General features: G+C 59.2%; 2 protein-coding genes across 8 annotated transcripts; one reads left to right on the top strand and one right to left on the bottom strand.

The window, feature by feature from the left end:
* The first annotated feature begins 12529 nt into the window (after positions 1 to 12529).
* Positions 12530 to 32761, top strand: GLCCI1 (glucocorticoid induced 1). Of its 2 annotated transcripts, none has more exons than XM_056800597.1 (8): positions 12530 to 13143; positions 17568 to 17719; positions 21751 to 21837; positions 25252 to 25374; positions 25563 to 25712; positions 26290 to 26506; positions 30927 to 31047; positions 31251 to 32761. In XM_056800597.1, exons 1-8 carry the CDS (start codon positions 12888 to 12890, stop codon positions 31606 to 31608), a joined length of 1464 nt encoding a protein of 487 aa, XP_056656575.1. In that variant the 5' UTR covers positions 12530 to 12887; the 3' UTR covers positions 31609 to 32761. The 2 variants fall into 2 exon arrangements, with proteins under 2 accessions (XP_056656575.1, XP_056656576.1); XM_056800598.1 differs by having other exon boundaries at positions 12536 to 13143; positions 25255 to 25374.
* A 725-nt stretch (positions 32762 to 33486) lies between these two features.
* On the bottom strand, positions 33487 to 59670 carry ICA1 (islet cell autoantigen 1). 6 transcript variants are annotated; one of them, XM_056800596.1, is made up of 15 exons: positions 59407 to 59670; positions 56138 to 56192; positions 55686 to 55857; positions 55464 to 55536; positions 50646 to 50769; positions 49602 to 49800; positions 39992 to 40117; positions 39607 to 39705; positions 38444 to 38538; positions 37660 to 37706; positions 37165 to 37227; positions 37036 to 37077; positions 34058 to 34312; positions 33811 to 33906; positions 33487 to 33669 (listed from the first exon to the last, which is right to left on the bottom strand). In XM_056800596.1, exons 2-15 carry the CDS (start codon positions 56152 to 56154, stop codon positions 33548 to 33550), a joined length of 1530 nt encoding a protein of 509 aa, XP_056656574.1. In that variant the 5' UTR covers positions 56155 to 56192; positions 59407 to 59670; the 3' UTR covers positions 33487 to 33547. The 6 variants fall into 6 exon arrangements, 5 of the variants coding, with proteins under 5 accessions (XP_056656574.1, XP_056656571.1, XP_056656570.1 ...); XM_056800593.1 differs by lacking the exon at positions 59407 to 59670 and adding an exon at positions 58356 to 58652; XM_056800592.1 differs by lacking the exon at positions 59407 to 59670 and adding an exon at positions 58009 to 58343.
* Positions 59671 to 66438: the final 6768 nt, after the last annotated feature.

The raw sequence follows: 66438 nt of genomic DNA, 5'->3' as shown, positions 1-66438 counted from the left end.
CTTTGTCCCCTCTGACCCAGAAGTTTTCCTCCTGGACAGCCACAAGAAGGAAGCCAAGGACAGAAACAAAGGGCCAGTAGAGACCAAACTTGTCCTATCAGCACTTTCTCAGCAGCAGAAAACTGGAAGCAAAGCAGGAGCCTGTGGATGGGGTCTGGCTGGACAAACTAGGGTTGGTCCAGGAATGCGAGGAAGCCCTTTTGTACAGTGAGAGATCATGAGAGATTCCAAGAAGCAGAGGAAGGTTGGTCTGAAGTCTGCCGAACCCAAAGACCAAACAATGGAAAGGAAAGGTCATTATGAAGAAGCCAAGCATCAGTGAGTGAAGGGCCATCCCTTAGTTCTTCCTCAGGCCATCATCTCTGCATTGCCTACACTCTCCCCTCTTCCTGGTCTGGACCCCTTGTTGAACCCATTGAAGTCTACCCCATCCAATGCCTTTGCTTCTCACGTCCCCTTGGCCTGTTGCCGGTCATGCCTCAGCAAGTCCCAACCCTCAAGGATTCTCACCATTTGTCTCTTTCATTCTTATTCACACTGATGAAGAACAGAGCTGGAGAAAGGCATAAGTCTCTGTTAATGGGACCCACTCCAGATTTATGTTCATTGATCAACAGAGCCCTCAGTAATGCAAGGCAAGCATTCTTTACCGTCATCATTGGCTCCCCACTCTCCATAGTGGCTGTTCCAGAACTCTTCAGCTCTTTTTTAGCCTCCCCCATCCCATGAACCAAAAATCTTACTTCATACTTCACCACCAAAAAATGGAGCCATTTGACAAGAATTTCCTCTTTCCCCCTCATCTCATGTCACTCAACTAACTCTTTCTCCATTGCCGCCTCTTTCAATCCATTTCAATCAGAGAGGGGGTTCCTCCCTAAGGCAAACCTCTCTACTTGGTATCTTCCATAAATTATCTCTACTACAATATCCGCTCTCTTTCATATATTCTCTCTCCCCCATCTAATTGTGACCTCTTCTACTGCCCACAAACATGCCCAAATCTTCCCTGCCATTATAAAAACAACTCTCACTTGACCATGGATAAGCTCCTTGAGGAAACCAGGCTAGGTGCCTTCACTTCCTCTAGGTCCTGGCCTCATCATCCAACGGACGCTTTCCTCTCCAAATGGTCTGTTTGCTCAATTCAGTAGCCTCTTCTCAGTTCTGATCCTCCTTGACCTTCCTACCCCCTTAACTACCGCTTTCTGGACACTCTCCCCTCGGTTTTTGGGACACTGATCTCTCCTGCTTCTCTCATCTGTCCAACTATTCCTCCTCAGTTCCTTTGCCAATTCATCATGATAGATTTGGAATTAGGGTCAAAGAATGGAATGATCCCCCCACCAGGAGATGGTCCAGAGGCTCTACCTCTTTTCCCTCCATCCCATCTCACCTGTACTCTCATCAGCTCCCATAGGTGCCATTATCATCTCTCTGTAGATGATTCCCAGAGCTATAATCCAGGCTGAATCTGCTGCAGTCATTTATCTCTTTGACATATCAAATTGGATGTCCCAGGAGCATCTCAAACTCAACCTATCCCCAAAGTCATCTTTCCGCTTGAGCCCTTCCCCTTCCAAATGTTGTTATTGTCATCAAGGATGCTGGAACCATCTCCCAGTTACTCATCCTCCAGGACTAACCTGCAGTGAACCTTCCATGACCTCATGGGCATGGAGTTCCTCTTCCCCGGTGTCTGTGACATACCAGTCCTGCTGAGTCCGCCAAAACATACTTGCTGGGGACAGCTATGGAGTAGCAAGAAAGCAAGACTGGAACATTATCAAAGCAAGGATAATGGATGTTTATTGTGAGCAGCCCACCAGATTTCAAGCTCTTCTCGAGAGGCACAATCTGCCCTCCCCAGAATGTGAACAGGGGAGTGACCCACTCCCAGGAGATCTTGGAACTGTTTATGCAGCCTTGAACTGAGAGCTCTATGTTCTGGCGTACTCAGCAGGACTGGTAGGTCACAAACACCGGGGAAGAGGAACTCTTTCCCATGAGGTCATGGAAGGTTCACTGCACTAACCCAGGAGGGCAGGGGCTGCTTCTGCCCTTCATCACATACCCCCCCCCCCCCCCCCCCAGCACTGGTGCCCAGGACCCCGGAGATGCTCACTGACTGACTGGGAGCTGCTGAGGCCAATGTAAGAATCCCATCCTGGCCAAAGTCTAGCCACTGGGTCCACCAAGACACCAGTCCAGTCGTGCCTCTGTATTTAAGGAGATGCTAAGAGGTCACAGAAGCAGTTTTCTTCCCCTAAAATGTTCAGTGCCATGGCTGGTTCTTGTCCTGGTAGGGAGGCAGTTTGTCCCTCTGCCTTTCCTCCTTGTCCCTGACTTTCCACAAGTGCTCAGCCCCAACTCTGTGTGACCTTGACCAAGTCACCCAAATCTCCAGAACTGAGCTTCAGAGGTCTGAGGTGAACTGGCTGTGTCCAGGGCTGGCCTCCAGACCAATCCACTGCGGGAACTGCAGCTCTGAGGGCTGACCTTCGCGATGAAGGCTATTTGTCTGCTCATTGTAGATTCTCTTTCCTTCCTTCCTTCCTTCCTTCCTTCCTTCCTTCCTTCCTTCCTTCCTTCCTTCCTTCCTTCCTTCCTTCCTTCCTTCCTTCCTTCCTTCCTTCCTTCCTTCCTTCCTTCCTCCCTCCCTCCCTCCCTCCCTCCCTCCCTCCCTCCTTCCCTTCCTCCCTCCCTTCCTCCCTCCCTCCCTCCCTTCCTTCCTTCCTTCCTTCCTTCCTTCCTTCCTTCCTTCCTTCCTTCCTTCCTTCCTTCCTTCCTTCCTTCCTTCCTTCCTTCCTTCCTTCCTTCCTTCCTTCCTTCCTTCCTTCCTTCCTTCCTTCCTTCCTTCCTTCCTTCCTTCCTTCCTTCCTTCCTCCCTCCCTCCCTCCCTCCCTCCCTCCCTCCCTCCCTCCCTCCCTCCCTCCCTCCTTTCCTTCCTTCCTTCCTTCCTTCCTTCCTTCCTATAGCCAGCGACAATTTTGTCTGATTCTGGAAAGGAACTCTCTAATGGGTTAGCTGGGATGGCACTAATGTGTTCATGAGTTTGGTGGCATCATTATTTGCAGTCTTGGCCCAGGCCAGCCAACAACAATGAAAAGTTCTTCAGTGATGCAGTTCTTTCAGATTTGTCATCGGGTTTCCAGAAACATCAGATGTGTCCTGATCAGTGGAAACAGCTATTTTTTTATTTCTGTGGCTGTTCTGCCTGCAATTTCTGCTGTTCCTGTTTCAGTTTGTCAGCTCAATGCAGAAAGACTGATGCTTTTATGAACCGATCTTGTTCTGGCACTTCCAGAAGCTATTTTTGGCATTGACTAGCCTGATTCATTTCATCATACATTTGGAGGCATTTCCAAGGAGACTCTCAGGCTTTCTGCAGAAGAAGAATTCTTCCTCCCATTTGCTGATGTTATAGAATGCTCTTTCCTTTCCTTTTAGATCAATAGTATTTCTAGATCGATGGCCAAAGGAGTGCAGAGGGGATCCCTTTGTTTTACTCCTGTACTTACCAGGAAAACTTCCAACGTTATTCCATTCTGAGCGCCAGAAGGGCTTGTTTTGTTGAAGTCCACATGACAGCCCATCTCCCAGCGCTGGTCCTTTTCATAGGCTGTCCACGTACCTGGCCTTGAATGATTTCTTTCCTTGTTTCTGCCTCTTAGCACCCTCCTATCCTTCAGAGCTCAGGCCAAGAGTCACCCCACCCCGGCAGGAAGCCTTGCCTGTATCTGATCCATGCCATCCCTTTTCTCCGATGTGATGCCTCCTCTCCCCTTCAGCAGTTCTCCTCAGAATTTGCTTTGTACTAATTTTGTATGTAGCCCATAAGCTCTTGGGGCCCTTATCCCAATTTCTATATGTCTTGAGCCTGATCCCCCAGAGGTTAGGCTATCCTTCCTCCTTGGGGTTCTAGGGGTAACCCCCTGTTCCCAATGCCACCATCCCGGTGGGTCCTCCCCATCAGTTAACCCTGATTAGTGTTCTAATAGGTATTCAAACAGGTCAGTTTGCCTTAACAGATGTACTGCAAGAAAGAGGGATCCAGGGGGTTGCAGTGAGAAGCCAGGCTGAAGGAGATCAGCTGAAGAGCAGCAGAGGAGGGCAGAGAGAGAAGCCCAGAGTTCTAGGGGGGTTGGAACTCTGAAGCCAAGGGTCAAGGGTCTTCCAGCCTGGGAGGTGAAGGGGGAAGCTGGTTTTCCTGGAAGCTGAGAAAGAGCCCATCGGATTGGGACCTGTTCTTCCTTCTGGGGCCCCAAAATACCTCCATGAAAACTCTTCAAGAACAGCTACCTGAATTCTCGAGGGGGTTTTGGATTTGGACTCACTCTGGTCAGAGCCATCCAGATCTTTCCCTGAGATTTCTCTCTCCCTGACCTGTTCCTGGACTCTGGAATTAAGATCTAGTTAGCTGAAGGATGGGGATCAACCAGCAGCTGGCCAGAAGAGGGGTCAAGGCACTCAGCCTTGAACCCCAAGTACTTGGGGTGAACCCAAATAAATTGCTTACTACTTTAGAATTAGGTCTGGCTGGTTTCTGATACTAGGAAAGGGGGCAGAAGATTTGGGGAGAATCACATCTCTCCCCAAAAAGGGAAGGTTAGTTTAGGATCCCAGTGATCCAAACTTCCTAACCCAAGGAACAACAACATCTCTCCTCAATAGTGGAGTGACCCCAGGTTTCTGAAGGGAAGTGACAGTAGGTGTCCCTAAGGAGACGAGAGGCAGAAGAATCCATCCTGCCTCTCAACAATAGCTGGGACTGGGGCAGTTGGGTAGCTTAGTGGATTGAGAGCCAGGCCCAGTGACAGGAGGTCTTAGGTTCAAATCTTGCCTCAGACCCTTCCCAGCTGTATGACCCTGGGCAAGTCAATTAACCCCCATTTTCCCTGGCTTTCCTCTGATCAGTCTTGGAGAGTGTGTGGAAGATTTGAAACATCTTGACTTGAAGAAGTTGGAAAGGAGCAGGGGAGTTACTGAACAGTTCTTCAGAACTCTTTTGGTGGCATCAAAAGCCAACTGCTGGGAGAATAGCTTGTTGCTCAGACTGAGTTTGATCTTTGGCTGAAGGGAAAGGAAGTTTGGCAGATCTCTATGATCATTAAGTTCATAATTTTTTGGAAATAGGTTTAGTAATTTAGAATTTATGTTAGACAGTATAGAGGATTGCCATTTGGTGATCAAGAAGGCTTCCCTCGTGGGAAAGATTGGGTTGGGAATTTAGGTAGAATTTTATTAGTTATAGGGGATATTTCTTATCGGTACTTATTTTTCCTTTACTTTCTCTTTTATACAAATTTTAATAGTTATAATAAATAGGTTTATAGAACTGGCCTGACCAGAAGTTCTCCCTCAACTGCTTGAGCAACTATTTTATCAGTGGTCAAACTCAAGGGCCTGTCCATATCAGTGATAACTATTGGTAATACCAATACCAGTAACCAATAAGGGTCAATATCCTTTTCAACATTTGGGGAGCCAACTAAAGGAAAGAAAGAACCTAATAACAAGAAAATATTGTTTATATTTATAAAAGTCAGACACAAGCAGTGTTCTAAGCTGTTGGAATTTTAAGCTACAGCTCCTCTTCAGCACCAGAGGGGGCTGCAAATGGCAATGTTTCTCCCCCCTGTCAGTATCAATTGTCACAGTTAGGGTCTGCAGAAGGATACTATGGAATACTTATATCTGAGAAACATGGTCACCATTTTTACAAAGACAATCCCGAGTTACATCAGGAGAATACCACTACTTGACCCACTAGTCCAAATGTTACTCTTAACCATTTTGGACATTTTACAGTGGCTTCCATTAGGGAGTATTGGACTAGTGGCACTGATTTTATTAGGATGTTTGTCTATTACATCCTATGTTTACCTCTATGAAATTGAAACAAATTAGGGATAACGAACGTGATCCTAAAGTGCAATATCTGGAAAGAGTAATAAATGGACAAGGCAAATTGATTGAGAGAATGAGACAAATTGAATATGAGCACTGAAGGAGAACAGGCAGCTGTAGGCACCAAACTTGAGCTGGAAACAGCTGAGTTGGAGCATGCTGTGGGAGGTTTCTTCCCACTGTGTGACATCCCAATAGTAAGAGAGGACAGACAACTATTTAGTGTAAAACCCTGCATTAGCTTTAGCCAATTGGACATAGAAAGTTTCAAAAAGAGCACACCCTTGTCTGAGGAAGAGCCTATTGCTGTAAGTTGTAAATTTGAGAAAATTCTTAAACAGTATGATTCGGATTACCTGGATATAGAAATTCTATTAGATGAATTACTTAAAAAATGGGAAGAAGCAAAAATAGTGTCTGAAATGGAAGAATGGCCAGAAATTTCTCCAGAATGGGATGTCAATGTTCCAGCTCAGTAGGAGGAATTAGTAAAGGTAAGATTGGCTTTAGTAAATACCATGAGACAACATTCCAATAGACCTGGGGCATGGATGAAATTTGAACGAGTTAGGCAGGAAGCTGGAGAAACACCCTCAAAGTTTGTGGATAAACTTATAGACATGAGAGAACAGTACCTTGTGCTGGACATTTCTAGGGACAGGGACATTAAACTTCTAAGGAGGCAATTCGTTAGAAACTCCTGCAAGGTGGTTAGGGAGCATTGTCAACAGCATTGTCCAGACTGGTAAGAAATGGGACTTGAAGAACTTAAAAAGGTTGCTACCTATATATTTCAAGCAGACAAAGCTAAACATGAATTTGAACAAGATGAAATAGTTGAGGATTTAAGGCAAGAAATAAAGGACCTAAAATTGCAATTAAAAAAGAAGCAGGACAAAAATATTGTAGCTCCAGTTTAAGAGTTTAGATAGCAAAGGCAATATAATGAGAAACAAAGAAACTTTAGCAACCAGTGTTCAAGATGCTATTACTGTGGAAAATTTGGACACTTCATGTGAGAGTGTAGTTCCTGGGGGCAAATGCATAGGCAAAATGGTTTCTTCCCAAATTGATACAGGGGCAATGGAAATTATGATTGGAGAATTGGCTTCTATGACAGAGGGTACTATGGCAACTATTACCCAGGATTTAGAGGCAATGGGTTCCCTAATGCATTCAGATATGATGTTCAGGGTAGGAAACTGGGCTATCCAAGTGACTATGAAGGCAGGTTTTATCAGGGGTCTGACCAAGCAGAAGATATGTCAATGATGCAAAGTTATATTAGGAATGGTGCTAGACCTAAATACTCTCAAGTAGTTAGTGGAAACACAGGAAAACAGGAAGCCCAGAAAAGTGCACAGGCTTATGAAGGTTTCCTCGGGGAGAAAGACTATGAAATCTAAGACTAAGGCTATGGTAGATTTTAAAACCTAAATACCACATACTAGGAAATAATGCAAGAAATTAGCCACAATGTTTTAATTCAGTGAGCAATGTAGTGATCCGATCCACTGCTAGCCTTCAGTGATAAACTCCAAGATACAACTGAATTCTGAATTTACAATCCTCCAATTCAAAGTACTCCTTGAACATAGTCTTTCTTCACAGAGCAAGTTACCAGGGTTCCTACAGACCTAAAGCATAGTGAAGAAGTCCATGCCAATGGCTACAATCCCAGAGCCTATGACAAGAAACTTATCACTGGTGGATTTACCCAGTAAATCCTGTTTGCCCAGATAATCCTAGTTCAGAGATCAGCAAAATGACATACAGGGTATTGAGAATTTCGCCAGTGTCTGTGAAGAGATTATATCGATGATTTTATGCTACTATCACTGATATTTCACTATACTTCAGTAACAAGACACGTGTAAACACTAAAATAAAAGATGATTATTGAAGGGTCGCATTTATATGGTCCTGCTTCAGGAGAAACACAGCCACCTACATTGTTTCTGAAAAAATAGTTAACAGTAACAGAAGTTTAAAGTAGCAATTAGGTCCCTTGGGACTTCCTTCACTCCTTACCATGCTTAGCAGCATAGTATAATAATTAAAATGAGTTTGGCAAATATAAGAATTTTTAAAAGTTGTGGTCGCCATTTATAAAAATTAAGTCATGAGACTGTTAGTAGCTTTATTACAGCAAAGTAGTAGTAGTAGTAGTAGTCTCTCGGTAACTGAGAATGACCATTGTCTTTGTGTGTTTTCATCTATGGTGCACCCTCATGTGGCTTGAAGAGGGTGGATGGGGTTGGGATAGATGAGTGTCCACAAAGACACTTGTGCGTGAAGGAGATTTAAGTGGAAGAGTCGATGCACAGAGACAGTCCCACTCTCTGGTGTTGGAAGCCTGGGTCCAGTGGCACGAAAAGTCGTTACATCTGGAGACTTCCTCAGCTGCAATGGATGGCCGTGTTGTCTTTTGTGCTCCAACATGCCCTGAGCACTCCACAGTGCTTTGCTGCGTTGCCCTCTCAGCCGTTGAACCTTCTTGTTGGTTTCTTCCACCTGTCCAGCGAAGCAGTCTTCACATGCTGGGTGAGCAAAGCCCTGGTTCACCAGGGGTCGATGACCCGATGGCTACCCTCACAAGGTTTAGCCGGCCTGTCGAAGCCATTGCCCGGGGTGTGGCCGCTGCCGCATGCTAGCAGCTACTGGGAGCCACAAGTGAGAGCTGGGTGTCAGGTGAGGGTCAGAGGCTGGAGAGCTGCCCTAGGAGGGCACGACAAGCCCTCCATACCAGAGATAGTACCCCTCCCTGAGCACCCCATACATCCCTACAGCAAGGTAGAGATAGTAAAAGGGGGGAAATGTAGGAAGGAGATAGAAAATATTGCCTAGCTAAATTGAGTCCAGATCCCAGTGCCTCACTAAAGAGAGTGTCCCACCGAAGACAGGAGAAGAGCTGAAAGGTCAGTGTCTCTGGCCAGGGTCTCCTCAACCCAAGCGAGTCACAGAAGCCAAATTCCTTGAGCCATCGATGCAGAATCTCCAAATCAGAATCCCTCCAAAGCAGAAGTCCTTTTTTATCAAAAGCCACCAAGGCAGTAGAATGAGTCAGAATGCCCTCAGCTGGCTTTTATAAATAGTTTTCTCCAAGTCACTTCCTGTGTCTCTGGTTTCTATTTCCTTTCACTATGGTTCTCAGGAACCAGTCCTAGTTTCATAATTTGCCTGGCACTGCCCAGGGGGCAGTGTCTGTGGATCTACCTCCCATCCTCTGAGGGTGTGAACTTTTGTCAAAAGGATTCTCAGGATCCTGACTAAGTTAAAAGGATGGAGCACTCCAAATGATTAAGTTAAGACAAAAAATTCCCTTTTACAATAGGTTCCAGCTCCCAGGAGGTTCCCTCTCCCAATCTCTGCTATCTCACAAAGCCACAACCTACACTGAAACTTCAAGAACCAATGCAAAGTGGCAGCAACAGCCCCTGGCTTTAAGAAGCTGCTAGTCTAATGGTCCATGTCTGAGCTGGGAGGGGAAGATTCTTGCCTGAGGCTTCTCTCCCCACCCAAAGGCAGAGGGCATATTTTTCCTCCATGGAGAAAGGAGAAGAGGGAGAGGCCAGTGAGCACTTTCTGTAATTCTTCTCAGTTCCAGCTCACATGGCAGCAGACCAGAAAGAGAACCTTCATTGGGCCTGAAGTGCATGGGGAGATGGGACCAGCAGACCTTTTACACATCCTCCTAAGAATGGGACTCATTGACCATTCTCAGGCCCCCATTACATGGATAGATTTTGGACAGGCATGTGTCTGTGTGTGTGTGTGTGTGTGTGTGTGTGTGTGTGTGTGTGTGTGTGTGTGTGTGTGTGTGCATATATGAGGTTGTCATTCCCCCACAGCAAAATAGAAGCCTCTTGAGGACAGGACATTTTACTTTTGGCTTCATATATCCAGCACCTAGCACAATGCTTGGTAGATGGTAGTTGGTGAATTGAATTGTCCATTAAACTGTATTCTTGTTGTACTTGTACAATCCAAATGATCAAAGGTGTATAAGGCCAGAAGAAATGAAAAAAAATGAATTTTGAAGAAATGTCTCAGAAAAAGAGCAGATGGAGCCCCAGATGACATCGGGGGATAGTATGGAATTCTCCAACCAGGTTCATAAGGCAGTTGGAGAAAAACCAAGAGATTCTGGTCTTGGGGCTCCTTGAACTGAGGAGGGAATTACCCTTGGCTGTGAAGATACCAAAAAATCTCTCAATCCTTTTAGCTGAGCAGCAGAAGATCTTATCTCTCAACTGGTGACAATCTTTAGGATAAAGACTCCTTTTTCCCTTAGAGGAACCCAGAGTTTATTTCTAAAGCAAATTTCCTGGTCCAAACCCTCAAGATCTATATAGGGAAGATAGCTAGGGATTTCCTTTTCCCCCTGTCCTTCATTACCCTTCAACCTGTTATAGCTAAATAAAATAGACCTCTTGATTTTAATAGAAACTTGAATCAGATTCAAGAGTATTAGGAGGGGAACTTCAAACATCATTTCAAAAAGGAGGCTGAGGGGAAATCTTACCCTTTTCGTCTAGTCAGAACTGCCTCCATTGGTCAACAGCTCAACTTGGAAGAAGGGGAGGAAGAAAGGAAGTGTCACCTTATAGTGGTAGTCTCTCGGTGATCGAGAATGACTATTGTCTTTGTGCAGTTTCACCTTATACTGATTCCCCAATTAGCTGAACTTTGGTTCCTCCTTCAAGTCCTCTGCTAATACAAAGGGTTCTGCCAAGCATCACCAGGCTTCTGGCTAGAAGGGTCAGAATGAAATGACTGAATGAAACTAATCACCCTACTTACAATAAGCGATAAAAAGCCCTCCCAGTTGGGAACGTCTCCAATGAATCCAGTGAATTAAAGGCATTCTGGTGAGGTATGAAAAGACCTTGATCTATTTGGACATCTCTGAGAAGCCCTGGGATGACCTGGAAATAACTGAGCAAAAGAGATGTTTGGACTGGCTGAAGAAATCTGGTCAGGCCCAGGGTTTTCTACAATATTGCAGGCTGGTGCAAAACCAAGAGACAGAGCTTCGAGTGACTGAGTTGGTGAATGAGGAGAGAATGGTCCAGATAATAGCTCTGAGCAAGTCTCTCAGGGGAGAACACTTGGGCATCAGACCACCAGGGGACCTGGTGAACTTGGACAATTTGCAGGACTCTCTGCTTTGTGACTGTTTCCTAGTGGCATCTTTGGAGCAGCTGGCAGCCATGTCTGTCAGGAAGTGGCACAGACTGACCCCACAGACAGGAATCCACCTGTTGCTTGTTTTCATCACTGAACATTTTCATTCGAACAGTGCTTCCCAAGCACTCTGCTGTCCCAGACCTCCTGCTGTAGCTCATGAGCATGACTCTGGTCAGTCAGTGCCTCCAATGTTTTTTGGAAAGGGAAATGCCCAGCCAAAATCAAAGGAGACATAGATAGATTGGAGACCATTCCCCACTGAGGGAACCTCCAAAGGCTTCCTGGCTCTCCTCCATTTGAATGGGGCGTTTGCCAATGCTCTGGACCTCAAGTTCCTTGATCTCACTTTGGGTCCCAGGCCATCGTCTTGAGCTGCTGAGGATGGGATATTGGAGAAGAAGAACGCTGTCTCTGAGCCCCTCAGTGGCTGCAGGGACCACAAGACTCCCAGCACCACCGCATGGTCCTGAGAGGCAGACATGGACTGAAGAGTAGAAGGACTCCCAAGTTCGGGGATCTGTGCTGTGCCTGGCCCAACCATTGCTTCCTCCAGCCTCCTCATCCGCGGGGTCTCCTCTCAATAATGCCATCTCTGTGCGGATCATCTTGGGAGCAAAGCTGGGGCCTCTTTCTGCTCGCCCTGGCCCAGGGGTTTTCCGATGACTTTGGGAGGCCGGGAACTCCCCCTCTGCAGACGTCATTCCCTAGACTTCTCGCATCGGCCACTTCGGGACCCCCCCCCCCCCCACGACCTCCGTAGCTCCGGGGTAGGTGGCCATCTCTGCAGAAAGTGCCGCCCAGGCTGCGGCTGCATCACCCACTGCCCATCGGCTTTCCTTCAGCCAAGCCAGCCTGACCCCCCCCCCCCAGCCCAATCAGCAGAAGGCGGCACTGAAAGCAGCGGGTGCTTAAGAAATGCCTGTAGATCGGTCCCCAGAGTCGAGAGGCGGCGGGTGAAGTCGAAGGAGGGCTCTCCCCAGTGGCCCCGGCGCTCTGCGCTCTGCCGGGGCCTCTTCCGGGGCTCCCTCCCTTCTTAATTCCTTGCTGACTTCATTTCTCCCCTCCTTCCTTCTAGGATTCCTCCACTGGGGCCTGGGCTCCCACGCTGCTTCCCGAGTCCGGTGATACAGGAACGGGGGGAGGCTAGTCTCCGCCTCAGTCGCTTTTCCTAAGAAATGGGGCTGCTACCCGCAGCCCTCCGGCTCTAGTTCAGCGTCCCAGGACTCGGAAGGGCAGGTGCGCCTGGGCGGAGGGGGGGGGGGGGGGGCGGGGTCGGGGCTAAAGGCAAAGCGCGCACGCGCAGACCTGGTCCCCGCCGAGGTTGTCAGTGACTGTCCCGCCTCCTCCTTTCGTGTACGCCTCGCCCCCGCGGCTCTGTTTGCGCTCCCCATTGGCCGGGACGCCCGTCTCTCCGAGCCCTGACCAATCGAGGCGTGGAGGAGGCGGTAGCGGTGGTGGCGGTGGTGCGGCCAGAGTAGCGGCCTTTAGATCCGGGCGCCGGGGGGCGGTGTCAGGCAGCAGCTGCTCCTAGACGCTGCAGGAGCGGAGGCGGAGGCGGAGGATGTGAGCGAAAGCCCGAGCGGGTCCTCTCGGCGGCGCCATGGGGGCGCCGGGCTTCGGCCCGGCCCTGGCTCCGGGCGGCAGCGGCGGCGGAGTCGGCCGTGGGGGCTGAGGCGGTGCTGAGCCCGAGGAGCCGCGCCCGCGTCCGCGCTCCCGCCAAGCGGGCACGCGCCCTCGCTCCCTCCAGTCTCCTTCCCATCCCTCCCCTCCCCTTCCCCTCCCGAGTCATGTCGGCCGGGGTAGGGGGTGCTGCGGGCTCGGCTGGGGGTCCTGGCCCGGGCCCCGCGCAGCCCCCCACGGGTCCCCGCATGCGGCGCAGCGCCGCCAGCTCCCCCACGGCCCCGGGTGCCGGCCGCCTGCTGCAGCCCATCCGCGCCACCGTGCCCTTCCAGCTGCTGCACGGGGTGCCCAGCCCCCCGGCCCCCGACCTCCCGAGGCCACACGGCCGACCCCGGCGCCGGAGCGGCTCGCCGGAGCCCCGAGGTAAGGGGAGGCCCTGGGAGGGAGGGAGGCGGGGCGGCCCCCTCTCGGTGAACCAGCTGCTGCTGCAGAAACTGTCTCCGGTCCGCCTCCCCCTTTCCCCCCCAGTCCGGAATGAATGAACGAAAGCCCTGTGGCCGCCTGGAGGAGGAGGACGGTACCCCCACCCCCACCCCCACCCCGGCCTGGCTCGCTAGCCCGCTCTCTGGCAGTGGCGGGTTCTCATCCCGGCGCAGACACTGACATCACTCTGGGCAGCTTGCTCTGCCCCACCCCTTCCGGGCCTCCTGGGGCCCGGAAATGAGGGGGCGCAGGACGACCCGTGTTTGGGCTCCGCCAGGCCCGGTGCTGCCGCCCGAGTGGACCAGGGTTGAGGGGATGGCCCCGGGCCCGTCGGCACTGGAGTGGAGAATGGCAGAGCGCAGGGGCTGACTAGCACTGGGGGCAGCGGGAGCCGGGTGTGGCCCTGGGGGCACTGGGGGGGGGGGCAGGCGCCTCCTTCCCGCTGCCACTTCTCTCGGGGGCTCCTGCAAGTGGCTGCCAAAAAGCGGAACCAATACTTCCTGGTGCTCCCGCTGGGCTCTTCTGGGCACTGACTCTGGCCTGCCACTTCCTTATCTCCTCCCTTCAACAGATGAGGAAACTGAGGCTGACCTCGGCCAGGGTCACACAACCAGTATCTGAGGTCAGCCTGGGCTGACCCTGGGCACCCTGACACCCCTAGTTAGGGAGAAGGCTCAGCCCTGGCAGAGCCTTCGGGCCTCTGTCTGCACAGATCCCCCTGCCTCACAGCAGAGTTTGTAGTGAGATGCTCCCCCTCCTCCTGTGAGACTGCAGTTCTTTACCGCCCTTTGCTACCTCCTTGGGTCTTGTTTGACTCCTGTTAGCCCAGGGGCTCCCTCTGTGGCCCTGCCATCTCCCCCATGAGCTTGGGGCCCCCTCTGTGGCCCTGCCATCTCCCCCATGAGCTTGGGGCCCCCTCTGTGGCCCTGCCATCTCCCCCATGAGCCTGGGGGCTCCCGGGGGCTCCCGCTGTGGCCCTGTCATCTCTCCCACTCACTGCCTTGGCTGGGGATGCTCTTTGGATGCTGGGGGCAGGAGGCCCACCCTGGGCAGGGGAGGCCGAGGATGTGATAAGAAAGGGCCCAAAGGTGCGAAGAAGGCCCGGAGTGCTGCGCCCAGGCTTGGCCTCCTGCCAAAGTTGATGCCCAGAAGCCCCGAGGCATTTGCCACGCCAGCCACTTGTGGTGGTGGCTCTACTGGTCTTTGGACAGTGCAACGGGTTCATTCTAACCCTAGAAGGACTGGCGCCCCCCCAGAGGCTTTTGGGCATTCTCTGGGTACAGATGGAGCTGGGGGGGGGCCCCCCCCACCAGGCCTGGCCCCTGGGTCTGTTGGACACGCTCCTTTTTCCTGTCTCCAGTCTGCTCTAAGACGGAAAGCCTTTGAGGGCCAGACCTTGGGGCCTGCCTGGGGTTGCACAGCACAGGAGTACGTGAGGCTGGTGGGAGAGAGCCGGAGAAGACGTGACTGAGGGATGGGCCAGCATCCATGCCGGGATACAGAAGCGGCAGAAACGGGGAGCCCTGCGTGCTGGGGGGCGGGGCCCATGCCTGCCTTTTGGGGTGTCCTGAAACACTGTGCTGGCTGCCAGGGAGGGCTTCTGGGGTGGCCGACTACCTGGCCCCCCTTGCCTGGCAGATGAGCCTGGCGCGGACATTTCCCAAAGGCCGCCCACATCAGGCCTGGCGGGACGACGCGCCCCGCTGTCCGCGGCTCTCATTCCCAGGAGAGGCACCAGCCGGCGGACATCGCCGAGGGAGCAGGGGGCCCCCTCGCCGCCGTGCCCCCGTCGGGGCTGCCCCTTAGAATGGCTCCCCAAGAAGCGGAGAGGGGCAGAGTAAGGCCGGGGCCCGAGGCCACTCCAGAGGCTGTTTTGTGAGGGGGGAGACCTCGCGGGCTCCCTCTTGGCCCCCAGAGGCTGGCCGGGGGCAGCCTGGAGCCCAGCCGTTCTGGGCTCTCGCCGCGCTGCACCTCCTCGCGGATCCCGACCCCACCGACCGGGCGAGGGAGGGGGGACGGCACGGAGGACCTGCGCTGCCGAGGCCTCACACTTGTGGGTGGTGCCTGCGGGCGGCCCGGAGGGGAGATGGCGATGCGGAGGCGGACGAGACCCGGGCCTGGGGGCATCGGGGCCTCACTGGCCGAAGAGTGGCACCGCTCGGGCCGGATCGGATGCTGGCCGCAGTCAAGGGAACTTCTCTGTCCGTCCGTCACTCTGGCCCCTCGGGGTGCGGAAACGAGGCAGCGGCGCTCCGAGGAGGGAGAAAGTCCTGTGCTGAAGGGATCTCCAGCTGGGCAGCATGTTTCGCGGATCCAGGCCTCCCGTATCAGCCATTCAAAGAAAGGTCATGCCAGGACTCTGCAGACTGTTTATAAAATGGGGGGGGGGGGGAACGAGGGACCCCACCAAGGCCCTTCTAGGAGATCCCGGCAGAGGGACGAAGGGCGCCGAGCGGAGCAGCCCTCCGAGGACCGCGGGCACCGCTCATCTCTTCGTTAAAGACTCGAGCAAGGGCGTCAGAACGGCACGTGTTCCCTGGAGACGTGGCGGCTGGCTTTAAATGGAAGCCAAGAGCCCGTGTTGGGCGTGAGGAGGACGAAGGAGAAGCCTCGGCAGAGAGAGATGCCTGTTGTCCGTCCGGCGACACCACGCAGGAAATGCTCGTGTCGGAGAGAACAAGGAAGCAAAGGAGAAACGAGGATGACTTGCAGACAACAGGCTGGTGGCCTTGTGCTCCCCCGACTCGCCCACAGCGCGGTGGCAGCGATGACTTCTGCCAAGCCACTCCACTCCGAGTAGCCACAGCGGGGGAGACACCAGGAACCTGCCGCCATTCACACGGGCCAAATGAAGCGACTGCCGCGACGTGGCGTCCAGGAGTCGAGTCGGAGCTCGGCCATCTTGGAGGAAAGGGCAGCCCGAGAAGAGCCGGTGCTGCCAGCCCCGCCGCCGAGGGCGTGCTGAGGAGGAGGGGGAGGGGGAGGGGCAGCGCAGTCTATGCAGACGGAGGCCAGGAAGCTTGAGGAATACCCTGAAAGAGCAGCCGGGAGGGAAGGGGCTTGGAGGGACCAGCCTGCCCCGAAGACGGGGATTCCCAGAATCCTTTCCTGCTCATTAAAGATAGAGTTAAAGCCGTGGAACGGCCTGCCGACGCGGTAGCTCCTGTCCAAGAGGCCGGTGTGCCGGGCCGGTCAGCCCGGCGGCACCACAGGCTGCCAATGGACCTCCCAGGGAGGCGTCGCCCGAGGTGACGGCAGAAGATCCCGCGACACGAAAGCCCGTTAGCGGCGCAGCTCCGAAGGGGGGGAGCACACCGCGGCCGGGCGGCGGGGAAGCGACAGAGGAGACCCAAGAGCGAGCAGAGACGTCGGGGTTGAGCCGCCGCCGTCCCTCCTCGGGAGAGCCTGGGCCGGGCGCCGTGGGTCACTCGTGGGCTCTGGCCGAAGGGCTGCACAAGTGGGGCCGCCGCAGTGGCCCGTCAGGCCTCGAGAAGACGCTGAGAACGGGCAGAGGGCTTGGGCACGGGGGTGCCGGGGGAAGCAGCTGGCGTTCGCTTTCCTAACGGGCGGACGGCGAGGCAGGTCAGGCCATCTGCTCGCAGAGGGCTCGGGGTCGAGTCCAAGCGGCCGGAGGGCCTGGCGCCGAGCGCGTCGCTCCCTTCGCTTCTCCTGTCGGACTCCCCGGCTTCCTCCCTCTTCGGCCCCCGCAGGTGGCTGTCCCAGGCCGGGGGTCGCCCCAAGGCACCCAGTTCTGAGCATTTCTCTGCTTTTTACCCCAAATCTTCTGAAGTCGTGCCCGGTGGCTTCTGGAAGATCCCGCCTGTCCCCGAGGCCTGGGTTCCGGCTGCTGCGTCAGTCATTGAAAGGGCCCTGATTTTGGTGAGCCGCATCCGGAGGCCACCGTCTGCCCGCCACTGCCGGGCCGGCTTCTCTTTGGGCATCGTCTCCCCTTCTCGGCCACCGACGCTGCCCGGCCCCTCGCCGGCACTTCCCAAAGGGGGGGCCCGAGTTGACTGCTGGAAGCTATACGATGCGGGGAGTGGCCCCCTGGGGGGAGTAGCTGGGGGAGGAGGGGCCGAGGATGAGGGTCGCCCCCCAAGTCCCTTCAGTGGCCAGCGGATCCCGCGTGCCCACTCACAGAACGACAGGCCAGGCCCGGGACCCGCGGGCTTAGCACGGCGGCCTCCCCTTTGTGCCCCTCAGGCCGGACCTGCGAGGGCCCTTCCACCACTCAGGCCCGCCTTCTGTTCACGCGACGGCTGGAGGGGGCGCCCCGGGCCCTCAGCCGGACCCGCGGCGCCAGGGCGAGCTCTGTGGGCCGGACGGCTCTGCTCACAGCCTTTCCTGTGCTTCTCCGTCTCTAGCGGACAGGCCCAGGTCTCAGCAGCTGAGGACGTCCAGCTCCATAAGGCGGACCTCCTCGTTGGATGCCATCACAGGGCCGTACCTCACCGGGCAGTGGCCCCGCGACCCCCACGTCCACTACACGTCGTGCATGAAAGATAAAGCGACCCAGGTAAGAGCGGGGGCTGCGGGGCAAACGGGGCCCCAGCCTGGGGAGAGTAGCAGGGGCCGGGGCCACGCTCCAGGTCTGCCTCCTGGACCCAGGACTGAGGGCAGTGGACAAAGGGACAGACTCAGCACCCTCCCTCCCTCCCTCCCTCCCTTCCTTCCTTCTTCCTTGCTTCCTCCCTCCCTTCCTTCCTCCCTCCCTTCCTCCCTTCCTTCCTCCCTCCCTTCCTCCCTTCCTTCCTCCCTCCCTCCCTTCCTTCCTTCCTTCCTCCCTCCCCTTCCTCTCTCCCTCCCTTCCTTCCTTCCTCCCTCCCTCCTCCCTCCCTTCCTTCCTCCCTCCCTCCCTTCCTTCCTTCCTCCCTCCCTCCCCTTCCTCCCTCCCTTCCTTCCTCCCTCCCTTCCTCCCTTCCTTCCTCCCTTCCTTCCTTCCTTCCTTCCTCCCTCCCCTTCCTCCCTCCCTCCCTTCCTTCCTTCCTCCCTCCCTCCCTCCTCCCTCCCTTCCTTCCTCCCTCCCTCCCTTCCTTCCTTCCTCCCTCCCTCCCCTTCCTCCCTCCCCTCCCTCCCTCCTCCCTCCCTTCCTTCCTCCCTCCCTCCCTTCCTTCCTTCCTCCCTCCCTCCCTTCCTTCCTTCCTCCCTCCCTCCCTCCCTCCCTTCCTTCCTCCCTCCCTCCCTTCCTTCCTCCCTCCCTCCCTCCCTCTCTCCCTTCCTTCCTTCCTTCCTCCCTCCCTCCCTCCCTCCCTCCCTCCCTCCCTCCCTTCCTTCCTCCCTCCCTTCCTCCCTCCCTCCCTTCCTCCCTCCCTCCCTCCCTCCCTTCCTTCTTCCTTGCTTCCTTCCTCCCTTCCTCCCTCCCTCCCTCCCTTCCTCCCTTCCTCCCTCCCTCCCTCCTCCCTCCCTTCCTTCCTCCCTCCCTCCCTTCCTTCCTTCCTCCCTCCCTCCCTTCCTTCCTTCCTTCCTCCCTCCCTCCCTCCCTTCCTTCCTTCCTCCCTCCCTCCCTCCCTCCCTTCCTTCCTTCCTTCCTCCCTCCCTCCCTCCCTCCCTCCCTCCCTCCCTTCCTCCCTCCCTCCCTCCCTCCCTCCCTTCCTCCCTCCCTCCCTCCCTCCCTTCCTTCCTTCCTCCCTCCCTCCCTCCCTCTCTCCCTTCCTTCCTTCCTTCCTCCCTCCCTCCCTCCCTCCCTCCCTCCCTCCCTCCCTTCCTTCCTTCCTCCCTCCCTCCCTCCCTCTCTCCCTTCCTTCCTTCCTTCCTCCCTCCCTCCCTCCCTCCCTCCCTCCCTCCCTCCTCCCTCCCTCCTTCCCTCCTTCCTTCCTTCCTTCCTTCCCTCCTTCCCTCCTTCCCTCCTCCCTTCCTTCCTTCCTTCCTTCCTTCCTTCCTTCCTTCCTTCCTTCCTTCCTTCCTTCCTTCCTTCCTTCCTTCCTTCCTTCCTTCCCCCTCCCTCCCTCCCTCCCTCCCTCCCTCCCTCCCTTCCTCCCTCCCTCCCTCCCTCCCTCCCTCCCTCCCTCCCTCCTCCACACAATGCTGGGCACACAGTGCCCGGTAGATATCTCTGCCTGTCTGACCAGCGTAACGTTTCACATGGACCCACGTGCTCGAGTTCGTGGGCATCCCGGCGCCCCTGGGCGCCCCCTGGTGGATGCCAGACTCAGGGCAGCAGCATCCCTGTGCTCTGCTGCCCCTTCCCGGAGCTCCTGTTCCGGCCGTGGGGGGGGGGGGGACGTTCCCAGGCAGGTTTGGCCACCCAGAGATGGTGCGTGCTGGGATCTGGAGGGATTGTGGGCCGTGCGTGTGCGCGTGCGCGTGCGCGTGCGTGTGCGAGGCCCACAAGAGAGGAGGAGGGGCGTGTCTGAGCGTGGCGGCTGCTGCTCTGGTTTTCTTTTCCCCAACAAGGTCTCCTGACTAGGGATGTGGAGCGCCTGTGGGGGAGGGGAGGCACACTCGGACCTCAGAGTCCCGGCCAGAGGGCGGGGGGTGTCGGGGCGCCCTCGCGGGCCGGCCAGGTGGGGGAGGAGCTGTTCCCTGGGTGCCCTTCGGGAGCCCCTGCCGGGTCCTCGGCCCGAGAAGGTCCCCCGTGGGGGCGCCGAGGGACGAGGGGGGCGGGACGCGCAGCTTGTGGGAAGCCTCGAAGGCCGAGAGCCTCGGCGCCCGCCGACGGGGAGAGGCAGAAGCCGAGGCGCCCCCTGGGGGCCCGGGAGAGGCCGGGTCGAAGGAGGCTGGAAGGGGCCACGTCCCGGGCCGTCGCCGGGCGTCCTGGACTGCGGCCACCGCGGGAGGGGGAGCGAGGCCGGCCCGAGCCCGCCTTCACGTGACGGGGAGGGCGAGCGGGCAGGGGGCGCCCGAGGGGACCCTCCGCGCTGGCAAGGCCCGACTTCAAGAGGAAGAACTTGGCGCTGCCCGAGGGATCTGGGGAGGAGCTCAGCCACCAGCGCCCGGGGAGACCGGGGAGCCCAGCAGAGACTGGGGGAGCCCAGAGGAGCCCGGGGGAGACCAGCAGAGCCTGGGGGAACCCAGCGGAGCCCGGGGAGCCCAGAGGAACCTGGGGGAGACCAGGGGAGACCAGCGGAGCTTGGGGGAGCCCAGTGGAGCCCAGCAGAGCCCAGCGGAGCCTGGGGGAGCCCAGCAGAGCCTGGGGGAACCCAGCGGAGCCCGGGGAGCCCAGAGGAGCCTGGGGGAGCCCAGGGGAGACCAGCGGAGCCCAGCAGAGCCTGGGGGAGACCTGTGGAGCCTGGGGGAGACCGGGGAGCCCAGCGGAGCCCAGCGGAGCCTAGGGGAGACCAGTGGAGTCCGAGGAGCCTGGGGGAGACCAGCGGAGCCTGGGGGAGACCAGTGGAGTCCGAGGAGCCTGGGGGAGACCAGCGGAGCCTGGGGGAGCCCAGCAGAGCCTGGGGGAACCCAGCGGAGCCCGGGGAGCCCAGAGGAGCCTGGGGGAGCCCAGGGGACCCCGGGGGGCCTTGTCAGGCCAGACCTGGGCGGGCCCGGATGCTTCTGGCTGCTCCTCTCAGGGACTGGATCGGGCCTGCACCGCAGCTGAAGAACCTCTTCTGGTGTCCACGTGGCAGAGCCGAGCCCCCCCCCCCCCCCCCGGGAGCCCCTCAGTCTGTCGTCTCCGAGGGCTCCGCGTTGCCCGGCTTACTCTGAGGCAGCCCCAGCGTTCGCCCTGGCCAGATCGGAGCCCGGCCCCGGACGGCCCCCCCGGGATGCTCCCCCCTCGAATGGGCGGATTCTCGTAGCGCCCCCCGTCTGTCGGCCCCTTTGTCCTGGGCGCAGGCGGCTCCAGACCCTCCTGGAAAGGGCCCTGAGAAGAGGGAAGCCGCCACTCCTTTGCATCCCGCCCTCCCTCCCCGCTCCCAGGCAGACTCCACTGGAGTCATTTTGGGGACCCGCTCTCGGGGGACAAGAGGGGGCGCAGGGGGGGCGCTCTGCTTCTCGGGGGACAAGAGGGGGCGCAGGGGGGGCGCTCTGCTTCTCGGGGGACAAGAGGGGGCGCAGGGGGGGCGCTCTGCTTCTCGGGGGACAAGAGGGGGCGCAGGGGGGGCGCTCTGCTTCTCGGGGGACAAGAGGGGGCCCGTCATGTCTGCAGGGGGAAGGCTGGGCCCGCTCTGGGCTCCCGGCCCGCGTGCTCGTCGGTAGGACGGAGGGGCGTCCCCTGCCCAGAAGCTGGAGGAGGCCCTCAGGAGGCCCTCAGGAGGCCCCCAGGAGGAGGTGCTGGAAGGCGCGACCAGGGCAGCCTGGCCGGGTCCCTGCGCCGCCCCCTGAGACATGGGAGCCGCAGGAGGGGGCCGAGATGGGCCCCCAGAGAAGGAGGACGGAGGACGCCCAGGAAGGGCTAGCGGCGGCCGGCCTCACCTTTCAGGGACGGTGTCTGGCCTCCTGGCCGTGGGAGGGTCACGGCGGGACCCCGGGGGAGGCGAGGGCCACAGTGGCGGGGGGGGGGGGTGGATGGCCTTTCCCATCCCCCTCTGGCCACAGGGGCGCTTCTCGGGGACTCTTCCAGTCGCCCCAGCCGCTTTCCTTCAGTTGACGCCCCTCGTTTCCCTTGCGCAGACCCCGAGCTGTTGGGCCGAGGAGGGGGCCGAGAAGAGATCGCACCAGCGCTCGGCGTCGTGGGGCAGCTCGGACCAGCTCAAAGAGGTGAGGCTGGGGCTCGGCGGGCCCCCTTGAACCTTCCGTCCCGGGGCTGCAGGAAGGAGCCAGAGCGGTTCCGGGCTTCCTTCTGTCCCCCACTTTGTCCTTCTGTCCTTCCCGATGGCACGTCCGGGAGCTCCTGGGGGCTCCCGCGCTTCTCGCAGCCACAGAATGATGCTGTCGCCCGGGGTGATCCCTTGGGGACCCTCTGGTGCTCCCAGAAGCCTCAGGCCTCTGTGTGTGGCCAATGACCCCCCCCCCAGCAGAGACCAGGACGTCCAGGGGGCTCCCGGACCCTTTGGGGAGGCTGTGGAGGAGGCACCGCTGGTTTTTGGTGTGAGACCCTGGCACGAGAGGAGGAGCCCGCAGAGACGGAAGGGGCCAATTGGGGCCCCCATGGGGTCCCGTCTCTCTGCAGCTTTGGGAGGGAGCCCTGAGCCCGGCCCTCATGGCTTCTCGCTCCTCCGGGTCAAGGAGGGGGCACGGGGCAGCCGCCTGAGGGATCAGGCTGTGGCCTCGGTGTTGGGGAGCCATTGTAGCAGCAGCCCCTGCTTTACTGGTTGTTCCAACCCTTAAAGAGCCATGGAAATGCCACCTGTGCCCACGGGCAAAGGAGCCCTTCATCCCCCCTGACCTCCTTCCCTGTGCCCTGAGGATGGGCTCAGCAGTCCTGAGTTAGAATCCCTGCAGTGCTCCCTCGTCCTTGTCACAGAGGGTCCCCCAAAAGAGGGAGCCCCCTGGAGGATGGCTCCGGGAAGGCTCTTCCTGCCTCCGGGTTCTGTCGTTTGCTCGCCGGCTCTCAGGTGGCCTGCAGGAAGGAGAAGGTTCCGTTGGGGCACGTTACGCCTGTGCCAGACAGACAAGTTTGGGCTCTGCCGTCCTGGTTCCTCACGCTCGGAGCTGACGTGGCCGGGACTGCCCAAGGCTGGGGGGGCGGGCCTTGGGGCTCCCCCCTCCCCCATCCCCAGAAGCCCCCCCGAGACGCCGTTGGCCCGGCCTCTACCCTTTATGGGGGAGAAGCCGATGTCGAGCCAAGGAGCATCTCCTCAGGGCTCACTGGGAGCCCGGCGCCACAGATAGGGATTCGAGCTCGGATCCTTTGCCTCCCCAATGCCTTCGTTGTTGGGTTGATTTAGGGACTCTGGCCCCCGTCTCTCGCTGGACTCGAATGCAGGTCTTATGGGCCCCGGCGCAACCCTTGGGCCTCCCCAACAGTGTCCAGTCTAGTCTGGCTGGGGGAGGCAGCGGAGGCAGAGGAGGAGGTGTGGGGCCTCCCACAAGCTGCCTTGTTGGACCCTTCTCCGGAGACTCTTCTCTGCATCCATTCGTTTGTCGACGCCTGGCTTCTGCAGTCGCTCTTGTGCCCCAGGGCATCCTGGGAAGTCTGTCCTTTGGCATCGGACCAGCGGCCCCTCTGACGGCAGGACTGACTTCTGGCCCCCTGGGGCCAGGCCAGGTGCTTTCAGTTGGGAATCTCCTCGCTCAGATTCACACGTCCTGTTCCCTTGGCCACCTCATGCAGAAGAACCCCGAAGAGTGTCCACGCGCCCCAAAGGGTGTCCGAGCGCCCCGAAGGGTGTCCGAGCGCCCCAAAGGGTGTCCAAGTGCCCCTAAGAGTGTCCAAGCGCCCCAAAGGGAGTCCAAGCGCCCCTAAGAGTGTCCAAGCGCCCCAAAGGGTGTCCAAGTGCCCCAAAGGGTGTCCGAGCGCCCCTAAGAGTGTCCAAGCGCCCCTAAGAGTGTCCAAGAGTCCCGAAGGGTGTCCGAGCACACCAAAGGGTGTCCAAGTGCCCCAAAGGGTGTCCGAGCACCCTGAAAGGGGTAGGGTGTCTGAGCACCCCGAAGGGTGTCCGAGCACCCTGAAGAGTGTCCAAGCGCCCAAAAGGGTGTCCGAGTGCCCCGAAGGGTGTCCGAGCACCCTGAAGAGTGTCCGAGCGCCCCGAAGAGTGTCCAAGCGCCCCAAAGGGTGTCCGAGCGCCCCAAAGGGTGTCCAAGCGCCCCTAAGAGTGTCCAAGCGCCCCAAAGGGTGTCCGAGCGCCCCGAAGGGTGTCCAAGTGCCCCAAAGGGTGTCCGAGCACCCTGAAAGGGGTAGGGTGTCTGAGCACCCCGAAGGGTGTCCGAGCACCCTGAAGAGTGTCCAAGCGCCCCGAAGGGTGTCCGAGCGCCCCGAAGGGTGTCTGAGCTCCCCAAAGGGTGTCCGAGCACCCTGAAAGGGGTAGGGTGTCTGAGCACCCCGAAGAGTGTTCGAGCACCCTGAAGAGTGGTGTCTGAGTGCCCCGAAGGGTGTCTGAGTGCCCCAAAGGGTATAGGGTGTCTGAGCACACTGAAGGGTGTCAGGTGTCCGAGCACCCCGAAGCGGGTCGGGTGTCCGAGCACCCTGAAGGGTGTTAGGGTGTCCAAGCACACCGAAGGGGGTCCAAGCCTGAGCACCCTGAAGGGTGTCTGAACACCCCGAAGGGTGTCTGAGCACTCCAAAGGGTGTCAGTGTCTAAGCACCCTGAAGTACCCCGAAGAGTGAGAACCCCAATGAGGGAGCACCCCAGAGTGTGTGTTCTTGGCCACACTGAGCAGGTGCCCGAGGGACCACATCTCCCACCAGGAGCCCAGTGAATGGCACCTGGAGGAAGATGGCGGCCCCGCTGACTGCCCAAGCATGCGGGAGGCGTCTTGTACGTGGGGCGTCCCGAGAGCAGGAACTGGGCAGAGGTGGCCCCGAAGCCCCGTATTGCCGAAGCTCGGGGGGCCTCCCTCTGCGGCGGGGCTAGGCTGCCCGAGGACCCCCCTCGCTCTCCCCACGGAGTTCGCCGGTGTCCGAGGGGAGAGCCAGGCCTTTCCCCCGCACCCATCGAGTCTTTTGGCCTCCAACAGAGGCGGAAGCTTGCGCTGAGCCTCGGCCCGTCCCCGATGTGCGGCTGGGGGAGCTGCCCGCGGAGCCCCCCGTTGTGCCCCGAGAGGTCAACGATGGGCCGCACGAGAGGGCAGCGAGGGGGACCGGGAGAGCCTCGTGTGCGGTGCCTGGGCACGAGGGCAGCCTCCGCCGGGTCCTGGCACGCAGCGGCATCTTCCAGGGCGTCTGCAGACGACGGTGCCCCAAGGCTGCCTCGCCATCTGCTCGGTGCCCGGCACACGCCAGGTGCTTCGGGATGGCGACGGCCCGGCCGAGCAGAGCCTGGTGGGCACGAAGCCCTTCACGGCTGGCGCCCGGGCGAGGCGGCCTTTGCCAACGGCCCTGCAGAGCTGCTCCCGGGAGCTCCGTCCGTCCCGGCTAGGACGTGTGCTTGGCATGACGGGGGCTTGTCACGTGGGCTTCGGGGGGACTTTACCGAGGCCCAGCCTTCTGCGCTCCCCCAAGGCTGGCATGAGTGGGCGGGCAGAGGGAGGCCCTCGGGGCCCCGCAGGCCCCGCTCACCCCCTCTTCTCCAGCAGATCGCCAAGCTGAGGCAGCAGCTGCAGAGGGGCAAGCAGGGCAGCAGCCGTCACGGCCACCGGGAGAAGGAGCGCCACTCGCCTCTGCACGGCCACCCCGCGGCCAGCAGCCAGACGCAGGTGAGCTGGGGGCGGGGGTCTGGGGGGCGGGGTGCTGGGGGGGCGGGGGTCTGGGGGGCCAGGGTGCTGGGGGGACGGGGTGGGAGCGGGGCCTGCTTGGCCTCTGTGCGCGGCTCCCCGGGAGGGAGCCAAGACGGTCTCGGAGGAGGGCCGGGCCTCATCTGGGGCGCCTCTGGGTGTGTCCGCAGGCCCCCGGCTCCAGGGCCGCGGCGATGCCGTCCGGCGTGCCGGGGCCCAAGTCGGCGGCTTCCCGGGCAGCCTGCAGCGTGGAGGGCATCAGTCCGGAGCTGGAGAAGGTGTTCATCAAGGAGAACGGCGGGAAGGAAGAAGGCGGCAAGGTGAGGAGGGGGCACGGAGCGGGGGGCTGGGGGAAGCCAAGGCTGGGACCAAATGGAGCCTGAGCCGACCTCGGGAGCCCCGGATCCCGCTGCCCGGGCTGCCGAGCCTCTTCTCCCCATCTCAGCTCCTCGTGCCCTTCACGCGGAGCCCGGCAGACCTCCTCCCCCTCCCCCTCCCCCTCCCCCTTCCCCTTCCCCTCCCCCTCTGTCCTTCCTCCCGAGCCCCGCCTCCCCGTTCCCTGCTGCCCACAGACACGTGATGGTGCCCCCTTGGGTCTGCGCCAGCAACTCGCAGCTCTCCGTCTGCCCCGGACTCTCCGCCCGAAGGGGTTCTGGGGTCCAACTGCGGCCCTTCCCGCCTCCCCGCCAGGCATGCGCGGGCGTGGCCCCTCCTCTGCTCTGACCAAGTCCCGCCTCCTCCGGGAAGCCCCGCCCAGGTCATGGCGCGGCCCCAGGAGGGCTGCGTCGCGTGTCCTGGACTCCGTGCCCGAGGGGGGCCGTGGTAGCCTGGCACCGAGCCCGGCCCCGGGGCGCCCCCCCCCCCCCCGTGACCCCCCCGGGGCTCTCTGTGTTGCAGCCGCTCGACCCGGTTCCTGATGGCCGCCGGGCCCCGCCCCCCGCCCCCCGCAGCGGCAGCAGCGGCACCCGCAGCATCGACACGCAGACGCCGTCGGTGCAGGAGCGCAGCAGCAGCTGCAGCAGCCACTCGCCCTGCGCGTCCCCCTTCCGGCCCGCCGAGTCCCAGGACGGCAGCCCCTGCTCCGCCGAGGACCTGCTCTACGACAGGGACAAAGGTGAGGGGGGGCGCGGCCGGAGGGCGGGGGGAGGCCTGGCCAAAGCCTGGCAGCCCTCCTGGGGGTGGCATGTTGTGCCCATTCTCCCGGCCTCAGCACGGGCAAAGGAAGGGGGGATGGCAGATGAGGGAGGGAGGCGAGGGCAGCCTCTGTGGAGGGGAGCCCAGACGAGGCCCTGCTGTCCGCCGGGGCCAGGGCCGAGGCGCCCCTTCTTCGGGTGCCAGGAGAGCTTTTCAGACCCAGAAAACTCTGCCGATGGGTGCAAACCTCCAAGCTACGTGCACAGATGCAGACACACACCCACACAGACACACACATATGTACATACACACAGATGCACACCCACCCACTCACACGTGCACACACAGATGCACACGTGTGCACACACACATGCACACACATGCTTGCAGACGCACACACACTTCCTCTGATCACCAGCCTAGACCAGAAGTGGCCCCGACGGAAGAGGGATGAGCCTCGCGCTGACTCTTTGGGCTCGCCAACAGACAAGGACATCGAGATAGACCCATTTCTCCGCCAAAGGGAGGCTGGGGGCTCTGTGGGTGGAGAGCCAGGGCAGAGGCCGCAGGTCCCGGGTTCCAGTCTGGCCACAGACACTCCCAGCCGGGTGACTCAGGTGACTTGTCCTGGGACGACTGGGCCTGAGGGAGGAGAGGCACGAGCGCTGTGGAGGGACTGTGGCTCCCTCACTCTCCTCCTAGGAGTCTCTCTGGGAAATGGAGATCCCGAGGGATGGGCCACTGTAGGTAAGTTAGGGCAGGTCTCTCCCATTGAGCGACGGCCGGCTACCCCAAAACAGCTGAGCCCGGGCCTCCCAGGAAGATGAACCTCCCGCCGTTCGCTGACCTAGCAAGGGGACGACAGGCCGCCGAAAGTCCTATGCGGAGAAGCTTCGAGGCTGGCTTTCTGGGGACCTCGAGTGAGGCAGGAAACCTTCCACGCTCCATCCTGGCCCCCAAAGCCCCTCCTCCTCTTCCCAGCTCCCAAGCGCCAGCCGTCTTCGCCTGTCCGTCAGCCTTCCCGGCTCCTCCTGGCACGCTGCTCTTACTAGTAGTCGTGTCTGGTGGAACATGTGCCGAGTCCTAGCGTTATCAGTATCGCATGGCAGTGCTGTAGGCATGACTCCACCGGCTCACAGGGCTGATCCGAGCACATCACAGCTTCTCTCCGTATCTCTCATTTCGAGTCTCTTTTCAAGTCGTTCCTAACCCAGGGATGGAGGAGAAGTGGCTTGTTTTTAAAAACACGTATTTTCTCCCCACTTACATGTCAAAGCAATTTTTAAAGAAATTCACGTAAAAGTTTTGGATTCCAAATTCTCTGCTTCCCAACCACGAGACCGCACGTAACCGAACACAGACTTCACAGGTGCGATTGATGTAAAACATCTTCCAGCCATTGCTCTGAAACGGAACGAAAGCAGGAGTGGGGGGTCGCCTGCTTCGGCCCGGCTCCTTCGTGGAGCGCAGACGGCAGCCTTCGGCATGCATCCCGGCGTGTCTTTGACCACGAGGCCGCTCGCAGCTGTCGGCCAAACAGTATGGCGGGCCTGCCTCACCTGCTTGTCCTTTTTTAGACTTCTTCTCCCTCAAAAAGCGAGGATGCTCATTTTTGCACAGACACTCTTTGCCCCCTTTTCTTTCTGACCGGAGATCTCTTTGGAATACAGACCTCGGCCTGGTGTCGGTGGATTCAAGGCCTTTGGGCAGAGCTCCAGGTTGTTCTCGGGAGGGGATGGTTAGATCTGTGTGCGGGTCCCAAAGTTCCTGCCTCCCCCCAGCCGGCGTTTCCCTGGTGGGAGATGGTGCTTCGGGGTGGTTGCCATTTCGGGAAGCAGATTATGAACTGGAAGTGCGGAGTGCAGCTTCTTCCCAAGCTTCAACCCATCTTACAAGTAATGGCTTCAGCTCATGCCCGTATAGTTTTCATCCCCCCTAAAACCCCGCATAAAGGAGTCTTCTACGTCATCATTCCATTCCTCTAAGGAAAGGCAGACGTCTCCAACAGCTACCCTTTTTACAGAGCAGGCTGTGCCGTTCTGAAATGCGTGTAGTTCCCGATTTCCTTTGAGGCGGAGGTGGAGTCACCCGCTAGTAAAAAAAGGACGCCTCATTCCCACATTTCCTGGAATGACATAGCAAATGTGCTTATTATTGGTCAGGATTGTCCTCTCCAGCGAGTTCTGATAGTCACGGTCCAATCAGAGCACACTTCACACTAACGAGGCCGGGAATGACCTGGTTTCAGTACAAAATCAAGTCGGATTTAGTCCCAGTCTGTTAAAGTGGTGAGCACCGTCAGAAGAAAGAGACAAATCTCTCGGTCACTACTCGATCTTCGCGTCGCCGGCTGTCTGAAACCTTGTTCCTCAGTCCATAGTTCGAGTCCTCCCCCAAAAGTCTGATGGCATTTCTCTTCGTACTCTCCTCCCACCACACTTGGGGAGCTGCAAAGCCAGCTCAAGCTTGCTACCTGCACACGGTAGGCAGCTGCCTTCCTCCAGACGGCCACATCCCCGAGGTCTCAAGAACAACCCTCTGGCTCCCTTCGTTCTTCTCTTCTTTTCTTGTGGATGGGAAAGGGAGAGGAGCCTCTCTCTGAAGCCCTTCAAATGGCCTACTCCAGCCAGATGGTTCTCACCCACTTTTCCTCCGTCCATAAAACATCAGCTGAAATGACCAAACATTTTGGCATTTGAATCCCAAAGAAGACAAAGCAGAGGGAGGACACACCTGCACCTCTTTGCCTTCAGTCTCTTTACGATGCAGGGTCATTTTTAAGGCTTTGGTCTGGGGACAGAAATGTAAAATGGCTGCTTTCTGGCTTTTCATCCTCATTTTCTTTATTCACAACGTGCTTTAAGCACGTCTTAGAACTGCTTCTGTGGCTGCCTCTTCTGTTTCTCTTGACGTCTCTTGTCCCATTTTACGGATGGCTGCCGTCTGACCTTTCTCCTAGAACCGGAACTTTCCGCCTTTGTTTCGGCACCATTTCTCAGCTGCCTGATGCCCTACTTGGATTCTGTCTTGGGTTTTCCCATGACGTCTTGGAATTCAGGCCTCGCCCTCCATCCCTATCCCACACTCGGTGTACTCCGCTGGCGGCTGCTTTGGTAACCTTCAGTACATTCAGGCCGTCAGACAGGTGAATAACTGCTGGAGGAAGAGATTTTCCGTTATTTCGTTGGGTTTCCACCCAGGCGACTCTTTCCCACTAATCTGCCTGCTCATCCCTTGTCATAAGCCACAAGTTCACCGCCAGCTAGCAGGGTGGAGGGAGGAAGAGGAACTCCGTCTTTGAGATCCGTAGGCTGCGCTCTTTCTGCCATGTTCGTCAGACAGTGAGTTTGTCCCTAAAGGCAGGAGGTGAAGCTATGGGACTGCAGGCTGTTTTCTAAAAAAGATGGCCGTCTGGGCTGCCCATTTTAGCCCAAATCTCTTCATCTTCCTTGCAGCCCTCGCTTGTCGCTAGGCAAAGGTGGCGGCTCTCTGCCACTGCCCAGAGTCCCCTTCTATCCAGCCTCTTTGGTTGGAGGAGAGGCTGACCCCAGGTCCCACGAGTCCGACTCTCACAGCCACGTACTTTCTGGTCAATCCTCCCCTTGGCTCTGGCATGCTTCTGGGTCAGAACCAGAATTGCTGAGAATGAGATGAAGCTGGTCCTCGTCCACTTCCCATTGAGAACACAAGGAGCTGAGCTCATGTCTGAGACAGGGACGGCCATGGACAAAGCTCTTGGGAATGGCTGGCCTCTGCCTGGGCCTTTCAGAAGGGCCAGCCTGCCCAGCCAACTTGGCCCATGCTCTCCCCTCAGAGCTTTCCCAGCAGGGGCCTGGTCCTCCCCAGAGAGGGGCCTGGGACCCTTTGGGGACCAGGACAGGCTTCCTAATGCCTTGCTGCCAGGTCAGGGTCCCTTTCGCGGCCCATGAGGAGAGACGAGGACAGGACATGAGCCCTTCCCAAGCATAGCATTCGGCTCAATCCAGAGCTGACGCATGAGCACGGCGTCTTTGGCCCGCCAGCGTCTCGCTGGCTTCAGAAGGGGGGGCAGCTCCTTTTCCTTGGGGTGGACCCTTGAGGCCGGAGCTCTGTGCCACGGGAGGCCCAGAGGAGGATGTCTCTGAGGCGATGGACAGAGCTCCGCGTCTGGACTCTGGACCAAGAGATGATTTCGCCCCTGGTGCCTGCACGGGGTCTGCCCTGGAGCAGTGGGGGCAGTTAGGGCTGGGGGTTCTGGGGCTCTCCTGGCAGTGCCAGCTCTGATTTTTCAGAGCGGGCACCTTTTGGGGCACAGAAGCATCCGGCAGGCCAGCAGTGGAAGAGCTGCTGCCGTGTGTGAGTCCAGGCTCGCTCCAGAGATCACCCCCTAAGTGACCAAGCAAACCGCTTTCTGTTCGCAGACAGTGGCAGCAGCTCGCCGCTCCCCAAGTATGCCTCGTCCCCCAAACCCAACAACAGCTACATGTTCAAGCGGGAGCCGCCAGAGGGCTGCGAGCGAGTGAAGGTCTTCGAGGAGATGGCGTAAGTAGCCCAAGCAGGTGGGGAGCAGGGCCGAGGCTGGGGGCTCCCCAAGGGGCTCGGGACATGCAGAAGGGAGGAAAGGGCCGGGTAGACGCTCTCTAGAATCCCGCTCCACCCCCAGGAAGCTCGGGGGGCCATGTGGCCCCCGTTCCTGCTCGGGACAGGCTCCCCGACCCTTCACGGCATCCTCTTCTCTGTCCTAGGGCTCGCCAGCCCATCTCGGCCCCTCTCTTCTCGTGTCCCGACAAAAACAAGGTGAACTTCATCCCGACCGGATCGGCCTTCTGCCCCGTGCGGCTCCTGGGCCCTCTCCTGCCGGCCTCGGACCTGATGCTCAAGAGCTCCCCGGGCTCCGGCCAGAGCCCGATCCTAAGCGCCCTGGCCGTCGAGCAGCTGTCGGCCCGGGTGGCCTTCTCCACTCTGTCCGACGACAGCGGGGCCGTGGACTCGGCCGTGGCGGAGGTCAGCCTGCAGCCGCCGTGCCCGCCCCCGGGGCCCCCGCTGCTGAGCGAGTGCCCGGCCGAGGAGCGGGCCCCGTCTCGGGGCTACGTAGCCATCTAAGCGGGGGCCGGCCCTCGCCCTCAGGACCCCCGTGCTGGACGGAGCGGGCTCGGCCCCCACAGCCTCGCTCCTCGGGGCGGCCGGGCTCGTGTGTCTCATCCTGCATCTCCCAGCACGTCTGACCAGGCAAGCATCCCTGGTCTGTCCCGAGTTCTTCATGGCTGAGCTCCGGGTCAAGCAGTTGCCTGGCCTGGGGGAGGATGTCCATCCTGCCGGCCTGGTCCTTTAGGAGGGCAGTCAACCAGGGTCTGTGGCGCCCTCGAGGCCTCGTGCAGCTGCTTCAGCGGAAGTCTAACTCAGGTAACCCGGGACGACGACGTCGGGCACATCCGGAAGAGAAGAGGCCAACCGCGCACGCGCTGCATCCACTTCCATCACGTGCGGGGTTCTTGGAACGACCCAGGGGGCCGGCCAGGAGCAGGAGGCACTGGAGGCGGGGCCGGAAGAGCAGCCGGGGGAGGAGCAGGAGGCCGTGGAGGCGGGGCCACGGAGCCGGAAGGGGCAGGACGAGGGGCGGCCTTGAACAGGCAGTCCGTCTGCGGTCTCCAACAGATCCACGGCTTTCCTCGGAGCGACGATCTGGCTTCTCGCCTCCCCGGCTTCTGATGAAGCGACGGCCGTTTGGGCCGAGGTGGTTCGGTTCTTGGGCCCGGGGCGACGGCGAGGACTTCGAGAGGCGGCTGAACGTTCTTTCCTCTTTCTCCATCCGGGGTCGCGGGGAGCCTCGCGCCTGGGTCTGAGCTGGCAGGAAGTAGGCGGGATCCCCGGCCTGTCCCTGGGCTTCCCCCAGCACAAAGCCGCTGCCCCCGTGGGTGACCCGCGGGCCTATCCGCTGTCTGGCCACATCCTCGTCATCTGCCCTTTTCCGTGCGGGCACACCGGCCTGGCCACAGCCTGGTCAGTGAGGGCCGCCCTTGGGCCCTTCGGAGAGTCACCTTTTCGGACCCCCCAGGCAGGGAGGGGCCCCGCCACGCGCACATCCCGTCCCCGAAGCTCCCCGTAATTGTGCTGCTCGTCCCTCAGTCCGCACCCGGAGGCGCCGCGGCCCAGACTCTGCCCAGACTTTGCGTTCCGCCGCTGCGGCTTTTGTTTTGTACTTTTCCAGTAGAGAAATTCCTGTGTCTTATTTAAATAAAGTTATTAGTAAAACGCAGCCGCGGGAGGCCCGAGGTCTGCTGGGCAGCCCCGAGGGCGAGTGTGGCCACCGGCTCTCCCTCCGCACCCTTCCAGATGACCCGCAGGGCAGGCACCTGCCCAGCCTGCACATCCTCCTCCCGGATTCTGTCCGGAAAATGGAAGTTTGGGGGGGGAATGCCCGCAAACCCCCAAGGGCTCATGGGGCCCCAGGCTGCAGAGGAGGGGGCCGGGAGGGAGATCTGCCCCAGGCCGCCTCGCCTCCCTGCAGGAAGTCCTCAGGGCCAGGAGGGAGGAGGGGGCGTCGAGTAGCGGTACCGAGCGGGGAGCCCGGCAGTCCGAGCTCGGCCTGGTTTTATGGTCTCGGGCCGCAACGGCTCTCCAGAGGGGGCGCCCAGCCTCCCTCCCCCCACCGCCATTTCGGGCTCGTCGGCCAATCCCGAAGGCACCCGCTTGTTCTACGGGCCGTTTCTCCTACCAGGGGCCCGCCCGGGAGCCCGAGAGACGGCCTCTTCCCGCCGCCGCCGGCAGCGCCCACCTCCCGCTTCCCATCTGGCCCCCGCCCTGCTCATGCTGGCCGCTCTCCTTCCCTTTGGGGGCGGCTCCTCCTTGAAGCGCCAGCCCCGACCCACACAGAGGGGGCGCTCTCGCGGCCAGGCCCGCTACCTCCGTGCAGCCCCGCGGGCAGTGTTAAGGGGTCGAATTCGAACTCGGGTCCCAGAGAAATGAGGCCGCACGCCGAGCTAACAATATAAACGGGGCTCCTCCCCCTCCTTTATTGTCCCCGCCGCGGGCCCGGCCGCGCTCAGGCGTTCAGCAGCTCCTGCTCCTTGTCCGTCTTCCCGATGGCGTCCGGGTTGGACAGCGGGTCGAGGTCAGCGAAGAGGCTGAACCAGGCCGTCAGATCTCGGGTCACCTTCTCTGGCTCTGCGGGAGGAGACTCGCGCTGGACCCCGGGAATCCCTTGAGACTGGGGGGAGGGGCTGGTCTCGGGCCCCGCCTTCCTGCCAGTGCCCGGGACACCCCCACCACAGGGACAGGCCGCGGGGAGGCCCCCCAGTGACTCACCTTTCACCAGCTGGGTGACGCCGCTCTGGCCGGCGGGCTTCGGGGCCTCCGCTGACTTCAAGACGGCCGGGGGACTGCCCGGGGCCCCTCTCCAGCCTGCAGTCGGGCAAGGGATCGCCTTAGAGCCCGGCCCTCCCCTCCCCTCCCCTCCCCGCGTGTCCGCTCTGGCGCGCAGGCGCGCTTCGTGCCCTCGGGGGCTCGGCGCCTTCCCAGCAGCCCCCAGGCCGGGCGGCGGGCGCGCACTGACCTGGCAGGGTCACCTGGCCTTCGTGCATCTTCTTGTCCAGCAGCTGCGACGGGAGGAAGCTGGAAGCGGCCGGCGGCCCTGGCTCGGGCTCGGCTAGCCCCGAGGCGGCCTCGGGCTCCGGGGGCGGCTCGTCCCCGAACACGGCTGTCCATTCCTTGCTGAAGTCGCTGTCGTCCAGGGAAGACGCGTGGAGGATCTCGTGCAGCAGCTGCATGTCGTCCTTGTCCGGCCCTTCGAACTCCGCCGAGGAGGCGCCTGCCAAGGGCGGCGGCAGAGCTGTGGCCCTGTGCCCGGCGCCGCTGCCCCCAGAGGTCCCCTCCTCACCCAACGGCACAAGACACTTCCGGCCTTGGGCTCCAAAAACTGGGCCCATCGTCGCCAGCCTCCGAACCTTTGCCCAGGCTGGAAAGCACTGCCTCCCCGCCTTCCTTCTGCTTCTCCTCAAGGCAGAGGCCAAGGGAAGGCCGCCTCCACCTTTGCCCCTGCCCCGCCCCGGCCGCCCCCAGCAATGCGGACCCCTCCAGAGGACACAGCTAGACAGGGGCAGACCCAGACAAGCCAGCAGGAAGACGGGTTCCTCCCTCTACAGGATGGTGAGGGACCCACCAAAGGGAGCGCTGTCCAGGGTGCCGATCTCCGCTGAGTTGGAGAGCTCAAGCGGCCTTCCCTCCCCCTCCCGCCGTCACCCCAAAGGGAAACCCATCCACTGCGTGGCCTTCTGAAGTGGGCTTGTGGACCTCTGGCCACGGGCGCTGCGGATGGAGGCCTGCCTGGGCGCTAAGCACTGGCCCCGCCCAAGGCTTCCCCAGATGCCCAAGAGTGGCAGCTCCATGGAGAAGAGCTGATGGAGGGAAGCTGGCTGCCAGCATCCCCTCGGGGGCCGAGGGAGATTGAGAGAGATGGAGAGGGAGGGAGAGACAGAGAGACAGAGAGGGAGACAGACAGAGAGAGACAGAGAAATAGAGGGAGAGAGAAAGAGACAGAGAGACAGAGAGAGACAGAGAGAGAGACACAGAGAGAGAGAGAGAGAGGGAGAGAGAGGGAGACAGAGACAGAGAGACAGACAGAGAGAGACAGAGAGGGGGAGAGAGAGGGAGACAGACAGATAAGAGAGACAGAGAAACAGAGGGAGAGAGAGAGAGACAGAGACACAGAGAGAGACAGAGAGAGTGAGAGTGAGACAGAGACAGAGAGAGACAGACAGAGAGACAGAGAGGGGGAGAGAGAGAGGGAGACAGAGACAGAGAGAGACAGAGAGAGACAGAGAGGGGGAGAGAGAGGGAGACAGAGAGGGAGACAGACAGAGAGAGAGACAGACAGAGAGAGACAGAGAGGGGGAGAGAGAGAGAGAGAGAGGGAGACAGAGAGAGAGGGAGACAGAGAGACACAGAGAGAGAGAGAGACAGAGAGAGGGAGAGAGAGAGAGACAGAGAGAGAGACAGAGAGAGAGGGAGACAGAGAGAGACAGAAAGAGAGAGATGGCTATTTGGATCCCTCGAGTCTGGGCAATGAACTCCATATCTGAGAGATTCTGGTTGGGGGAACCTGGCAAGATCCAGGGAACATAATTGTCAAGTTGGCTGGGGAGACAGGCTGAACAGTCTGGTTTGTCTGATGGGGACAAAGAAGTGGCTCTTCTGCCATGGGGGAATGGACTAGAGTACTTGGGGAAACAGGTGGAATTATGGGAACCGTTTCCCTGGCAATGCCCAGTCTGTGGGGCTGAGAAGTACCTGGGGGGGGGTGGTAAGAGCTGCTGGAGGGACCCCATCCCCCCCATTTTGGAGAGGAGGGCTATGGAGTGGGGCTAGGAGGGGTGGATGGACTGAAAGCGGATGGGTTCCTATTCAGTCGACCAGCCCGGCTCTCGCTTGTTCTTTTCCCCATTGTGCGTTTGCTGTTGACCAGCACTGACATGCAGGGCTAACACTCATCCTGTGTTCCTGGTGGTGTCCCTTGGAAAGACAATCAACACTTCCCGAGAGGAAGGAAAGGAAGAGGAGGCCAAGTGAAGCCCTGAGCAAGAGCAGCAGAAGGGGGCCAGGAGGGGGAGCCAGGGGAGGGCAGGGTGCAGAGCTGCTCAGAGCTGCTCTCTTGGGATGGGGTCCAGGTCACTGCCCAGAGAGGCCAAGTGTGGATTCCTGGGGGAGGGCAGGGGGTGTCCTGCTAGGAGTCTCTGGAGCACTAAGAGCCATCGTGATGAACAAGGCCAGCATTCATGCAGCACTTCCCATGCATTATCTCATGGGACCCCTGCACCAGCCCAATGAAGAGGCTGCTGATGTTCTCCCCATTTTACAGAGGAGGATGCTGAGGTACTTGGGGTTCTGGAGACTTGCCACAAGACCTCGTGCCCAAGGTAGGGCTCCATTCTCGAGGCCTGCCCCCTCTCCTGCTCCACCAGGGGCCCCCAGAAAGAGGAGCACCCCGAGAGGTGGAGGAACTTAACCGGTGATCTGCTTGGGGAGTACCGAGGCAGCTGTGTCAACCTGATGTGCACCCAAGGGAGCGTGGCCTTCCCCGGGCCACCCTTCACTGTGGGAGGTTCTGGGCTCTGCCAGGGGAGGGAGGGGGTTCGCACCGAAGACCCTGGCCAACACGGACAAGAAGAGGTGGGCGCAAGAGTAAAGAAAGCCTTTCACGAGGCAGGCTGGCCCCGGGTGAGCCCAGAAATACGGTGCCGCCCCCTGCCCACCCCGGCCCAGCGTGGCATCCCAGGGACCCCGGGCAGCGGGCACAGCTATGGAGCTCGGGCCCCTCAGCTCCCCCCCCCCCCCGAGTGTAGGCAGGAGCGCCGGGGGCACCACAGAGGCTGCTGCAGGGCTTTCCGAGCCCCCCTAGGCACGGCTGCGGACAGGACAGACGGCAGCGTGCAGATCTCCCCTCTGGGCCTCTGAACCCGCTCGCCCTCCCTTGCAGCGGAGCAGCAGAGGCCCTGCCGAGGCCGTCCGCCGCTGCTGACCGGCTCCTCCTCTCACCTGTCTCTCCCGGGCCCAGGTCCAGCAGTTCACTGATGGCTCCTGTGGAGAGGAAAAGCAGAGAAACCAAGTCAGCCTCCGTGTCGGCGCGGTCGAGGTCTGCCCGGCCCGGCCTGCCCGTGGCCTCACCTGAGCACTGGGCACGGCGGCACGGCGCTCCGAGGGCCGTGCAGGCGCCCTTCCTGTCCTCGGCTGCAATCACAACACACGGCGCCGGTCACCGGCCATCGGGCCCCCGTCCGGGCGTCGCGCCCCACTGAGGCTGGCCCTTCCCCGGGCCAGCCGGGAGCGCAGCGAGCCTCCGACGGCACGGCCGGGCCAACCAGGGGATCTTTCCGGGGGGGGAGCCTGCGGAGGTGCCCTGCGCCCGCCAGGGCCGCCCGGGAGAAGCAGCGACCCCCAGAGTCCGGCTCAGACGGGGCAGCGAGAGGAAGGGGGGCAGGAGGAGGGACGTGCACAACGGGGCCCCCATCCGTGGCACGTGCCTCTGCCGGACCCCAGAAGCTGCTATTCCAGCCATGTTGGAACCGCTGAAAAGTCCAAGCCTGGAAGTCCCGGCCAGAGCCGGGACCTCGTTTGGGCAAGCGAGACAGGGTGGAGGGAGGGGGCAAAGGCAGAACTTACTTAAGGCGCATTTCTTGTCGGGGTTTTCCACTTCCAGTGAGATCAGCCTGAAACGGGACAGGAAGGAGGGCAGCGCGGTCAGGCCCGCAGTCCTCCCAGCTCGACGCCATGGTTTGGGGGTAGTTTGGTGGGTATAAACAGGGACTCCCCAGGATTTCCTGTTGTCTCTACTTGTTGCAAATGGACTTTCTCTGCCTTCTTCCTGCTGGTGGGCTTTATTGGCCGGACAGAGAAATGCGGATGACTTGCGGGGGTTTGCTTTCTACTCTGCAACGTTCCTAACTGCTCATGACTCTCAGTATGCCACCACATTACCTGTGGAGCGCTACTTCGGGTTCCTCACCGCCAGTTCTAAGGCCTTCATGTTTTCTCCTCCTATCGCCCTAGCCAGCGTTTCTAGGACAGAACTGAGTGAGGGCGCCGATAACGGGCATCCTGGCTCCAGCCCTGACTTTACTGGGAAGGAGCTTCTCGCCATCCCCATTACAGGAATATCCAGGATCTGCCACATGCAGAGAACTAACCTCAGTTCTAGGCGCTCTGTCTATAGGAAAGGCAGAGAAATCATTTCCCATGCAGTGGGCTTTCCTTATTATTTCAACAGGAAAGAAAGGGAGAAATCCCAAATTCCATGTCCACACTGTGGTTCTTCCTCTGGGCCCATGTTATACACCCCCTCCCCCTCCCTGGCCCCCACCAATGGAATGGAAGCTCCTTCAGGTCAGGAACTGCCTCCCAGCTAAGGGTGTTCACATGTGCTGGACTGAAACTGGTCCCCACTTACTGCTCTGGCTGCTGGGGCTTCCTCTCTGGGCTTTCCTTCTGGGCTCGTTCCTTTTCAGCCTTTTCTAGGATTTTGTTTACAGGGTCCTGTAAACTCTGGGCCGTGATGCAGACAGAGGGAGATGGAGCAACAGAGCAGATGGTCAAAGGAGATGCCCTGGCTCCGCCCGACCCCCCCACCGCGCCTCCCCTAATGAAGCTTTCCAAGGCAACGGCCAGAACCACGGGGGTCAGACCCGAGGTGGGGGGCATGGAGGGGTGGCGGGAAAGGCTGAGCTGCCGTTGCTGGCTCGCTCCACCCCCTGCTCCAAGAAGAGGCCGCCACAGCCTGACGTCCAGAGACCTGGGTCTCACCGTCCCTCCCGTGCAAAAGCAGCCCCGGCGCCCTCGGTTGGGCTGGGTGGCTGGAATTGTGGTGGCCGTGAAGGGCATTTCCCCAAGGGCAGCTGAGGCAAGTGGCTCAGCGAGAGGGTTGTTGGGGAGATTTTCTCATTAGTAATTTCTGGTCTCTTACTGGGGGAGCTACGCAGCAGGATGACCTGAGCCCTCTGTGAAAGAAGAGCCAGAGGCTGCTGCTGCTGCTCGAGTGGGCTGTCCACGGGCCACGAATGCAGGGAGGAAGAGGAAGCAGTCCCTGACCTCACGGAAGGAAAGCGGAGCTGGTGGGGGTGGAGAGACGAGGTCGGAGGACAGATGGCGAACACTCAGCCAGCAGCTGGGGACGTGGGGCCAGGGAAGGGGAGCGCCAAGCCTGGGGGCTTGGAACTGGGGCGAGCAAGAAGGCTGGGCTGGGAGGGAGAGCCAACGGGCTCCATTCTTTAGAGGGTGAGCCGCATCCAGAGGGAACGTTCTCCCTGGCAGGAGGCAGCGATAAGGGGTCAGAGCTCAGGAGAGACCAGGCCACGGGCACGTCTGGAAACGGGCTGCCCGGAGAAGCCTGTGTGGCGACAGGAGAGCCTAAAAGAGGGGAGGAGGCTGGGGGCATGCGGGAGCGGGCGCAGCCAAGCCGCCGAGAAGGCACGGCTGGGCAGGCTAGGGAAGAGCGCCCGGCCGGTTGTGTCCGAGCCTAGACAAGAGTCGGGAGGGTTCAGGGGGATGACGGCGCCCATCCAAAGCAAGAGCCGTGCCTTGTGCTGGGCCCGGAGGCCGCCCTGGCATTCTTACCTTCAACATAGTGAACTCGTAGGGCTGGTACCCTTTGAAGCTCTCGTGGATAGCTGCCATGGTGTGTGAGGTTTTCTCCCAGAAATGAAGCAGGGTGGTCTGTAAGGGGAGGGGGGACTCTGAACGTCCGCGCTTGCCGGGCACGGTGGGAGGGGACCCTCCTAAAGGCTGCTAGAGGCAGAGAGCCCCCCGGAAGTGGCCCAGCTCATGTAGTCGGCTCACAGCCCTCATTGGGCCTCTGCACATTCCCTCCCTGCTCTTTGGGGCCTGAGGCCAAGGTGGACCTTTGGAGACAGCCGTGATGGGCCTTCCCTGCCTCCCTCTCCCCCTGCTGAGTCCTCCCAGATCCTCCTGCTCCCCCGGGATGGCCCACGCCAGGGAGTACCTGGTAGGTGGTGAGCACGTGCGACAGCAGGTTGCATCGGCTCGCCCCGAGGAGGTCCACTTTTTGGCACACGTCGTTCTTGAGCTGGTCGAAGTTGAGTTTGGCATGGCGCACCTGGGCCTGGACCTGGAAGGGGACAGGAGACAGTCTGTCCTTGCTCTGCTCTCCCCAAGCTTCCGGTCTGCCCAAGCAGGAAGGCTGGACTCCTGACTTGCCCACATTGGCACACTGGCCAGGCATCCCCCAGGGTGGGATCCAGCTGTACCGCCGCCATGCATCGTGGGCCCATTCTGTGCCCTTCCTCTCCCACAGAAGCAGGAAATGGGAGCTCCGGATTGGAAAAGGGCCTCGGTGGCTCCCAGGCTCCGTGCTGTGAATCTTAAAAACTGCTCAGACTGTACTTTAGAAGATTTGGTTAAGCTGTTCCCCTGTTGTAACAATGGAGGTACTTGATCAGGAATGTATTGGAAACTTTTGAAATTACTCCACCCTACTCAGACAGTGCCTAAAGGAAGATAAAGTTGCAAACTCCTGACTGAACAACGAAGGTACTTAACTCATACCTTATAGTGAAGCCAAAACTTAAGCTGGGTCTATTTTTAGATCTAATACAAAAGGGTATTAAGTACTTATAAAGGTTAAATTCATCACTAAAAGGTCAAGCAACTCACAAAAGGCAAACTTAGCAAAAGAGGTTTGAAGTGCTCAGAAGATATAATCTACCCAGAGAAGGTGAGAACTAAGAATGGGAAGTCTTGGGAAAAGCATCTACTGTGATTGGGGGAGGTGACACAAGAGAACAATTGCTTTTAAAGGAAGGGTGAAAGGAATTCAGGGGGTTATTGAATTTGAGTTGAGTTGGAGTTTGGATTTAAAGAACCCGGCTTGGAGACGATCTTGTGGTGAGTGAAAAAGACTGATTCACTCTCCCTTAGGCTCAGCCCTTTTGGCTGAGAAAATGGCCTAGGCCCTTTTCTACTGCTTGGCTATTCTCTCTCTCTCTCTCTCTCTCTCTCTCTCTCTCTCTCTCTCTCTCTCTCTCTCTCTCTCTCTCTCTCTCTCTCTCTCTCTCTCTCTCTCTCTTTCTCTCTCTCCCTCTCTCTCTCTCTCTCTCTGTCTCCCCCCCCACCACCACCCCCCCGTCTCTCTATCTCTCTCCCTCCCTCCCTCTCTCTCTGTCTTCCAACCCCCCCATCTCTGTCTGTCTCTGTCTCCCCCGTCTCTCTCTCTCTTTCTCCCTCCCTCCCTCTCTCTCTCTGTCCCTCCTTCTCTCTCTGTCTCTGTCTTCCACCCCCCCCCTTTCTGTCTCTCCCTCCCTCCCTCCCCCCCTCTCTGTCCCGGTCTCTCCCCCCCCCCCCCCCGTCTCTCTCTCTCTCTATCTCTCCCTCCCTCTCTGTCTCTCCCTCTCTCTGTCTCCGTCTTCCACCCCCCCTCTGTCTCTCCCTCCCCCCTCCCCCTCCTCTCTGTCTCGGTCTCTCCCTCCCTCCCTCTCTCTCTCTGTCTTCCACCCCCCCTCTGTCTCTCCCTCCCTCCCTCCCTCCCTTCCTCCCTCTCTCTCTCCTTCCCTTAATTCCTTCATTTATATTAATTAAAAATCTCCATAAATCCCAGCTGACTTGGGTATTTTCATATTTGGGAATTTCCCATGGCGACCACTTGTTTAGATTTTAAGTCAAAACACTAAAAAGTATCCTTTATAGTTTGGGCCAAAACCCTTTAGTGTTTGGCATTTACAATTTTTACAATGAACAGTGCCCACCCTGGGCCCAAATCATCAGCCTGAGGCCTGTGGGCAAGAGGAGCTTTGGGGTCATCAGCAGTCCTTGGGCAGCGTGACTGATGGCTGCTGAGCAGCACGCAAGGAGATGGGACCACCATGGGCTGTAAAATGGGGGAAATGTCAAATGCGCAGAAATGCCTCCAGGCGGAAGGAAGAGGAAGCCCCACCAGTACTGGATACAAGCCCAGGAGGCAGCGCCTGCCCTGCTGCATCCCTGCAGTTAGAATTGCAGGAACAGGAGGCACCCCAAGCATGGCTCCGGCGCTCTGGGGTCCTTCCGTAGCCCTGGCGCTGCTCCCACCATCCCCTCCTCCTTGAAATGCCATTTGTTTTTTTTTTCCTTTGTGGTGTTTCCTTAACCCAAAGGAGTATCTGATTTCCTCAAGCAAGGGCGGAGGCGATCTCTCTTTTGTCTTTGTGCCCCCAGCACAGGGCCGGCACATAGTAGGTCCATGCTTGATTGAAGTCCACACATTTACTTTGCAGTCTCGAAGCAGGGCCTTAGAGCATCCTGGGAGGTGGCTCCCACCAATGCCGGTCTTGGAGGACGTGCCTAGCAACACCAATAAAGAAAGACAGGGCACTGGCATCCCAAGATGGCGCTCCATGGGTGGGGCAGGGGGAGGAGACACGCTGGACCTCCCCCTCCTCCCCACGTGGCCAGGAGGCAGGCCAAAGTGGCTGCTGCCCTGGTCCACATTTGGGGCTTCCATCGGGGACGTGGCAATGATCTTCCGTGTTTCGACTGTGCCGAGCCTGGGGGAGGCTTTGCCGTGGTCTCACGCCTTCCCGCAGAATGAGTTTCCTTGAGTGAGCTCTTCTCCCCGTCAGGGAGGGCCATCCACAGGACATCTGCCTGCTGCCGCAGGGATGGGTCCAGTTCCTGCCCAAGAACAACCCTTGTTCTCAGGAGTGAACGGAGGAGTCCCCAGTCTGGCTTCCATCCGCCGTAGGCTCTCTGCGCAGTCGTGTCATTCCATGGACCAGGAAGGAGCTCAAGGTCTGGGAGGCACGGCAGGAAGGGAGAACAGATACGCCTCTCCCCTCCTTCCCCCCCATCCCTGCCAGCCACGCATACAGGCCTCGTCCTTCCTCCTCTTCCTTTCCTGCTTCTGGCGTTGGGCCAGTAACCGGCATGTTCACAGGGATTCATCCATCTCGAATGGAGCAGCCATTCCATTCACCCCAAGCCATTCCCCAGCTGACGAATGGTCAATATCCAGATAATGGAAGTCTTCAGATGAAGAAATCAAGGCTATCGCTAACCCTATGGAAAACTGTTCTAAATCATTACTGACTAGAGAGAGGCAAATGAAGACAGCTCTGAGCTGCTACCTTACACCTATCGGATTGGCTAATGTGACCAGAAAGGAAAATCATAAACACTGGAGGCGATGGGGCAACATGGCGACCCCGATGCATAGTTGGTGGAATTGCGAACTGATCGAATCCTTCTTACTTCTGTGCCCAAAGAGCTGCAGAACTGCACGCCTTTGATCTTATAAGGCTGCTACTACTACTTGCTCCGTAGCCAAAATACATTTACTTGTACAAAAATATGCATAACGGCTCTTTTGGTGGGGGAAAACTGGAACCTGAGGGGCATCCAAACGTTGGGGAATGGTGGAACAGTTGTGCTATGGGATGGCGACGGGACACTATTGCACTGTAAGAAGTGTGGAGCAGTTCAGGAAAAGAGGGAAGGAACAAAAGGGGCAGAACCGGGAGGGCGCTGTCTGCGGTAACGGTGACGTTGTGGACCGGCTCAGCTACTCTGCAATACAATTCTGAGCGCCTCGAACCGAGAGGGCTCTCCGCCAGCTGGAGAGAGAACCCTGGAGGAGAGTGCAGATGGAGGCGAGCAGTCATCGCCTGGGGCTGCTTGAGGCTTCATCCTGCAGCTTGGCTCCACACGGCCTGCGTTCTGTCCCCCAGGGACCAACACGGAGGCTGGTACAGCTCAGAACAACCTGGTTCTCACTTCCGGGAGGGGGATGGGAAGAGGAAGGCGATTCCGATTTCATCATTTTGGAAAACACTGAAAACGTGCCTGAGAAAGTAGACGCTTTAGGCGACGCAGAGAGCGCACAAGCGCACGGCAGACACGATCCAGTCACCATCCACACCCGCGACGGCCTGAGCCCTCTCCTCGGACAGACGCTGTTTGCCTCCTTGGGGATCCCTGAGGCATGGGGGGGAGGCGGGTTTCTGCCTGGAAAACGGCTCAGAGTGGGCCAACCGCATTCAACAGGAACCAGAGGCAAAAGAGGGAGGGTCGAGTGGAGCCAGGAGTGCCGAGAAGCCACAGAGCATCAGCAGAGGCAAGAACAGAGCAACCAAGACCCTGGAGAGCACAAGAAGGAATCCGCGACCGAGGAGCCGGGGCAGGAGCTGTCAGGGAAGGGGGACGCCTCCTGGAGCCTCCTCTGCCCCAACGGGCAGCTCATGACCTACTGGCTTGTCTAGATGGTCTTTTTAACCTTCCAAGGGGGGGGGGGAGCCACTGGGGGTGGGTGGGGGCCTCTATCCCAGCAAAGAGGAGAAACCAAGTGCAGGGACCAAAGTGTTGAGAATGTGAAGACCCCAAGGAGACCCCTGAGGCTCTGTGCTGGAGAAGGAGGTGGGCAGCTGGCTGCTCAGCACTCAGATGGTCAAGGTGGCTCTCTCTGCCTGCAGCCCTCGCCAGATCTTAGCTGAAGGCCTGGGCTCCTTTCTAGGCACCATGGTTTAGAGACGACACTGGCAACCTGGAGCCTGTCTAGTGTGTGAGCGAGTTAGAGTGAGACTGTGTGCATGTGAGTGTGAGTGAGTATGTGTGAGAGTGCATGTGAGTGTGCGAATGCGTGAGTGTGCATGTGAGAGTGCATGTGAGTGAGTGTGCGAATGCGTGAGTGTGCATGTGAGAATGTGTGTGAGTGCATGTGAGTGAGTGTGTGAGTGCATGAGTGTGCATGTGAGAGTGTGTGAGTGCATGTGAGTGAGTGTGTGAGTGCATGAGTGTGCATGTGAGTGTGTGTGAGTGCATGTGAGTGAGTGTGCGAATGCGTGAGTGTGCATGTGAGAGTGTGTGAGAGTGCATGTGAGTGTGCGAGTGCATGAGTGTGCATGTGAGAGTGTGTGTGAGTGCATGTGAGTGAGTGTGCGAATGCGTGAGTGTGCATGTGAGAGTGTGTGTGAGAGTGCATGTGAGTGAGTGTGCGAATGCGTGAGTGTGCATGTGAGAATGTGTGTGAGTGCATGTGAGTGAGTGTGTGAGTGCATGAGTGCATGTGAGAGTGTGTGTGAGTGCATGTGAGTGAGTGTGTGAGTGCATGAGTGTGCATGTGAGTGTGTGTGAGAGTGCATGTGAGTGTGCGAATGCGTGAGTGTGCATGTGAGAGTGCATGTGAGTGTGCGAGTGCATGAGTGTGCATGTGAGTGTGTGTGAGAGTGCATGTGAGTGTGCGAATGCGTGAGTGTGCATGTGAGAGTGTGTGTGAGTGCATGTGAGTGAGTGTGCGAGTGCATGAGTGGGCATGTGAGAGTGTGTGAGAGTGCATGTGAGTGAGTGTGCGAATGCGTGAGTGTGCATGTGAGAATGTGTGTGAGTGCATGTGAGTGAGTGTGCGAATGCGTGAGTGTGCATGTGAGAATGTGTGTGAGTGCATGTGAGTGTGTGAGTGCGAGTGTGCATGTGAGAGTGTGTGTGAGTGCATGTGAGTGAGTGTGCGAATGCGTGAGTGTGCATGTGAGAGTGTGTGAGAGTGCATGTGAGTGTGCGAGTGCATGAGTGTGCATGTGAGTGTGTGTGAGAGTGCATGTGAGTGTGCGAATGCGTGAGTGTGCATGTGAGAGTGTGTGTGAGTGCATGTGAGTGAGTGTGCGAGTGCATGAGTGGGCATGTGAGAGTGTGTGAGTGCATGTGAGTGAGTGTGCGAATGCGTGAGTGTGCATGTGTGAGTGCATATCTCTGTGTGAGTGCATGAGTGTGCATGTGAGAGTGTGTATGTGGGTGAGTGCATGTGAGAGTGAGTGTATGTGTGAGTGCATGTGCAAGTGTGCATGTGAGTGCGTGTGTATGTGAGAGTGCATGCATGAGTGTGTGCATGTGTGAGTGCATGTGAGAGTGATTGAGAGTGCGTGTGTATGTGTGAGTGTGCATGTGAGTGTGTGTGAGTGAGAGTGCATGTGAGTGAGTGCATGCATGTGAGAGTGCGTGTGTATATGTGAGTGAGTGCGTGAGTGTGAGTGCGTGTGTGTACACACTTGCTATCTTCAAACCAGTGAAAGGCTTTCAGGTGGAGGAAATGTTAGATGGGCTTTGTTTGGTCCCCAAGTTTAGAGCCGGACGCCGGAGATGGAAACACCCAAGAGGCCAATCCTGGCTTCTTCCTTGGAGTCAGAGTCGCCCCGAGGTGGGCTGGGCTGCCTAAAGGTGGAGAGGGTGCCTCGGCGGAAGAGGACTCCTTGGGAGGGGCGGTCCGACGGGACGTTCGGCCACACCGTGGGTCGTAGGAATAGGCTTTCCCCCTTGCTTTTTCTAGATCCTACCAGCCTACATCGAAGCAGACGGGAGGAGTGTGGAGAAACACGCCAGACCTTCAAATAACTGATCATGGATGGGGAAACCGAGGCAGGAGGGAGCGAGACAGATGAGCTCGCCGAGCCATTCTCTGTTACAAGGAGGGCCCCGGGGGAGGATGGGAAATGATGATGGTGCCAAGGAGGAAGGCCGCCTCCAGGCTGTACCGCAGCTCCCAGGGGCATCTGGGCATCGGCCTGGAGCCCTGAGAGTGCCCACGAAGGCGGAGGCGGTTCTCTCTCATGAGCGGCAGAGGGATGCTGTGCGGGGGCCCGGGGCAGCCTTCTGGTCCCCCGTCCCCACCGGGCCTCCGCGGCTCCCCGGGGCCAGGGTTCTCCCGACCGTTCCTGTGGGCACCCCGGCCAGGCAGCGGGCAGAGGCTGCGGGCACCCCGGCTCTGCTCTTCAGGCCCTCCTGCTTGGTCTGGCCCACGTGGAGGCTCGGCCCTGCGGAGCACATCCAGGGAGGGGATGAAGGCTCGGGGATGGCTGCTGCCTGCCCCGAGGAGCCCTGGACCAGCAGGCCGGGCTGAGCATCGGGAGGCCCTGCGGGCTGCTGGCCTTCCTCCCTGCCCCGTGGCCAGGCGCAGCCGGGCAGGAGGCGTGATGTGGCTCCTGGAGGAAGACCGTCTGTCCGAGACCTCCTGCCCGGCCGCCTCTCGGGGATCAGAGCGTGTCCGGCCGGGGCAGCCCGGGAGAGGCGGCCTCGTGTCTGCCCGTGAGCCGAGTTACGGTCCGCTCGCAGCCGCCCGGGGCCTGTGCAGGCCGTGCCAGCCTCGAGGGAGCCGTTCTGTGGGCCGGTGAGACGGGCCTCCGCCGAGCTGAAGAGACCGCGGGCTCGTCCACCCCACGGGCAGCCTCAGGAAGGGCACGTGAGCCCGGAGGACGAGCCGGCCTGGAGGCAGGAGGCCCGGGCGGACCATGGCCGCACTTCCTGGTTGGGCGCCGCCGCCGGTTACTTCCGCCCCCTGCCCGGGCCCCAACCCTTCTTCTGCCTTGGCAGGGACGCCGGACCGAGTCCAGGGGGATGGCGAGAGGGCAGCCCGCGGGGGCGGCTGCCCTTCCCCAGCCAGGAGAGTGGAAGATGCGGCCAGCTCACTTGAGATGAGGAAGCCCCAGCGACGGCCTCACACGCTCCCGTGTGCCTCGGCTTCCTGGTCTGTGAGTCGCAGCCTAACGGCGGGTCCCTGGCTGGGCTGCTGCAATGAGAATGTCTGGGAGGTCCTGGCCTAGCCCGGGCACCCACCACGCGCTCTGGGTGCTGATACACCCTGTGGTGGCCCCCTGGAGAGCCCACTCTTCGGGGACTTGGTGCCGTGGGGAATGGGGGGGGGGGCTCACTGGCCTCGCCAGACCCTGGCTCTGTGCAGGAGCCGCCTCAAGCCTCCGGGGGACACCAGGAGCTTCTGAGGTCCCGGGAGAGGCTGCAGGGAGGCCCCCAGCCAGTCTTTGCTGAAAGCCTCAGGAAGCCCTGTGGGTGATGGGGACCCCCATGTCCCCCCGGGGAAAGCCAGGGAGCTCCTCAGAGTATCATCCTTCCTTTCTGTCTATACACTCCAAAGCAGAAGAGTCACAAGGGCTGGGCAGTGGGGTGAAGTGACTTGCCCAGGGTCACACCACCAGGACGTGTCTGAGGCCACATTTGAACCCAGGCCCTCCTTCCTCTACCCACAAAACAGAACAGGACAGTCCAAGGCCGTGTCAGCCACTCCCACCCCTGTGGACAAGCCAGGCCACGGTCGGTTTCAGGGTCCAAGAGTTCAGGGGATGGACGAGTCCTCCCATGGCTGCCCCCCCCATGGATGGTGGCGCCCCAGCGACAGGTCATCCAGCTGCGGATCTCCAAGGAAGGCGGCCGGTCCACTTTCTCCCATCATTTGGGACTTTCTTGACCAGCGGGCTGACTCTACCACTCAGAACAAGTCCCCCGGCCCGGTCTAGTTCTGTCCTTCAAGGCCATGCAGAGCCTCCCTCCTTTTTCCACATGGGGAGCTGCCACGTGGTTCCCCCTCTGGGTCTGAGTCCCCGTTACTGGTGTTGGACGTTCCTCTCTCCTCCTCCGACTCTGGACAGTTTGGCTCGGCGTCCAAGCGGGAGACCAGAGCGCCGGGCCCGGGACCATCCGGGAGGCTCCAGATGGGTGAGCGGGGCTGAGGCCGCGGGGCTCTGGCCGTGGCTGCTCCGGCCACTCTCGCCAGAGACTGGAGGCTCCCTCCTCTGCGGTCACTTCTGAGCGGGGCTGATGGCACTCTGTGGTAAGAGGAGGCTGGCAGAGCGCCGGGCACTGGGGGAGGGCGCTGAGTGGGAGCGGTCAGAGGATGAGAGCTGATTGGCCGGCCGGCCAAGGCTTCTCTTGGGAGAGCCCATCTCTGGCCAACAGATTCTCCTGCAGTGGTCATGTGGCTTCCAGGAACAAAGCCTGGGGGTCCCCCCAGAGGAGAGGCCCTGAAGGGAACCACAGGGCCCAGACTGGGCTGTGTGTTTGGGGGGTCCCCCAGGACAGGGGGGCACAGAGGGAAGTTGATCTACAATCAACACAGCAGCAAGAGGCTGGATACGGGGGGGGGGGGTCTGCAGGGAGGAGGCCGGCAAGCCTGGGGGGCTGTTGTGTGTCCCGGAGGACCCTGGCTGCTCCTGGGGACCCCAGCGGAAGCTCTGGGGCTGCTCTTGTCTGTGTCCTGCCTCTCGCCTCGGGAGAGCCCCCGAGCGCGAGAGGCTGAGGAAGGCCTTCCTGAGGGTCAGGTGCAGAGGCCGGAGGCTGGAGACAGAGAGAAGCTGGGCTGCTCTGGCCTCTCCTCAGGACGCCCAAGGAGGAGCAGGAAGGCTGGGAGGAGAATGGCTGAAGCGAATGGTGTCCACCATGTCCTGGCGCGCTCGTCACAGAGAAGCTTTGGGGAAGCTCCCTTTCTTCCCCGAGACCGCTTGCTCCTCGCAGGCACATGGTGCTGAGCGCTCAGCCTCTGCCACGCAGGACAGTCCCTCGCCCTCTGCCTTTTGGGCCAAGGCGTTAGAGCAGGCGGCGGGAGAGCAGAGCCTGGGCCTCCCGGGCCCCCGAGTCCCCCGTCCTTCCCTGTCCATCTGCGCCCCCATCTCGCAAAGCGAAATCAAGCTGGTCGTAGCTCACAGCCCGCCCGAGGCGGCTCCAGCCCTCCCTCTCATCCTCCTTTGCTGAAGCCGAACCCACCTGGGCATCTGCCCGCCAGTGTCTGCCCTCGGGCCTGGGCACGCCTCCTCCCTGGGGCACCCCTCTGCCCGAGCCTGGCCACCTACCTTGCGGAACTTCTCCATCTGCTTGAGCAAGTCGGGGTCGAGCTCCTGAGACACGTCCTTCATCCAGAGCAGGGCCCCTCGGTACTCGGTCCGGTACTGCTCCATGCGGTTCACGGTCAGCCATGTGTCCGAGATGGCCCGGTACCGGAACGTCTCCACCTCTTGGTAGAGGCGACATAAGGGACTGCGCAAAGCCAGCCTGCGGGAGAGGGAAAGACCCTGAAATGGCAGTCAGTTGGGGGGGGCTGCATTGGGCACTCACCCCAGGCTGGGGATCTGCTGGCCTCCTCCTCCTGTTGGGGCTGCTCCTGAGGGGTGCAGGGGCGCCCAGAAGGGGGGACCCATTCTCCCCATTTCTCAGGAAATGGAGCAGAGAGACCAAGGCTGGGGCACAGCAGAGGGCACAGTCCAGCTCTCTGCAGGCCTCAGGCCTTGAGCCTGGGGTCTGGGCTGCCCTCGGGGCATTCTGGGGTCCACAGGAGCCCTATCCTGGGCTGAAGAGGGCTTCATGCCATGGAGGGACACAGAGCTGGATGTGGGCAGTGCAGTCCGGGGGTCGGAGGGCAGCTCTCTCTGAGGTGGAGGGGCCTAAAGGAGAGCCACCTGGGGCCGGCCCACCCTCCTCTGTTCCCTGGGCACTTCCCCTGGGGCTCCCTCCCAGAGGACCCGCCTGGCCGCCACAGGCCTGGACTGACCCATGGGTGCAGCCTTCTCTGGGGCAGCTGTGACCTGGAAACTGCCAGGAGAGTTCTCTTTGGCCTAGAGTCCACACAAGGGGGAGCAGCCCCTGGGGATGGCCTTTGGGGTGGGCGGCCTACTTCAGAGAGGTTCCTCCCTTAGGCACAGAACCCATGCCAGGGCTCCCTTCCAAGACAGGAGTACCTCAGGTCCCTCTCAGCCCAGGTCAGCTGACCCCATGCTGGATGCCAGGACACGGGCCTGTGAGGGAATTTGCTAAGCTAGGCCCAGTGTGGAGGGGACTTGGTTAGTTTCTTGATTTGGGGGGAGATGGGGAGAGGGTGCCTGGTGGTGGGGGTCACTTACCTCTGCTGGGAGGAGAAGCACAGGGCCTTCCCCGTGGCCTGCATCATCTTCCCAGCTCGAGTCTTGTCCTGGGAGCCTTGGGAGCGCAGGAACCTGCCCAGCTCACTCTCCTCTTGGGACAAGACTGAAAAACAAGAACAGAGGCACCGGGACTGGGTGAGGAGGCCCCTCACAGTCCCCTCCTGTCCCCTCCCTATCCCCGCCCCCCCCCCAACTCCCTGACCTCAAAGCCCCAGAATGGGCTAAGAAATAGCTAAGAGCCATACTGGGGACAACAGGTTTCTGCAGACAATGGATCCCTGGGTATAGTGAATTGACTAAAATACTTACTGATTTGACTAGAGATGCAGAACCTGAAACGCTCAAATTAAAAGCCAGAACATCTACAGGCAATAACAAAACTTAAGGAAGCAATTCTATCTGCTCTAGCACTTGGTATCACTAATTATGAAAAACCCTTTGTACTATTTGTTCATGAGTGGAAGGGGTTACCTTCAGGTGTTCTTGCACAAACTTTAGGGTCAAATTATTGCCCAATTGCATACTATAGTGCACAGCTAGATCCTATTGCAGCTGGGATAGCTCCATGTTTGCATGGGGTAGCTGCTGCTGCATTGTTAGTGCAGAAGTCTACCGATTTAGTTCTCAGGTGCTCATTGACAGTATTTTGTCCCCACCAAATTGAAGCCTTTATGTTAAAATATCACACATAGGCTTTTTCTGACCAACATATAGCAAAATATGATATGGTTCTTCTTGGGAATGAAAACATACAAATCAAGAGGTGTAGTGTTTTAAATCCAGCCACACTATTACCTGATTTGCCTACAAATGGAGAGTCATTGCATGACTTTACTGAAGTAGTCCAATGGATAGAGCAACCAAGGCAGGATTTGAAAGATACACACCACTAGATAATCCTGACCTTGTGCTTTATACAGATGGTTTGCCTTTCATGCAGAATGGTATCTGTTTTACAGGGGCTGAAGTGGTCACTGAATTTGAGACACTGTGATATGGTTCATTACCCAAGAACATGAGTGCACAAGAGGCAGGGTTGGTAGTTCTGAAATATGCCTGTATGTTATCTGAAGGCAAAAGGACTAATATCTATATAGATTCCTGTTGTGCATTCTCTATCTGTCATGCAACTGCTTCCATCTGGAAACAGAGAGGCTTTATTATATCAGGGGGAAAACAGATAGCTCACACAGAGATTATCACAGTTACTGGCTACTATTACAAAACTAAAAGAATTGGCTGTAATATACTGCAGAGGTCATTCTTTTGGCAGAGATCCAGTTTCTCAAGGTAATCATTGTGCTGATGTTACTGCCCATTATGCTGCACAAAATTCCCCAGCTTATATAATGAATTTCTCAGTCATAGAATCTGAAGATCTTGAAAGAGTGTACCTAGATTCAGAAATTCATACATGGAAGCATAATTTTGAAGCTAGGAAAGAGAATGGCATATGGGTATCATCATCTGGAAAGCCAATACTCCCAAAGGCATTCTTCAATTATATTTGCCAGGCTATTCACAACATAGGGCATTTTGGGATGTAAGCTTTGGTTGATACTGTAAGAGAGTGTAGTTAGCCCCAGGAATTACCACTGTGGCAAGCAAAATATGTCCCAGCTGTTCTATTTGTCAGAGATTTAATCAGGGTGCTTTTAAGAAAAAAGGTCTAGGTGGGAGACCATTAGCTTACACTCCTTTTGAAAATCTGTAAATAGATTATATTACTATGCCCAAAGCAGGGTTATATAAGTATTGCTTGGTGATGGTAGATAAATTGACAAGATGGCCAGAAGCATTTCTATCTGCTTGGAACACTTCAGCATTTCTTAAGATCTTGCTGAGGAAGATTTTTCCAAGATTTGGAGTACCAATGAAAATTGATTCAGATAAAGGGGCCCATTTCAGATAGCATTCTAATGCAAGTGTATGAGGACTTGGGAATCTCGGCAAAGTTTCACATTCCATACCATCCACAAAGTTCAGGTCAAGTAGAAAGAATAAATGGAGAAATAAAGACCATGCCAGGGAAACTTTGTACTGAGATGCATCTGAAATGGCCAGACATCTTACTCCTGGTTTTATTCTATATCAGTACAAGACCAAGAACTAATATTCATATGTCACCATTTGAAATGTTGTATGGTCATCTACCTTTACAAGCCAAAAGTTGTAAAACTGCTTTGATATTAGGTGGTGACATCCAAATAGAATCCTATATAATCACAAGACAGATTAAGAGAATTGCACAATATGGGACTTTTAGTTCAGAGTGGTCCTTTGGATCATTCATTATATAACATCAAGCCAGGTGACTCAGTTTACATAAAGAATTTTAATAAGACCTTGGCAACACAACAATCATGGGTTGGTCCATACACTGTAATTTTAACTTCACCTTCCTCAATAAAAGTTTTTGATGAAGAGTCGTGGTCCCATTGCTTGCATGTTAAAAAGGTTCCTAGAGCAGTAGTAGTAATAGAAGAAGGAAGGAAGAAGAAGAGGAAGAAGAAGGAGGAGGAGGAGGAAGAGGAAGAAAAGAAGGAAAAAGAAGGAAGAAGAAGAAGGAAGGAAGAAGAGGAAGAGGAAGAAGAGGAAGAAGAAGAAAGAAGAAGGAAGAAGGAGGAGAAGAAGGAGGAGGAGGAGGAGAAGAAAAAGAAGAGATTGAGAAGATGGAGAGATAGCTAAGAAGGAAGAGGACAAGAGATCAGATAGAGAGGACAAGAGATCAGATAGGGAGGACTGAAGAAAGAAGACATTGTGGAAGGATCATAGAGGAAGTACAGCCGACTGGACATTAATAGGATACTAGACTTTTACACAAGGATCTATTACAGAAGAGGATAATGGACTGATTTACAATTGATTTGCAAGGCTCTGTATCATGTTGCACACAACACATGGTCACTCTAGATAAATGCATCAGTACATATTACAGCAATGGAAGAGGAAGAGGAAGCTAGAAGAAGAGAGACAACAGACGACACAGGAAGAGGAGAATCTGGAGATCTGATGAGTATAATTGCATCCAACATAATGCATTTGGGGAGCCATTAATGAAAGATTCACATTAGATCTCTGAGGTCTTACCTGGATGGAATGTATTTGGGCCATTTCACTCAGGTAACATCAGGATGCATAGAAGATTATATCGATTGTTTTTTAGCATTATCGGAGGGCGGCGATTTTCTTACACAAACATGTACATATCTATAACGTACTTTGTATATATATTTGTCATATATTCTGTATGTAGGATTTGTATTATAGCTTAATGTAGGGTGAGTGTAAATAGGTGTGTAAATGTATAGATATTGTAAATTTTGTATAATTCTTGTGTATTCTGTATATTTGAGTGTGAATAGTTGTACAAGTGCAAAAACGTATATTTTTATAGTCTGTATATATTGGTGAATTTATACAGAAATGATTTCTTTACAAAGCTGTAGAAGAAGGTGAATAGTTCAAGGCTCCAAAGCTAGCAATACTTAGTTTGGTTTCCTGTAGACAGTTGTGCTTTCTGAATTAGAAGAAGGCACGCCCTACGGAAAGGCTTTGTTTTGCACTGTAAGTTTCAAGGTACATTTTGCACACCTTTTCGCACGGTTGAGCACGTAGTTCTGTTTAATGTAAACGCGTGCTGCCTTGTGCTTCCTGTAACTTTATCTTTTCAGCATTCCGTATGCTGAGCTTTGCTAGTGTCACTGCAACTTTTTGCACTTGTTTTCTTTGATGAGGGGCCTGTGGTAGTCCCGTCCCCCTAATACTGGGGTGAGGCAGTGCTGAGGGATAGACAGACCCGGTTTGAGAAGACCTGCTGCTTGTGGGGCTGGACAGGCTGGAGCGGCTTCAGGGGGCGCCGTGGGCTGCCTCCTGGCCTGAGGGTCCCTCTGGGGAGAACCCCGAGTGGGGTACACAGAGCTCCTCTGCAGCTCCTCCGGGGCTGAGGTGGCCCACCACAGCCCGAGGAGCCCCGCCACGGCCGGAGGAGCCCCGCCACGGCCCGAGGAGCCCCGCCACGGCCCGAGGAGCCCCGCCACGGCCCGAGGAGCCCCGCCACGGCCCGAGGAGCCCCGCCACGGCCGGAGGAGCCCCGCCACGGCCCGAGGAGCCCCGCCACGGCCCGAGGAGCCCCGCCACGGCCCGAGGAGCCCCGCCACGGCCCGAGGAGCCCCGCCACGGCCCGAGGAGCCCCGCCACGGCCGGAGGAGCCCCGCCACGGCCCGAGGAGCCCCGCCACGGCCGGAGGAGCCCCGCCACGGCCGGAGGAGCCCCGCCACGGCCGGAGGAGCCCCGCCACGGCCCGAGGAGCCCCGCCACGGCCCGAGGAGCCCCGCCACGGCCCGAGGAGCCCCGCCACGGCCGGAGGAGCCCCGCCACGGCCCGAGGAGCCCCGCCACGGCCCGAGGAGCCCCGCCACGGCCGGAGGAGCCCCGCCACGGCCCGAGGAGCCCCGCCACGGCCGGAGGAGCCCCGCCACGGCCGGAGGAGCCCCGCCACGGCCCGAGGAGCCCCGCCACGGCCCGAGGAGCCCCGCTAGGGCCGGAGGAGCCCCACCACGGCCAGAGGAGCCCTCCAGAACGGTCCATTCCAGCCCTTTTCCTCCCAGGACCAAGCTGCAGGGGGGCAGGGAAGGGCGGCCCATGTTCGGTCCCCCGACACCGAGGAGGCTCTCCCTGGCTCGGGGCTGCCCGTCCTGGACTTCCAGAGAAGCCAAAGGGAAGCAGATCGCGGCGAAGGTCAGCAATGGCGCGCCTCCCCCCCCCCCCCCCCCCCCCCCCCCCCTCCTCCACTCACAGCAGATCCTCTTCTGGTAGAGCTCGATGGCCTTCAGGAGCTCCATGCAGGTCCTCTGGATGGAGTGGAAGAGCTGCAGGAACACAGGAAGGGCTTCAGCAGGGCGGCCCCTCCCCCACAGTGCCCTGCCTCTTCCTCCCCCTCCTCCTTTCCCCCCCCCTCCTCCCCCCTCCCTCTGGCTGTCTGCTGGTCCCTTCACTGGCGGCCCCTCCCCGCCCCCACCTCGAGCTTGGCGTCCAGGTCGGCGTCGGAGGCCACCACGTGCTCGTCCTCCTTCTTGCCCGTCGCCTTGATCAGGGCCTGTTTGGTCCTCCAGTACTTCTGCTGCATCTTGTTCACCACCGACTTGTCCCGGCTCTGGCCGTGCTGCTGCTCGTAGAGGTCCCGGCCGTAGCTGGGGAGGGGGAGGGGAAGGCGTGTGATGGGGGAGGGGGAGGGGGAGGGGGAGGGGGGACGGGGAGGGGGGAGGGAGAGGGAAGGGGGAAGACTTAGAAGCTGGCTCGATGGCCGGCCTGGGTACCAGTGTGAGCTCGAGGCTCGTCTCCCCGGGATTGCTCCATGGCCCGGGCAGGACTAGAATCCAGGACTCTGGGCCCGGCACAGGCCCCCAGACCCTCCCCCCATCCCGGGCAGGGGCAGATGCCCCCCCAATTCTGGGGGGGGCGGCAACTCACCAGCGGGGGCCTTCCATGGGTCCTTCTGCGGCCAGAGAGCCACTGGGAGCACGGCCTGAGGGGAGGGAGCGGCCTTAGAGCATGGGGGGGGTCGCTGTGGGGGGGCAGGAGGCACCCCCCCGTGCCCAGCACCCTCCCTGGCACCCCCCCCAGCATGGCGGGCGCATCACCCAACAGGAGAGAAGGGCGTGTCTTGCTGGCGACGGGGGCGCCACAAGGAACCCCCAGACTGCGACACCCAACACCCCGCCTTCGGGCGGGCCAAGAGCTGCGCCAAGCTGTGGGCCCCAAAGTCAGCCGCCGGCGCTGCCATCTTCGAGCAGGCCGGAGAGGCCGGAGGGGAGAGGCAGGAGGGGAGAGGCCGGAGGGGAGAGGCCGGAGGGGAGGCAGGAGGGGAGGCCGGAGGGGAGAGGCCAGAGAGGGGAGGCCGGAGGAGGCAATGGGTGCAGCTCCAAAAGACCTCAGAAAACCACAATTGATTTATTTATCCCATTTAAGGACATTTCCACCCGGCCAAAAGGCCAAAGACCGGAGTTCGAGTGTCTCCTCCAGCCCAGACTGGCCATCTGACCTGGCACGTCCCTGAAGGACTCGGCCCTCCGGCCGGAGCCCTGACCATCCCCCTCTGAAGGGCTGCAAACGGCCTCCTGCCCAGGGTGGGGAGAGCGGGGCGCCGACGCCCTTCTGGGGGTCCCCGTGGGGGAGGGGCACGGAGACCCCCAGCTGGCCGGTGAGGAGGGCAGGGCGGGGCCGAAGGCACCTTCCAGCCCGGCCCCCCCTCCCGGCCCCCCCGGCCCTTGTACCAGCCAAGGCCGTCCCGGAACGACGAGCCCTCCGGCCGGGCGGGACTCACGGAACGGGGTTGCCGTGGCTAGAACGGAACGTTCCCGGCCCAGCTGGGGCTCGGAGGGTGCCCGAAGGGGGCCTGGCCGGGCCGTAGGGCCTTGGCCGAGTCACCCTCACCTTCCAGCCCTTCCGCCACCCAGCCTGGGAGCCCAAGAGGAGCCATTCTCCGCCTCCAGGGAGCCCTCAGGGATTGTGTGGTCGGGGAGGAGGGACCCCAAAGCAGCAGGAGAGCAGCCCGCTGCAGGGCCTTCTCTGGGGGGCGGCTGGTGAGCTGAGTGGTGAAGGCAGATTTCTGGAGCTGGAGGTGACAGGAGGAACCCACCTAGGCAAAGGCCCGGAGGGGGGAGATGGGATGACAGAACTGACCCAGGCGTCCCGAGGTCAGTCTAGACCGATGGGCCAGAGCCAGGTCCTTCTCTCCCTCTTTCCCAGCATGCCTTGCCCGCTGGGGGCCCCATCTGGCAGGCCAACCCCGGGGGCACCACCAGAAAGGAGCCCCTGGAAGTCCCTTCCCCGCCTGCCTCAGTTTCCTCATCTGTCAAATGAGCTCCAGCACCCCCCTGTGTGCCCGTGCCTGGGGGAGGGGCGAAGCAAGGCCCAGGATGGGGAGACCCCCAAGCCCTGCCGTCTGCGCCCCACACAAGGCAGGTGGTGTCGGGAATCAGCACGAAAGCCAGCGGGCGGCCTGGTGGGAAGGGCCTGAGGACCGCGCAGGGACAGATTGGGCAAAGGCCTGGCGATGGGAGATGGCCTGGGAGGCCCCAGAGTTAGCTTGTCCAGCAGGATGGAGCCAAGGAGGGAAGGGCCTTAAGCCCCGCCAGGCCAGAGGAGGCCAAGAGGCTGGGAGAGCCCAAGATGGCGCCGGGGTTGGGGGGGCTGCCCTGGGCCCCTGCGCCCCCTCCTTTGGGAAATCCGCCCCTCCCCCCTCCTGCTGCTCCTCAGACCCGGCCTCCCTCCCCTGGTCTTCCCTCTCTTGGAACCCCACCCCCAGCCCAGCCCAGCCCGGGGGCGGCCCACAGTGAAACCTGCACGAGCGCCGGCCGAGCCCCCCCCTTCCCATAAGTACACGTCGCAGATCGCGAACAGCTCCCTCCCCTCCCCCTCCCCCGCAGCATCCTGGGCAGCCCCGCCCGGCCGTGCCCTTGGGCTCGGTGGGGGAGGGGAGCTGCGGGGCGCCACCGCCCCGGCCGCCAGGGCTCTCCCCCGTCCCCCGCCTTCACCCGGATGGCCCCGGGGCGCCAGGTGCAGCGGACGGAGCAGGGAAGCAGCCTCTGCCCTCCCCCTCCCCCTCCCCGCTCCCCGGCCCCGCAGCCCGCAGAGGGATCCCCCCACCCCCGCAGCCGCGGCCGGCCCCGATCGCGCCGCAAGGTACCTGGCGACCCGGCGCCTCCGCTCTCCCTCCCAGGCGCCCGCCGGGCCCTCCGTCCCTCCGCCCGTCCCACCAGCGTCAGCGCGGTCCGCTACGGCGGCGGCATCAGCGGGGGGAGGAGGAGGGGAGAGGGCGGGGCGCCCGGGCAGCGGCGGGACGGACGCATGGACTGACGGCCCGGCCTGGGCAGCGGAGGCCAGCCGGAGGGGGAGGGGAAAGGAAGCCCCTTCACCTGCGCCTGGGGGCGGGACCAGCAGGGGCCCCTCCGCCCCGCCCTCCGGGCGGCCCCTCCTCTCCCCCGCCCCCCCCTCCCCGCTGGCCTAGGACTAGGAGCAGAGCCTGTCACTATGACGGGGACGCGGCACGTGGCTGGGGGGACCCCAACGATGGCGGGGCGGGGAGAGGGGAGCGCCCCGGATTGTCCCTCGGCCCGGCCTCGGGGCTACTCCTTCTCTCGGTGCCCCCCTCAAGCGGCACTCGGCCTCCCTCCGGGCCCCAAGGCAGCAGGAGCCATAAGGGAGCCGGTGATGGGCCGGTGAGGCGCCCGGTCTCTATTAGAGTCCCTCCGGGCAGCTCGGACCCCGGACCGAATCCTCACAGGCTGCAGCTCCCGGGCGGGGCTACCATCGAGGAGGAGCCCCCGCCGGCCTTCCTTCGGCTCACCGGGCTCGCCGGCCCCCTCCCGTCCTTCGGACCGGGCCGAGCCCCAGCGCAGCCTCCCCGCAGCCCGCCCGCCTACATACGGGCCTCGCCGGGTGCCTGGCCCTCCCAGCCCGGCCAGAGCCAAAGCCGCTGCCCCCGAGGGGCCCTCCGGGACTGACCCCCGTCCCGTGGCCACTCCCTGGCGCCCACCGCTCGGCCCCGCCGTCATTTTCCTTCTCTCATGCCCTCTCCTTGGGCCTGGGAAGCAGCACACGAAAACCCGGTGGGACGGGCCATGGGGGTGACGTGACTGGGCCAGGGTCACCCAGTCCCGGGGGATGCTAGAGGAGGGAAAGCCCGGCACTGCCCCAGAGGCTCCGCCCTCCCAGCTGTCCAGCAGGCCTTTACTAACGTTGCCAAGGAATGGGCCCACGAGGGCAGGTCCGAGCCGGCCCAGACTTCTGGCAGCCAGCCGTGGAACAGGAGAGGATGGCGAGAATGGCCAAACAGGAGCCCAGGCCAGGCCGGCTCTCCAAAAGCCCTCCCAGGTCCTCCCTAGAAACCTCCGCGCCTCCCGCCCCCTGCCCAGCCGACCAATGGGAGGGCTTCCTCCCTCCCTGGGTGGGGGGCGGGGCAATGCCGCACGTGGTCCGGGGTGGGGCTATACTGGTCTCATTTTACCAGGAAACTGAGGCTGGGAGAGGTAAGTGGCTCCTGAAGCTGCAGAAGTAGGAAGAGCCTGAGACCCTACTCCGAGGTGGGCTCCCGCTCTGCTCTCTCTGCTGGGGGTGGGGGTGGGGAGGAGGCTGGAGCATCGTAGATCGTGAGCTGCAGGGGCCCCCACGGCCATTGGGTCCAACTCTGCGTTTTCTGGATGAAGAGCTGAAGGGACTTCCCGGCTTCCACCCTTGGCAAGCATGGGGCAGGGCTGTGACCCCTGGCTTCTGCCTGCCCTCCGGAGGCCACTTTGTCCCGTGGTCCCAGAATGGTGGTGGTCAAGCTGGGCAGCGTCCTGCCGCGCCTCACTTAAGCCTCCTGACTTGGTGCCCCTCACACTGGCCCCGGCTCCTCCCGGGCCGGCAGGCCCTACCTCAAAGGAGTCCCGCAGAGACCTTGTTTTCCGGGATCCCCAGAAAGCCCGCCGGTCAGGGCCCTTTCCCAGAGTTTCCTGGGCCACAGCCTCTGCGCACTCCTTGCCGTGGTGCTACTTCCAGATCAGGCCGTGAGGAGCCATCTGTTGCATCCGCATCCAGAGCCCCCCCCCCCCCCCCCCCAGGCGGCGCCATTTGTGGGCACGAGGCGCCGTTACCAAAATTGCTGCTGGACCCCTGGTTGTGGCCCGAGGAGGCCTGCGGGCACACCTCCAACTCTCCAGCATGGCTGGGACACGCCCCAGCTTTGCCACCCCCCTCCCCCCATCATGGCGGCGGAGTGGCGCCTCAGAGCTGCTCTCATGTGCACTTCTCTTGTTCTGAGGGATGTGGAGCCCTTTGCTGTATGACGAAGAACACGCCTGTGCACATCCTTCAGCCATTCGTTCATGGGGCCGGTGGGTCTCTTCCCAGGTGGCTCAGCTCTCTGTTTGGGGCGATGTGTTTGCCCCACCCTTCCTTGGGGGCTCTTGGCCAGGGGCTCTCCAGGATTCTCTAGCATCGGACTTTCCCTCCATTGAGCCGCACCCAGATGCTCTCCGCCGTGCTTCTCCCCCATTCTGGCCCCCAATTCTCCACACGCACACAGAAGTCCCCTCGATACACCTTCCACGACCTACAAGTTCCCATTCTAAGCACCAGCCCGCGCAATCTCAGTGACTCCCGGCAGGTCCCATTCCCTCTTTCCAGAAGGACAGCCAGCTCATCCTCATGCCACTCACAGAACCTCTGAAATGGGCTGGAGAGTGGATGACTTCTGACTCCCGTCCACACTGGCCCGGAAAAAGAATCTCTTCTGCCATGTCAAGGTCAAGCAATCATTCAGCCTTTGGAGGACAACTTCTGATGGCCGGGAGCTCCCCACCTCCCAAAAAGCTTCTTTGGGGTCCTTTTCTTTATTTGGAAGTTATCTCCCATCTGGCCCTTGTAGTTCAGCCCTCTGGGACCAAGTAGAACAAGGCAGCAATCACTTCCCCGAGCCTTCTCTCCAGGTCACATATTCCCAGTTCCTTCAGCCGGTCCTCATGGGGTGTGCATTCCAGGGCCTTCCCCCTTCTCCAAGTTGAAGAATAGTAATAATCTGGAGAGCGTTTGAGGGGAAAGGGCCTCGAACTCAGGACATCATGCTGATGGCAAGCAGGTGAAGGAATTAATGATGTTTAGCCTGGAGTCACGAATCCTCAGGGGAGCAACAACAGCTGGTCCTGGACAGGAAGGTGGCCTTGAGGAGGAGAAGGAGGGAAGGCTTAGACGTGTTCTGCTTGGCCCTCCTCTTTTGGTTGCTTTTGCTACTACTCATCCTTGGGAATTTGGCTAGGAGTCCACAGGTCATCCCTGGAAACCACACTTCAGTCCTCTCCTGTCTGCCTCCTGCCTTCTGTGGCTTTCTTCCAGCCAACCTCACCGAAGTCTCATCTCCAGGAAGTGTCTCCTGACTCCTGTCACTGCTGGTGCCTCCCCTCTCCACTACTGGGCACATCTTGCATTTCCCTTCTTGTTTGTGTGTGGTCTTCCCCATTAGCCTGGGATTTCCCTGAGACTAGGGTCACAGCTTTCTTCACAGCCACAGTACTCAGCCCAGTTCCTGACACACAGGAGACACAAAGTCAGTCCTGGCTGGCTGACCACTGATGAGGTTGTTGGCCTGGACACTGGGGAAGCCTTGGTTCTGATTCTGACTTCCATCTCTACCCACTGGGAGTTTGGTCTGGATGAGTCACTTCACTTCTGAAGGTATTGGTGTCCTCATCTGGTCTTGGATGAGTCACTTCACTTCTGAGGGTATTGGTGTCCTCATCTGGGAAGTGAAAGGTTTGAGTGGAGGCTCTTTTAAGGCCCTTCTGGCTGTGACATTCTATCCTGTTTCTGACCAATATGGGGCGGCAGGGGGAGGGGGGATCATGCTGGCTGTCTTCCCTCACACTTGGCAGAAGAATAAGAGCTGGAGCCCAGGCCAAGCTTGTCACTGGCATGCTGGGTGAATGGGGAAAATCGCTTCACTCCCCTCTCCTCTGGTTTCCTCACAGGTAACTTGAGACCCGGAGGGCCACCTCTTTATCTCTTCCCACTGTGGAGAGGGTCAGAGGAAGGGCTGGTCCACCAGAGAATTCCACCAGAGGGGGTTCAACATCTCCGTGTCCATGCACAGCTTTTCGGCTTATGAGCCACAACGTTGACCGGGAGGTGCAGAGTCCTTTCTTGAAGAAAACGGCCTCCTATTGGTCTGGATGGTGCCCATGGCTCACTGTCCTTCTGAGGAGAGTTTGGTGGGTCCTCCATGGAGCCATTTGTGAGCTTTTCTCTGGCAAGTATTTGGGAGTCACAAGGAGAGAGGCTGCTAGAAGCCCCTCCTGGCAGAGGGCTGCCCCATCTCTCGTGCCTTTGCACTGCACTCTCTCTCTGAGAACCTCCATGTCTGAGGAACCCTGGCTTCGTCCAAGGCAGCTCAGGCCCTCCCTTGTGCAGGAGGTCTTTTCCTGGGAGCCCAGGCCCCAAAGTGCTCCTCTCTAAGGCTGTTTCCCCCCTGCTCTGCCCGGGTGCATGCTCAGTTGGTAGAGAGTAAGCCCTTTGAGGGCAGGGCTGGCTCTTGGCTTTCATGGTGCCCAGGAGGGTCAGTAGTTCTGTGCCGGAGGCTTGGTGACTGACTGATGAAAAGCACCTTCCTCTGTCCAAGCTGGCGTCCATCCCTATAGACTTGAGCCAGCAGTGAAGTACTAGGCTGGATGCAAGAACCTCTGTGGCAGTCCTCTTCCCTCTGCTCATCCTCACCTCCCATCTGAGAGTCTACAGTATCTTTATAGAAGTTATTTGGGCTCCCTAACAGTCCTGGGAGCTGGAAGCTATCATTATCCCCATTGAACAGATGAGGAAACTGAGTCTGAGGGAGGTTCCCCAAGATCAGAGAGATAACAAGTGTCTGAAGTTGGACTTGAACCCAGATCTTCCTGACTCCCAAGTCCAGGATTCGATCCATGATGCCAGGTTGCTTCATTAAGAAAAGTGGATGAAGAAAACCAGCAAGAAGAAAGCCATGGCTTCTTGCCTCTGGGTTTCTCTCCAAATTCTCCTGCCTTTGCAGACAGTGTTTCTACTCACTTTGGTGACACGATCCTGTTGGCAGTTGGATGCAGAGGGGAAGGAAATGAGAATTTCCGCTCGAGGCCCGTCCAGAGGAAGCTGTCCCTTCCCCCTCTCCAAGCCCAGGGCTGCCTGAGGATGTTGGATGGCTCAGGCTGCTTTGCAGTTTCCTGCTCTGGACGAGCGAGCTCTGCTTTTGGGCAGGAGGAAGGGGCCGCCGGTTCTCCTCTGGTTGGAAATCCCATCGCTCCTCCCCCCCCATCCCATTTCCAAGCCCCAGGGGGACGGGGCAGGGGCCTTGGGTAGATGTCAGGAACGGGCATGTCCCTGCCCTAGAACCATCGGACAGAGGGTTAAGCAGGGAGGGGCCAGCTGACTGGGAGCCTGAAACAGGATGCCAAGGGCAGCATTTGGCGCCCTGGAGGAGACCATTAAGGAAGTGAGTGCAGGTGAACTGGGGGAGCCAGTTTGGTGGCCTCAGCCGGACTCATGGGGCTTTGGAGCTCACAAAGCTTCCTTTGCTGCTGCTGAAACGGAAGCCCGGAGAGCAGGGGGCCGAAGGCAGGGCCGAGGCTCTCCCAGGACAGCCCAGAGCTTCTGTTCCAAGCACAGCCGACCTCTCTGCTGGAACCTGCCTGAGGCATGAGCCCTTTGGGCCTCCGTCTGCTCAACCTTCAAATGAGATGGTGGGCAAGGTCCCTGCCCATTGGCACTCCCGTTCAGGGGGTGAGGGCTGGGCTTGGCAGGTCAGGCGCTGCCTCAGCCATTCACCTCGGGTGGATGACTTTGGTCAAGCTGCTTAACCTTTGGGACCCCAGGCTTTTCTTCTGGAAGAGGCAAGATTGCCCGGGGATTGGCCTGGAGTTCTGTTCTGCCCTTCGGTGCTCGATCTCTGGCCCCAGGATTGTATCCCCAACACCAGGTCCATAGCAGGTGCTCACCTAGTGCCCGTTGATTGATTGGCATCATGCCTGTCCCCAATGGAGACCAGGGAATCACGTATGCCCCAGAGAGCTCAGGCGAGGCCACAGGACGTGGACTCAAGAACCTTAGGCAGGGGGCAGCGGGGTGGCTCAGTGGATGGAGAGCCAAGCCTAGAGATAGGAGGTCCTGGGTTCATATCCTGCCTCAGACACTTCCTAGCTGTGTGACTCTGGGCAAGTCACTTGACCCCCTCGCCCAAGGAAGGCTCCACCTTGGTGGGAGCCAGGATGGGAGGCCAGGCAGGTTGCAAGGTTAGTTGGCGGGTTTCCACCATCCTTTCTGCAGGCCTCATCTGAAGGGCTGGATGGGAGCAAACAGGATCCTCCATCCCGAGGCCGCTGGCTCGGGTGCCCAGCGGGCGTCAGTGACCCACTGAGTGCCAGGGAGCTCCGGCAGGTTAATCATTCCTGAGGGTGGAACCGAGCTCTTCCTGCCTCTGGGCGGCTCCGCCTCACACAACCTGCTCCATTGTTTGCTCAGAGGTCCAGCCCACTGGGCCAGAGAGCCACTGTGGAGGCGCCTGGCCTCGCCCCAGCCCTGGAGGGACGAGCTGCCTGTGACCAGTTCCTGGGGAGCAGCCAGCCAGCCCCTGGCCCAGGCCGGCTGAGGGGGGTTCCAGGAAGGGGGGTGCCAGGCTCTGGGTAAAGTCTCAGACGGTCAAGGAAGCCGGACCTGCTCCACCTGCCTTTCTCCAGTGGGTTGTCCCAGACCCCTCAGGTGTTCGTGCCAGTCGGCTGGGGGGGGGCTGCCTGGGACCCCCCCAGCTCCAGGAGCTGTGGCTGGGCTCTCAGCCACTGAGGGAGCTTTCTGGTGCCACAGGCAGAGCCAGGAGGCAGCAACCGTCGGAAACGTCACCTTCCACCTCCTTGAGAAAGTGCCCACGTGAAGAGCAGGCAGGAGGGCCGTGGCTTGCTGGAGGAACGCTTCTGGCCCTGGGATGGGCCCCGGGGGGGGGGAGGGAGCAGAAGAGCGCCAGACTCCGGGTATTGTGCCCAGTTAGATGGCAGACGGTGGTGCAGATCGCCTGGATTCTCGAAGGAGGACGCAGAGTGCCTGCACGATCCCGTCTCAGCCGAAGGGAGCAACCAAACCATCAAGGAACTCCCTAAGAAAAAGCCTCCAGAGCCAGGCGGAGGCGCATCTGAAGAACAACGAATGTCGACAGTGGGCAGAGAAGGCGACCCACCAGATTCCTTTTATGACACCAGCACGGTGCCAGCCAGGAAAAGCGAGCGCCGAGAGAGCACGGCCGAGCCACTTCCTCAGTGAGTGCTGATGCAGCGCAGCAAGTGGCGAGGATCCTTCCCTACGGCCTCATGGGTTGGTGCCAGGAATCTTGGCAATGACCCGCATGACCGACGCCACCAGTGACCAAACAGAAACACGGCTCCGTATTTTAAGATGCAGAATATTCCCCAAACCATCCCGACGGGGGGAGGAGCATTGTGCCATGGGGAGAGGGTAGAAGCCTCCCAATTAGAGTCAGGAGCCAAGCAGGGCTGCCCCCCATCCCCTCTGCTGTGAGTGTGAGCGGCAGCAGGAAGAGAAGGAGCCGAAGAGGAAGGCGCGAAGCTGGCCTCTGGCTCTTGGCCAAAGACGCGCCGCACACTCGGGAGTCCGAGAGCTGGCTCAGAACTAGGTGAACCAAGTCGCGCCTTTCGCAAAGCGGCAGGATAGAGAACGCAGCACGTGCCCACGCTCTGACAGCACACAGCTGGCGATTAAAATGTGCACCAATAACAAACCCTCCGAAGTCACCAGCCCAGCCCGAAACGCCAGACTTCCACCAAAGTCCAGCAAGGAGAGGCCGAAGGAGGAACTTCATTTCCCACGTGTAAAACGGCTGGGAGTCTGCTCTAGGCAAAGCCAGGAGCCGCCGCATCCCGGTAGGCACCAAACGCTTTCCACACAAACAACAGGAAAAACAGGAATTGCTCATGGCTGGGCAGAGCTAACACAGTAACAGTGACAAGCCCACGGAGCAGGGCCAAAGCTGTCAAACTAGCAGGACCTTCCACAGAGCTAGAAAACGCTCACCGGAAGAGCAAAAGCTCAAGAATATTGGAGGAATCCGTGCCAAGAAGGGGAGAGCCGGGCCTGGACAACCGTCAGCACTCCGTGGCGCTGGCTGAGGAACAGGCCGGTCATCGATGGAACAGATTCCAGGCACACTCTTTGGGGCGACGACCTCAGCCACCCCAAGAGCCCAGCTCTGGGGATGGGGACGTGCC

Source organism: Monodelphis domestica, chromosome 5 (assembly GCF_027887165.1).
Source record: "Monodelphis domestica isolate mMonDom1 chromosome 5, mMonDom1.pri, whole genome shotgun sequence".
NCBI classification, from domain to species: domain Eukaryota; kingdom Metazoa; phylum Chordata; class Mammalia; order Didelphimorphia; family Didelphidae; genus Monodelphis; species Monodelphis domestica.
Note: the sequence above shows the minus strand (reverse complement) of the source record. Positions and strands in the feature narration are given on the sequence as shown.

What these genes read in the sequence shown, in the direction of transcription:
- GLCCI1 (XM_056800597.1), top strand. Translation starts at nt 12,888, where the DNA reads ATGTCGGCCGGGGTAGGGGGTGCTGCGGGCTCGGCTGGGGGTCCTGGC. An exon ending in TGAAAGATAAAGCGACCCAG is followed by an intron (nt 17,720 to 21,750) that starts GTAAGAGCGGGG and finishes TCCCTTGCGCAG; the next exon opens with ACCCCGAGCTGTTGGGCCGA. An exon ending in GGAAGGAAGAAGGCGGCAAG is followed by an intron (nt 25,713 to 26,289) that starts GTGAGGAGGGGG and finishes TCTGTGTTGCAG; the next exon opens with CCGCTCGACCCGGTTCCTGA.
- ICA1 (XM_056800591.1), bottom strand. Translation starts at nt 57,518, where the DNA reads ATGAGGAAACTGAGGCAGGCGGGGAAGGGACTTCCAGGGGCTCCTTTC. An exon ending in CCGCCGTGCCCAGTGCTCAG is followed by an intron (nt 37,078 to 37,164) that starts GTGAGGCCACGG and finishes TCCTCTCCACAG; the next exon opens with GAGCCATCAGTGAACTGCTG. An exon ending in CGTCACCCAGCTGGTGAAAG is followed by an intron (nt 33,670 to 33,810) that starts GTGAGTCACTGG and finishes CTCCTCCCGCAG; the next exon opens with AGCCAGAGAAGGTGACCCGA.